This window comes from Microtus pennsylvanicus, chromosome 5 (assembly GCF_037038515.1).
Source record: "Microtus pennsylvanicus isolate mMicPen1 chromosome 5, mMicPen1.hap1, whole genome shotgun sequence".
NCBI lineage: Eukaryota > Metazoa > Chordata > Mammalia > Rodentia > Cricetidae > Microtus > Microtus pennsylvanicus.
This window is the reverse complement of record NC_134583.1, coordinates 45150904-45222992: the sequence shown is the minus strand read 5'-3', so window position 1 is coordinate 45222992 and position 72089 is coordinate 45150904. Positions and strand designations below refer to the sequence as shown.

At 39.3% G+C, this 72089-nt stretch overlaps 7 protein-coding genes across 7 annotated transcripts; 4 read left to right on the top strand and 3 right to left on the bottom strand.

Annotated features, from left to right (window-relative positions):
• Positions 1-892: 892 nt before the first annotated feature.
• On the top strand, positions 893-1837 carry LOC142850832 (olfactory receptor 51I2-like). The gene has a single exon (XM_075974735.1). The coding sequence runs from the start codon at positions 893-895 to the stop codon at positions 1835-1837; it is 945 nt and encodes a 314-aa protein (XP_075830850.1).
• Positions 1838-11851: 10014 nt separating this feature from the next.
• LOC142850831 (olfactory receptor 51I2-like) lies at positions 11852-12796 on the top strand. Its single transcript, XM_075974734.1, has one exon. It carries the CDS (start codon positions 11852-11854, stop codon positions 12794-12796), a length of 945 nt encoding a protein of 314 aa, XP_075830849.1.
• A 5856-nt stretch (positions 12797-18652) lies between these two features.
• On the bottom strand, positions 18653-19591 carry LOC142850830 (olfactory receptor 51I2). The gene has a single exon (XM_075974733.1). The coding sequence runs from the start codon at positions 19589-19591 to the stop codon at positions 18653-18655; it is 939 nt and encodes a 312-aa protein (XP_075830848.1).
• A 10525-nt stretch (positions 19592-30116) lies between these two features.
• LOC142850829 (olfactory receptor 51I1) lies at positions 30117-31061 on the top strand. Its single transcript, XM_075974732.1, has one exon. It carries the CDS (start codon positions 30117-30119, stop codon positions 31059-31061), a length of 945 nt encoding a protein of 314 aa, XP_075830847.1.
• Positions 31062-38774: 7713 nt separating this feature from the next.
• Positions 38775-39713, top strand: LOC142851278 (olfactory receptor 51I2-like). The gene has a single exon (XM_075975158.1). The coding sequence runs from the start codon at positions 38775-38777 to the stop codon at positions 39711-39713; it is 939 nt and encodes a 312-aa protein (XP_075831273.1).
• A 2561-nt stretch (positions 39714-42274) lies between these two features.
• On the bottom strand, positions 42275-43222 carry Or51q1 (olfactory receptor family 51 subfamily Q member 1). The gene has a single exon (XM_075974731.1). It carries the CDS (start codon positions 43220-43222, stop codon positions 42275-42277), a length of 948 nt encoding a protein of 315 aa, XP_075830846.1.
• Positions 43223-51954: 8732 nt separating this feature from the next.
• Positions 51955-52908, bottom strand: LOC142850827 (olfactory receptor 51J1-like). The gene has a single exon (XM_075974729.1). The coding sequence runs from the start codon at positions 52906-52908 to the stop codon at positions 51955-51957; it is 954 nt and encodes a 317-aa protein (XP_075830844.1).
• Between the last annotated feature and the right edge of the window lie 19181 nt (positions 52909-72089).

Genomic DNA, 72089 nt, shown 5'->3' with positions numbered 1-72089 from the left:
TGAGTCTCAGCTTTTGGTGTAATGGTGAGGTTGTTCAAAGACAGAACCTCACACATGAAAGCAATGTTATTACTCAGATAAGTGACTATTAATTCTATAGCTTTCAGAAATTAAGTACAAGTTGATTCCAAACTGTTAATTGTTCAGAATTTATATGAAATTACTTTCAGTAAATAGTAATGTTCAGGGAGAAAAATTATGTCATGAGCCGAATGGGTAGAAAAATGAGAAAGCGATAGGAAGGGAATGAGAAAGTGTAAGCACAGCAATGGATACCTGGACAGTATTAGTATGAATGAATATTTTAAAAGACAGGGTCTTGCCATGAGCTCAATGATGTCCAGGACTTCCAGGTTCCTAATCCCAGTCTCTGAGTGACCAGGTATGAGCCTCCACATCTAGCTTGTGTAGCTATCTTTCTGACCATTTATCCCCCATCTGGATAAATGGATAGATAAATAGAAGCTCAGTTTCATTAAAATGTAGAGAGAGGAAAAGATCGTGGTCTGAAGAGTAAGTGTTTTGCCTCAAAAGAGGGCATAATAATTGAAGTCACTGAGACCAAGAATTTTATCTTGGTACTAGAAAAGACTAGTTTCAGTATATCAATAAGATGAGTTCATAGTCTCAAAAGTAAGGAAAAGTAATAGACACTGGTAAGAAGAAGGGCAAATGTCTATTTCCAGGTAAATTCAGTGGGACATTAAAGAGTTTCCAGAAGGTTTGTTTTTCGATGAGAAATAAACTTGAGTGCTATCAGAGTGAAAATTTCTTTAAATGACGAGTACATACATATGAGAAAGAAAATAATATTGGCCTCAGGCCATGCAAGAAATGCCTATTTGTCTTCTTTATAGGGCAGAAGTCTAAGCATCTCAAAGGGAGTGCCATGATGGCAGGTGAAGCCCACAACAGCTCTGGGTTGCCTCCCTTCATCTTGACAGGACTGCCAGGGCTGGAGACCTCTCAGCATTGGTTGTTTCTGCTCCTGGGCATCCTCTACACCATCTCCATAGTGGGCAATGCCCTGATACTTTTCATCATCAAAGAAGAACAGAGTCTGCACCAGCCCATGTACTACTTCCTGTGTCTGCTGTCAGGCAACGACCTGGGTGTGTCTTTCTCCACACTGCCCACAGTCCTGGCTGTGTTTTGCTTCCACTTAAGAGAAATCAGTTTTAACTCTTGTATGTCTCAAATGTTCTTTATCCACCTCTTCTCTTTCATGGAGTCTGGGATCCTGCTGGCCATGAGCTTTGATCGTTATGTAGCCATCTGTAACCCACTGCGCTACTCCACAGTGCTCACTGATGCCCGGGTGGTGTGGATGGGCATGTGTGTTTTTCTTCGAAGTTGTTGCATGATTTTCCCATTACCTTTCCTCTTGAAGAGGTTGCCCTTCTGCAAGGCTAATGTGCTCTCCCATGCCTACTGCCTTCATCCAGATCTGATTCGCCTGCCCTGTGGTGATATCACCATTAATAACATATTTGGTCTCTTCATAGTCATCTCTACCTTTGGGCTTGATTCTGCTCTCATTCTCCTCTCTTATGTGCTCATACTTCGGTCTGTACTGGCTATTGCCTCCCAGGAAGAAAGGTTAAAGACCCTGAACACGTGTGTGTCACACATGTGTGCTGTGCTAATCTTTTATGTGCCCATGGTAGGTGTGTCTATGGCTGCTCGCTATGGGAGGCATGCCCCACGGTATGTGCATACACTCCTGTCTCTTGTTTATCTGTTTGTGCCTCCAATGCTCAACCCTGTTATCTATTCCATAAAAACCAAGGAGATTCGTAGAAGGCTTTCCAAAATCCTGCTGGGGACTAAGTTTTGAGCTGGAGAAGGTAAGGTCAGTGTTGCTTACCCTGACTGCACCACGTTGTTCTCTGAAGACCTGCTTTGACCAGGATTTATTTATTTATTTTGGTTTTTGGAGGCAGGGACAGGGTTTCTCTGTAGCTTTGGAGCCTGTCCTGAAACTAGCTCTTGTAGGCTTTCCTGGAACTCACAAAGACTCGCCTCTCTGCCTTCCAAATGCTGGGATTAAAGGCTTGTGTCAGATTAAAGTCTGACCTGGAATTCTAACAGCCCTCTCTCTCTCTCTCTCTCTCTCTCTCTCTCTCTCTCTCTCTCTCTCTCTCTCTCTCATATTTTCAATTGGCATTCTTGCTATCAGATGCTGTATTATGATAGCATCATGGTGGTTACAATTCACACCAACAGGCTTTGGTATGGTAAAAAGGTCAGGTCAAAATTTAGCAAAAAAGTAAGTGTTCTGTTTTGTCCTTTTCAAATAAAAAAAATATATTCTTGTATTCATTCTCTTATTCTGTCACAATATATCCCTGCTTTTTAAAAAAATCTTACATAACCTTGGATTTTTTATTAACATAGAAACATTGCCATAATGGGAATTAGATTGTTTTCCCCAGAGTTTAGTCAAGAGACATTGAATTTTCTGTTTCTTTCTTTCCTTATCACAATGCACACCAAATATGCATAAACATTTTATACAGTACGGCATCCATTTGACCTTTAGACTAGATAGATATTATTTCATATAAATCATATTAAAAGATCTCACTTTTAGTAATTTTGAAATTCAGCTAAACTTTTTTTTTTTTTTTTTTTGATTTTCGAGACAGGGTTTCTTCATAGCTTTTTGGTTCCTGTCCTAGAACTAGCTCTTTTAGACCAGGCTGGCCTCAAACTCACAGATATCCACCTGCCTCTGCCTCCCAAGTGTTGGGATTAAAGGCGTGTTCCACCACCGCCTGGCTTTCAACTAAACTTTTTATTAGTTTAAATCATATGTAATTTTATATATGGTATCTATTAATAAAAGAATTGAAATGTTAAAAAGGCTATGTAACAAAATACATGCATTAAATAAGATGATGATTTGATTTTGGAGATGACAAAATAATGTACTACTTTATGGTAGAGATGCTTTAGAGAAGCTAATCATTGGGCATAAAAAAGAGGAAAATTTATTTAGTTTCACCTTTAATAAACTTTAATATTAGTCCAACTTCTAAAAAAGGCAACCCAATTTAAAATGAAACTTTGACATTCTATGTCTTCCCATGCCTGCAATGTAGTGTGTGTGTGAGAGAGAGAGAGAGAAAGAGAGAGACTGTAGTGAATGTATTCGTGTTTTATAAGCACATATATACATGGAGTACAAAGCTATATTGTTTCATCTCTCAGGCCGCTGCCCCTGTTTCATCCCCCATAGTAACATAGACTACATGCATGATAGGATTAAAGTGCACCATGTTTTTAGAAATCTCTCAGTATACTTTTTCATATTAGTTAGTAAGATAGTGAAAGATATGTGTAAAAAATAGTAGATTTAAAGGAATATCTCCCTCATAAACCTAGGCAATGTTTAGATGCAGATTTTTCTAATTCATGATTTCTTGTTAAAATATATTTTTAATTTCCCTGCAGATGATGATGTGCTGATTTCTCTCAGTCTTTGAGTCTCTCACTTATCTCAATTATTTGTGACTTTCATTCTCCAAGTGGAAATTCTGTTTCTAAGGGGACACACATTGGAGTTATTTTTATCAGAAACATCCAAAAGTGCTAAAAGCATCACTATCATAAAGTGTGTAATTTTTATTTTACAATATTTTATTAATTCTTTGAGAATTAATATATGTACACAATGCATTTTAATAATGTTCATTCCTCTAACTTCTCAATCTTCCATAGGTATTCCCTCTAACTCCTCCCAGATCCATTCACCATCCCAATCCCCTCTCAACTTCATGTCTTCTTTAAAAAGAGATTTTTATTTTTATTTGAGGATTCTATACATGGGAACACTGTATTTGCATTATTTCCACCCTTCACCTTCCAGTCCCTCCTGTGTCTCTCCAACTACCCCCTTTTGAGTGATGACCGCATCTACACACACACACACACACACACACACACACACACACACACACATAGAGAGAGAGAGAGTACACATATATACATACACTTCTGACTGAATCTAATTACTGCTACTCTTGTTTGCTTGTGCTTTGGATTCAGTGCTTAGGGTTGGGGTCTCATCCCTGAAAACAGAAGAAAATGAATAGATACACAAATATTGGTTCTCTCTACCTCAGCAGTCATTGACTGCTTGAGGCTCTTCATCGACAGGAGGGTGAAAAAATATTCCTTCATCCAAGTTTGAATGTTTACACCTGTTGTCTTTTCAGGAGGTGTTGTGCTGGCAGATATTTTGTTGAGAATTTCTGAGAACGACTTGCCAGCCCAGTGCAAAGACTGTATTGAACGACTACTGCCCTATCCTCATTCACTTATAATCCTTTCACCCCTTTTCTATGATGTTCCCAAAGCTTTCCTGTAGTAGTTGCGTCACCTATGTCCCATTTGACTCTGGGAACCCTATGGTCACTTATTCTCTGCATTTTGACCAGTTGTGTGGATCTTTCTAGAAATATCCATCTCCCTCAACAAGTGTCGAAAACCAGCCTTGACAAATTACCACTTGCCAGGGTCGGGGCATGGGGACTAGAAATACAAGTAAAGAGTATGAAGACATGAAAATAGTAAGACAGAAAACATAGAATATTACTGGTAGAGAGTTCCAGTGAATACTGAAATTACCCACATTTAATTTCCAATTGCTTAAAATACCCCTGACCACAAAAGGAAGGAGTAAAATTAAAAAAAAAAAACCACTGCATTAACATGATAAAGGAAATGAAGAGGCCAGTTGAAGTTTGTGGGCTACATCTATAGTTGTTAGATAGAAAAAAGCTAGTCATGCTCACACTTTAGACCAAGACATTCCGTAGGCCAACCACTCTTTGGGTGGAATGCAATGTTATCTCCTTGAGGGAACTGGAGCCTTAGTTGAATCCTTAGATTTTTGTTTGAGATGAAGCACATCTGTGTCTGTAAACCTGAAATACAAGGTCTGGATATTAGCCACACCTGTTGACAATAACCTTGAGAAAGCAGAACTCTCTGGTCTAAATCTAGGTGGGATCTTTGTTTGGGGTAGAAACACAATAACCTTGAAAGACTAGAGGTAAGTTTCAACTCTCTGACCTTTGGTCAGGGTGGAAATAGGCTCTCATTTTTGAGCCTCCACAAACAAGAAGCTTTTTTGATGAGAGGTGAGAATTGCGATTATTCATGGGTATAAGAATAAATGTTTTGAAATTAGTTGGAAACTGTATCATGTTGGTTATATAGTAGTTCTAAGTTTTTTTTCTAGGGCCCATGGTCATTTTAGCTATGAGTTTGTAAATTTGTTGATTGTACCAGGCAGGAGTTCCCTCCAGTTGAGCAGGCAAAGACAGTTGTTGGTTGCACTGAAGATGCAAGTGCCACTATTGTGCTGCTAGGTATATTTTTGAGGTCTTGAAACGCTTGAGGTTCTCAATCTTTAGAGGTGGCTAGCACTGTTGATAGCTTTTTTCACTTGACAACTTCCATAGCACCTTCCAAGAATTGTATGAGCTAGCCCTCAGGCAGGAGACTTCCAGATCAGTCCCAGCTTGATTTCTCCAACTCCTGTGCCTGAAGTATGAAGTATCTTCAGCAATAAGATCTTACCTTGATGTGCTGGCAGGCAACCAAGAACAAAAGCAACAGTTTATTTATTTTGGTGTGTGTGCACCTTGTAGTCTACCCTGATCAACAGCTTGGAGGGAAGTTTTTCTTGACTGACACTGGGTTTTTGTTAGATAGTCTATAGCTCTGTATCTATATGGTGTATGTGCCTGTGTGTGTGTGTGTGTGTGTGTGTGTGTGTGTGTGTGTGTGTGTGTGTGTATTATCCCATTGTGCGGGCATAACTGTATTAAAGTTGGCATATAAAATAATATGTTTCCCTATGACTTTCCTAAACATCCTTAGTGTTATTTTTCCTGTTTTCATTCATCTTATTATCCTCTTATTTCTTCCCAGTTAAGAATCCCCCCATTTCCCAGTATTCTCTTTCTTAACTCCTTTTCCCCCACCTCTCTAGAGCTCTTCCCCCTCCCCCAATGGTCCTTTTCTCCTTTCCAGGTTTATGTAGTTACTCCAAGCTACACAAAAACCTAAAGATTCCGATCTAGGATCTGCAAATAAAAGATAATCTAACACATTTGTCTTTCTCGGCCTTGATTGCTTTATTCTGAGCATTCTTTTTAAGTTCATCCATTTATGTGCAAATTTTATTCTTTACAGCTGAATAGAATCCCAGTGTGTATATATCCCACATTTTCATTATCCACTCATCAGCTGACAGCTTTGTAGGCTGGTTATGTTTCTATTCTCTTGAGAGTAAAGCAGCATAGGCACTGAACACAAATGTGCAAGCACCAGGGATCATGAGGTGTCGCCTTTCAGGCACCATCTGAAAGCCTTGTGAGATGTGATCACTGGTTTATATTTCGATCCCCATGAACACAGCTTTGCTTTAGTCATTTTCTCTTGCTGTTGTTGCTGAAATGACACTTGTTTTCTCTTTGATTTTAAATAGGAAATAAAAGGAGACACAACTCATTTTTTCTCAGTTCCATTCATTTCCATCTGCTATTGGAAATGAGAAAAAAACCCACTAATTTATTTCCAATGATGATAATAGAGAGACTTTGTGTCGACTGTTTACTTCCTTGTTGACAACTATGCTTTTGAGTGGTGATTGTTCTATTCCTTTGACAAATGTAGTTTGTAATATTATTTAATGTTGTAAGGAAAACAAGCTGTGATCTCTAGTGCCACAGGTTCAGTTCAGTACATAAAACAACATACTTGTTCATTTGTACAATTTATTGGTACATACTCATTGTACATACAGATGAATTTCATAATGATACTTGTATAAAAGTAGGCCATAAGTGTATTTTGAAAATACTCTCTCCTCCCTTTTCTTTCCGCTCCTCCATTGAGTCAATGCTCATTCTTTCAGATTTGTTTGTAGTTTTCTGTCCTATATACACATATCATTTTATATATCTACACAAAATATATTCACAAACAAAAGAAAACATGATCATTTTATTTCTGAGACTGACTTATTTAGTTTAACAGTCTATTTTCCAGTTGTATTAATTTTCCTGTTAATGACGTATCTTCATCATTTTCTACAGATTAATGAAGATTTCTCCATTCCTTCCTCCCCCATCTCATATATATCAATCATATTATCTTTATCCATTCATAGGCATATTCCATATCTTTGCTATTGTAAATAGGGATTCAATAAATAGATGTGCAATTATCTCCATGGTATGCTCATTTTGTCCTTCTAAAAGGCCCAAACTATAGGAAATAAGTTAAACGTTCTTAAACATTAGAGGAGTACAATTTGGAAGAATGGCATTCCACTTCACCCAGTCAGAATGGCTGATACTAGAAAACAAGTAGCAAATGTGTAAGAGGCTGTGGGGAACCCTTGTATGCTTCTGGTGAGCATGTAAATTAGTGTAGGCACTATGGAAATCAGTACAGAGGTTCCTCAAAAAATGAAATTTAACTATTAGATGACCTTTCTCTGCCACTCTTGGGATTACCTAAAAAACTCTAATTCAGCTGCATTATATAGCTACAGTCTTCTAAAAAAGTCAACTTTTGAGAAATTGTTTTTCAGATCTTCAATGATTTTTTTAAATTAAAAAGAAGCCATATTTGAAACTCTAATGGATATGTATTAAACTCCAGAAAGCAATGCATTAGTGAATGAAATTCTGTGGTGAGTGGACCAGTTCTGACCCTCCCTTTGTGATTACTTTCTTGATGATGTCCTTCAAATCTCATTTTACTTCGTATCAGTGCTTTTAGTTGTTGATAGTATGTGTTTGCTTATACACAGCCACAATTTTTATCTTAGATATAAATTTTATATTTAAAATTAAGTTCTCGGGTGTAAGACAGTTCAATAGTTTTTATAACTCCAATAAGGAAAATTTCATTATATAAAATTGTATTTAAATATAATTAGCATAAAAGGGTTTAAAATATGTGTCTTTCTGTAACACCCGATTCTGTGTTACACCCTTGGTACAGTTCGCGCGCCACTGTACCATAGGCGAGTCGGGCAAAGGCCTGGAGATTGAAAGAACACACAAGGAGACCAGGGTCATTTGAAAGGAGCTCAGCAGACTGCCCAAAGCCCATTTATTCAGACTTGGGGAAGTCCTTATCTACCTAACTGCTGCACAAGGACCTCTGCCCAGGCAGGTGGGAAATTACCATATTAAGAATGGAGTCAATGCCCTACTGCTAATCAACAGGCGGGCCAGAAGAAGTGCAGGAACAAACAGAATGCTTGTCAGCTAACCAGAAACTGTCCTTGCAGGTGCACCCCAGGAACAAGGGCAGACCCGGGCCCTACATCTTTCTGTTACCCTAACTTCTTTACTCAACAATCTAGTATTTATCTTAGGTGAAGCAAATGAATTCATAAGATTTCTTCATTGATGTATACTTGGATGGAGTACACGTTCACTCTTTTATCCTCTAGCTCTGATAAGGGCATGGACAGTGAAGATGATTTGGATGTGCATCAGGATAATTTACATCCAAATCCTGATGTTGTAAATCATCATAATTTGCTTATCAGCAAACTTTTCAGCCTGAGTCTCAATTTCTCCCTTATAAAGTTTGGTTGTGATATATGACAGCCCAGAACTCTTTTAATTTTAACACTTTCAATTAAATTTATGTCTTAGAAGTCAATCTGTGTTCAGAGAAAACTGGTCTTTCTACTATTCAGCTTCATTGCTGGGGAGAAAAATTAGCAAGTTTTCCAACAGTTTCAAAACTCTTGCTGTGTGATTTGGATTATAAATGCTCAAATCTGTGGGAATTTGTCCTTCACTTTACAAATAAGAAATCTAAAAACCAAAAGAATTAAATAAACTTAATGGCATTAATTAAAGAAGGAACTCAGTTTTTAAAATGTATTTTTAAATTTATTTTTTTAATTTTCATTTTATGTGCGTGAATGTTTGTGTGTACCTGGTACCCATGCACACAAGAAGAGGCCACTGGATCTCATGTGGCTGGAGTTACAGATGGTTATGAAGCTGCTCTATGGGTGCCGGCACTAAACGAGGGTCATTTTTAATTGCCGAACCATTCTGAGGAAGCTAGCTTTGAATATAGGTCTGGCCACATGGCCAAAAGTTGTCAAGCAGATTCTTGTCTTTGAAGACTTAACAGTTAGTCAGGTGGCTGTCCAGACAGACAGGGAAGTTTTGCCCTGTTTCCTGACACCACATAACTAGACTTTTACTGGTCATGTTATTCCTTTCTTGATATCTGTTTGAGTCATGGCACAGTTCACAGAAAAATCTCTCTTCTGAGAGCCAGGTGGAATCCATGAGTCTGGGGTTCTTCCCAGATCTGTTAGAGTTAGAGGATAAACTGTTTCTGAGTCTCAGTTCTACCAAATGAAGAGCTGAACATGTGGATCGCTCCAGGATCACCCCAGCTTTTACTCTCAACTTCTTTGATATCTTTGGATGGGAGAAACGACAGAGCACAGGAGAGCTCTGAGTTTTCACACTTCTGTTGCTCTGGCCAGCTCCCCAGGCTGTCCTAGCTAGGCCCAAGGGACCCTTAAGAGACAGCTTCATAGATCCCAGAGCAGGAAGTGAATCTAGACTAACACGTAATGAAGAGCAGAGCTGTGTGTGAGGATGTAGAGTATTTGTTTGGCCTTGCTCCTCTGGGCAAGCATCTTGACCACCTCTTTTCTCATAGCTACTAGATATACCCTGAAGATGAAAGTGAGGACCTTAGCCCTTCTCTCACAGGGATGCTCAGGGACTGCTTTCCTAACTCTGGGATCCTGATCTACCCTGAAGATATAAGTGAGATTGTAGCCCTTCTCTCACAGGGATGCCCAGGGACAGCTTTCCCAACTCTCGGATTATGATCTACACTGAAGATGTAAGTCGCGACCTTAGCCCTTCTTTCACAGGGATTCTCAGGGTCTGGATTCTGAAGTGACTAGCACACAGATTTCAGGAAAGGCTGTCAGTTCAGCATCTAGCTCTAAGAGATTGCGACCCCACTATTTTGTCCTGATTCTCCATTTACAGTACAGGTTCTGGCATGGCGCCTCAGAGAGGCATCTAATTTGATTGCTGGGCATAATCAGTTTTGAGTGGGATCAGTGTTTCAGTGTGAATAACTCCATTATTCTTATTAGGTGATTAGACATGAATGTTACAAAAGAAGAGAGCCTTTGTTTGGGAAACTGGTTGGAATTAGGATAATAGTTTGGAGACAAGACCAGGTATTCTAACTCTCCAAGAATCTGTTTTCATTGCTGCTTCATTATCTGTATCTTTTCAGCATGTGACTTGCACTGGAGAACCGAATATTCACATTAAGTGATCTATTCTGTATTAATTTTCATATTATTTAAATGTAGAAACAATTTAATAAAAATTTAAATTTACAGTTGATATTTGGGAAAGTGAGTTCAGATTAATTTACTTGTATCAAGAATTTTACACTTAAAATGTAGGTGTTAATATATTGCTATTAAAGCAGTTTATCAATTTAATAATATTTTCAAAAGTTTAAAACTAGAACTAGCAATCTCTGAATCCTAGTTCGGGGATTTGTACGTCAATTTACCTGCCTAAGCAATGAGGATAAAATGAATGGAATGGAGATGGGACATGGTGTGGCTGGCAAAGACAAGCCACCAAGCCTGATAGCCTGAGCTTGGCTCTGGGATCCACATGGTAGAAGGGGAGAAACAACTTCTGCAAGTAGTCTACGATTTTCACATATGTCGTGGAGCATGCTTTTCTATTGAATAGATGAACACAAATGTGATATAATTGGAAAATAAAAAAAATGTGGGTGATGATGGAGTTCACGATTTCCTAAAGGAGAAAGACACTAATCAAAGAACCACATGTCTGTCACTGTAATTACCTAGGATAAAAACAGTGAATAAAATATGGTTAAGCAAGAGCCAAATGCTGAAAGTGTGCCAGTCAATGAATAGATAAAGGAAATGTGACAAATATATAATATGTGAGTGTACTCACACACGCATGTACTTGTGCGTATAAGCACAAATTTTATTATTCTATGGGGAAAAATAAAATTATGTCATTTTCAAGAAAATATATGTACTAAATACAATTATATTAAGTGAAATAAGTCACACAGAGCAAGGAAAATATTACATTATCTTTTTTAGTGGATTCCTTAGCCCATCTTGCAGGCTTTCAGATGCAACTGCTATGAAGGTGGCCTGAACAGCATTTGTAAGCCCTTCAAATCAATGCAGCATACAGTTCAGTTTGAGAATATTTGACCCAAGGAAACATATACATACAGGAAACAAAATCAAAAGCAACCAGGAGTGGCAGAGAGTGAGGATATTGAATTTCAGTGAATAACTGAGGGGCTCAAACAACAGAGAGATGAGTTACTGGGATATTTGAATTCAGGAGAAAGTCAGACAGCTTAGAATCTAGCTAAAAAATGTCATAACTTTCATAGAAGAAAATAATTCAACCTTAATGTATTAAGAACTAAATTCATTGAGCACTTGCTGTATGATAATGTCTAAAAACCAGAAGCAAAAAAGGCCAGGTCACACAGATGTAAGCATCCATAAATAACCTGGCATAGGCAGAATAAAGAATAATGTTTTAAAAAGAGTCAAGGGAAGACTCCTCAGAAAAGGAAAAGTTCTTTCTACATCCTTCCTGGTGTTTGGTGTCGGATTCTAGGCATCATTTCCCTCCTATCCTGAGACACTTGCTGGCCCACCTCTTCACTTTTTCCATGCCCTAATCTCACTTCACTCTGGTCTATCTCCCTACAGTTGTTAGGTAGCTACTCAGCAATCCTGATGAGGAGCTTCCAGACTAACACCTCAAGCACCATTAGCTTCATACTCACGGGCTTTCCAGAGATGGAGAGTCTGGAGCACTGGCTAAGTGGCCTCCTGCTGCTGCTGTATGCTATCTCCATTGTAGGCAATGTCCTCATTCTCTTCATCATAAAGGAGGAACAGAGCTTGCACCAGCCAATGTACTACTTCCTGTCCTTCCTATCTGTCAATGACCTGGGGGTGTCCTTTTCTACTTTGCCCACGGTGCTGTCTTCTATGTGTTTCCATGTTCCAGAGATTGCCTTTGATGCCTGCTTGGTCCAGATGTTCTTCATACACTTTTTTTCCTGGACCGAGTCTGGCATTCTGCTGGCCATGAGTTTTGACAGGTATGTGGCCATCTGTAACCCTTTGCACTATTCCTCAGTGCTCACTGACGCTCGTGTGGCCCACATGGGTATGTCTATTGTTATACGCAGCTTCTGCATGGTCTTTCCACTTCCTTTCCTACTGAAGAGGCTGCCCTTCTGTAAGGCCAATGTTCTGACTCATTCCTACTGCTTGCACCCAGACCTGATACGCCTACCCTGTGGAGATACGACCATCAATAGCATGTATGGGCTGTTTATTGTCATCTCTGCCTTTGGTATAGATTCAATGCTCATCCTTCTCTCCTATGTGCTCATTCTGCGCTCTGTGCTGGCCATTGCCTCCCGAGAAGAGAGACTCAAGACACTCAACACATGTGTGTCACACATCTCTGCCGTGCTCATCTTCTATGTGCCCATGATTAGTGTGTCAATGGTCCACAGATTTGTAAAGCATGCCCCAGAGTATGTGCACAAGTTCACATCCCTGGTATATCTCTTTGTGCCTCCAATGCTCAATCCTATTATCTATTCCATCAAGACAAAGGAGATTCGCAGGAGGCTGCACAAGATGCTGTCAGGCACCAAGTTCTGATTGGAGATGCACTTTATGGAACACTACATAGCTTAGACATTTTTGTTTTTGTCGATGTTTGAATGTATCAAGATAGTCTGTGGACCTTTAAATATGTATATTTTTAGCTACATTTGGGAGTATGCATTGCTTACAAGACATAGCCTAGACTCAATCTGCAACTCAAAACACCATGTGACTAACTAATTAGGGCATAGTTTGCTGCAAATTAATTCTCTCCAATCAAACAAGAAAAAGGCTCTTGAATTAGATCTTGTTTGGTTCCAATATACAACTAATACATAAATTTTCAAGTATTATAAAAGTAAATTCACTCATATATATATATATATGATGTATATATACATACATACATATATCTGATGTTATCTGGTAAAAGAAGAACAGTTTTGGATATCTTTAAACTTCAAACTTTTGAGTTATACAGTAGCTATTTGATCATGGTGACATGTGCTATCATCACTCAAGCACAACTAAGGGAAAGATTAACTTTCTCCTAAGAAGCTAATAGGAACACTGAGTGGAAGATGAACTGATATTAGTGACTAGTGGATGGGGAAGTTCCCTTCATAAGCCACAGCAGTGTGGTTCATAAGCCATGGCAGTGTGGTCTACAGTCTAATGCTGTATGTGTTTATGTTCTACAATGAGTAGGGCCTCCCAAAAACCACAACAGAGACAAGACAGATGCCAGGGAAATCACAGGATCACAGCTGTGAAAAGTCCGAAACTTTCTAAGATTCACAAATGTGAGCACAATCCATATGACACAGGCACTGGTAGAATTAAGTACAGTGGGCTGGAGACTTCCACCAAATAGTAAACAGGGGATCTTGTAAGTCAAACTTGTAGGAAAGCAATGGAGAAATCAGATACTTTGGGCAGAAGTCTTTAAAAAGTGATATCTCTTTACATTTTCCTGGTAAGATGGTGAAATAAGTTTTAGAAAGCAAAGCTATGTGGGCAAAGTAACAGGACAGTGACCTACACAAAAGAGAGCATACACTTGCATTGCCCCTAAAGGTGCTTTTTGAATGCACATTAAGTGACAGAAATGTAAAATAAAAACCTACATATGACACAATGAAGGTAACAGAGATATAGATATGCTTATTTGTTGCGGGAGGTCCTCCCACTCCTCCAGCCAATAGCCGCTGAGATACCAGCCCATTGGGGCGTGGTCTCTCTCCCTTTAAAAAAGCAGCCACTTCCCTCTCCTCTCTCTCTTCACTTCCTGCTCCGCGGTTGCGTTGCGTAGAGGGCTGTTGCCTGGGACAGTGATCTGTAAGTTTTTCCCCCTTTAAATAAATATCAGCCTATTAATCATAATCCCAAATTGGTGTGGCATTGTTTGTGACTTACGCCTTCACTTATTTCCAACTATAGGAAAATATATTTCAAGAAGGAATTTGAGTAGAAGGATTTGCTACAGATTGGTAAAACAAGGAGAGAAGCTTACTGGTTTCAAAGTCTCAGAGACATGAGATGTCTAAGTTCGGACATCATTGCTCTAAGTCTTTGCCAATCTCAAAGATGCTTATCAAATGAGCTCTTTCAAAAGAATGCACACTAAACCTGAAGTAAAGCACATTAAGTGAAAGAAAGAGGGCTCTGTGCAAGATAAAGAAGGCTCCGAAAGAGAAGAGTATAGAGGGTCAGGTAGAAGAGAGTGCTATAGTTTTGCAAGATGAAGCCTGGCTTGGAAGCAACACCTGTAGATTAGGCTGGAGCAGAGATGAGGTGGGGCATCCTCCAGAGCACAGAACACATTCAGCTTGGAATCAGAAACATCCTACAGAAGAAACGGAAAACAAAACCAGCCAAAATTCTTCTCTCCCAAGAATCTTTTGGGTCATTGCAGAAGCCAACTTTCTTAGTATTTGGAGAGAAAGAGGGCAATTCTATACCCATATATATGCATATATACATTTGCATATATACACATTTGCATATATACATGCAAATATGCAAAATGCCAAGGATGACAATGAACTCTTGGCTTTTAATTCATACTAGCAGGGTTGGTGTTCTCTCTTTCTCTTTCTTTATGAAATTATGAACCATATTTCTGACTTCAGTATTTTTCAGATTTCTAAAGTTGAAATTTGTGACAAGCATGATGGTTTAGTAGGTAGAGGAACTTGCACAGAGACCTGATGACCTGGGTACAATCCCTGTATCCAACGAAGTTTGGTAGGACAGAGTTGTCCTCTGGCCTTTGTTTGCTCACCATGGCACTGATATGCTTGTACTCCCACACACATTACACACAAAATAAATACATAAATACAGGGAAAATAATTGAAGCTCAAGTTTATCTATGCAACTTAGTTATATAATAGGGCATAAGAATGCTAAGTGAGTACTTGATTATATTTTTATAGGGGAAGAACTGTATCCATATTGAGTGTGGAAAGTATTTGCCATTTATACTAACTAATATGTATTCTGCTTTGCTACTCCTTATCAAATAAAAATCTACTCCATAAATAAGAGATTTTTAATTTTTTCCTGAATTAATATATTTTCTATTACTAGCAAAATAAATATTTTATGTAGTGTGTCAACTTCTAAATAATTTAAGAACCATTAGTAATATTTAACTGAGAAGCTGCATTATTTTGAAAAAGTTTATGTCTGATAATAAATAAAACAACATTGTCCAATTTGTATCTGTTTTATTTCCAACAACACTTTTCTATAATTGGAAACATTTATACTATTTGTAAAAGCTTTTGTAGATATTTGGATTCTAAATACTGAGTTGTATTTCTTGTGAAGCATAATGATATATCTCCATTTTTGTTGAATAATTTTTCCATGAAATATTCCCAATCTACTATCTGTCACTCAGTTTGGATATATCTGTTTAGCAGAAATTTGTTTATTTTTTAAAAAATATTTTACTTAATTTTCTACATCTTCAAAAATTGGCTTTGTGTTAAGTTGTGTTCAGTATAGAAAAGCCATTGGCCATGTGTTAAGCTTTACCTTTGTCAATGTTTAAGGATCAGCTCATCTCAGTTAACAATAATAATAAGAACTGGATGTCAAGACCATAAAGACTGTGGTGTAGATCAGGAGCAGAGTTCTCATCTAGCATGGACCAGGCCCCGGTTCAATCTCCAACACCCAGAAATCTTGTTTCTCTCTACTTGTATTTACCTTTAATATATAGTTTTGTGGTATTCAGTCTTTGTTATTCCTTCACATAATGTCTATGGAGACTTACTTCACCAGTGACATCATTTCACTGAAGTTACTCCTAAATACCACATGTTCTCTCCTTATGCAGAAATTTGAGGAAGTGACTTGGATGTAGCCCCCTCATTACTAGAGGTTGTGAAGGGGAGGGTGGGTAAAAGGCATACAGCAGAAATGAAGTAAAATATCACACCACATTGTATTACTATGTATAATTAACATTTGTTAATAAAAAGGGAAACATAAAGGAAAAGAAGAAATGTGTATGTAGATAAATAAAAACTAAGCACTGGAGTAGTTGACAGACTGCATTCTTCCTGTAACTCTTCATGTAGGATCTTGCCCATCCTCCAGTGACTAAGTCATATCGTCACAGTCTTCACACCAAACCTGGTACATTGTAGGTTTCGGTAAATATTATTGAGTGAATAAGTAATAGATGAGCTGTTATATTCCTTTAAATGAAAGAACAAAGTTCATAAACTGTGTATTTTACCTTCAGAATCCATTCCCCAGTCTTTATAGTGCTTTAATGCTGGGGTTACATGCAGGCTGATCATTAATTTCTGTGCTAGAAAGAATGAGCACTGAAAAATCCTTTAGACAGAATTTTCTGAGCAATATGCTGGAAGCAAATGATGTAAGATTCAGGTTGTCTGCTGCTCAGCTCTGCTTTTTGAACTTGTACTAACTGAGACTCTCTGGACATCTGAGCCTGCCGCCTGCCATGCCCCAGTGTTTGAGTGAGTAACACCTGCATCTAGAGACTAATAGAAGCTGTCTTGAGATTCTACTTTACATTTGAAGAGTGTTGGAGGTTTAAGAGAATTGCTATTTAATAGCAAACCTTTAAGTGCTGCCAACTGGAGTGCAAGTTATACAAGTACAGATAAAAATCAATAAATTAAACATTCATTTAAGTATAATTATTTCTTTTATTTTATCACATATATTTGATGAACTAATCCTCTGTATATAATGGAAAGAAAGGGCAAAACCTTTTACAAGATGCACTGGCAGCAACAGATAGATCCCTTCACAGTTGAAGGTGAAATAGGATGACAGAGGACTCTGAGTTCATGACTCAGAAAACATATCCAGTTGGTGATGCAGCAGTGTCCACTTGATGAGGAAATGCCCTTCAGGGGCACCTAACTTAACTTGGAAGATGAACCCGTTGTGTCCTGCTTTGTTTATTACCTTATAAAGCCATGGTACTGAAGACTGCTTCCAGACTAGCTGGACTGTGTCTGCAGCAGCAAAGTTGTGGCATCTGAGAAGAGCTAGTCAGATCTGCAAACCACTTCTTGACTCTGCTTCAGGTTACATAGGAAATGACACTGAGAGTTAGTCACTGTTGGGGCGTGGCTGCTGTCTTTTTGTGAGAATCATTTCTGAAGAATCTCTCCTTCCTTGAAATCCTGTGGAACTCCCTGCATTGTCACTTTGGTTTCTTATATTCAGTGTTGGCTCTTATTTATCATAGGACTTTTATGAATCTTAACTATGAGGCACAAAGATCAAGAATCCTGTGCAAACATAATTGCTCTTCCTAGCTTCTGTTCTTATCAACCAACTCAATCCTTGCTATGGAGATGAGATATGTATCCATGAGAAGTCGGGGTGGAAGCATGACTCCCATACTTCCACATACTTTCTGTAAATTAGAAATTTGTCTTCTCAATATTCTTAGTTTGAACAATGTCTAATATTTCATTTTCTTAAGTTAAAACTATGTCTAATGGGATTTTAAAAGAAGTAAAGGAATTGTCTTTTAAATATTTTTCCTGGGACTAAACTAGATATTTTGTTATTTCAATATGGAAATAAATTTTGGGTTCAAAGGAAACATTGCAGTAAAACAAGTATAAAACCCAATGGTGGTTGGTTTAGCTCTGTTTAGGGTTGTAGTTGTGTGGGGGGGGAGGGCTACCTGTGGCTTTGACAATAACTATATGAGTAGTCCCAACATCCAAAACAAGCAAAATAAAACTCCAGATCAGTCAGTGAGCTGATTTTAAACAATGTGGATCAGACAGTGAACTGATTTTATACAATGCAGGTCAGACAGCAAGCAGATTTTATATAATGCAGATCAGACAGCGAGCTGATTTTATACAATGCAGATAAGTGAGATGTTAGTCTTTCATTTAGATGCTGCACTTGGGTGGGAAGCAAACATAAATTTAATCTCAAGGATTTATGTAACTCTGGACAATTCATTCTCTGTGCCTTATGAGATTATTATGAACATTAAGTAAGTCAATGCATACAAAGATTTTAAACTAGAACATGGCACATTTAATAACTCAGTAAAATTAATTGTTAGATTAGGAAAATTTGCTATCTTTATAAAAATAATTCTGAGTTTAGGCTAATCTGTATAACATTACACAACTACTCAATTGCCTCCCACGTTTACCTTTCTGTGGATGACACACACGCTAGCTAAATTGCTTTGCACCTTCTTATTTTATGTTTTAAGTTTTGTGTCTTAATTTTCCTGGTCTCATAGCTTTCCATGTTTGCACATCCATATTATACTTATAATGTTGATAATGCTCATGATGAAAATTATGATCATATTGATGACATCATCAGTGAAAACTCATAGGCGCTGCAATCATCAGATCCTAAAGAAAGATGTGAAAGTCACAGTTTGGTACGGCGAAACATTCGGAAGATGGCACGGCGTATCTCCTTTGTCTTGGCACTATAAATGAGAGGGTTGAGTACAGGAGGCACAAAGAGGTAGATATTGGACATAAGGACATGTATGTATCGTGGTGCATGCTTCCCAAAGCGGTGTACTGTAGAGACCCCTATCATTGGCACGTAAAATGCAAGTACAGCCAAGATATGCGCCACACATGTGTTGAGAGCTTTGAGGCGTTCTTCATGAGAAGCAATGGCTATAACAGAACGCAAAATGAGCACATAGGAGAGGAAGATAAAAAGCAGGTCCATGCCAAAGGTAGACACAAGAACGAAGAGCCCATAGATACTGTTGACGGTGATGTCAGCACAAGCAAGCTTCATCATGTCCGGGTGCAGGCAGTAGGAGTGGGAAAGAACATTGGATCTGCAGATAGGTAGCCTCTTGATGAGGAAGGGCAGGGGGAAAAGGGTGATGAAGCTTCGAGCAGTCACAGCTACCCCCATTCCAGCAATGAATTCATTGGTGAGCACAGTGGCATAATGTAAGGGATCACATATGGCCACGTAGCGGTCAAAGCTCATGGCCAGAAGAATCCCTGACTCCATCATGGAGAAAGAGTGGACTAAGAACATCTGGACTAGGCAGGCATCAAAAGCAATGCTGCGGGCATCAAAGCAGAAGGTTCTAAGCACAGTGGGCAGTGTGGCCATGGACATGGCCACATCACTGAAAGACAACATGGACAGAAAGTAGTACATGGGAGAATGGAGGCTGGGCTCCACTCGCACGGCCTGAAGGATCACAGTATTTGCCCCAAGGGCCACGGCATACATCACACAGAGGGGTCCTGCCAGCCAGGGATGGAGGCTCTCCAGACCAGGGATACCAGTCAGGAGGAAAGAAGCAGGGCGAGTGACATTGAACAGCGCCATAACAGGAAGAACCCAGAATGCGTCCCGGGTCAGAGCTTCTTGCTTGGGTGATTCCAAGAGCTGCGTTAACTGAAGGACAAGAAACCAGGAATCAAGACACGCAGTGAGGAAGTCTCTACAACTAACAGCTGATGCACTCATGACTGGTTTGAGACTAATGCAGGCACATTGCCTTTCTTCATATTTTATGATCATCAAGCTACTGATGAGGATAACATTTCCCTGCTTCCTGGATGCGGAAAAACATTGTATATTACTTCAGAAATCTCAGTTAACCATGAGGAACATGTTTCCACCATATTGTTCACATTTTTCATGCAGTTTAAAAGCACCATTTGTGAGAAATATGTAAACAGTAATTCAAAGGAATCAATGTTGCAGAAGAAAATCAAGTATTGGAGTCATCAATAACTCTTGGAAGTGCTTAAATATTTCCTAGAAAACACTGTTTAGTTATCTGTTACTAATTATGGGAAAATTTTCCCAGAGCCATATTTTTTTTTTACAATTTTGGAAGTTTATGTATTTATATTTGTATGTATATGTGTTTGGTTGCATTTGTTTATGTACAACTCGTGTATGCAGGAGTCAATGGAAGCCAGAAGAGGGCATTAGATACCCTAGAAAGAGTTACAGGGAGTTGCGAACTGAGATGTAGGTGCTGGGAACAAAAGCTAGGTCCCTGTAAGAGCAGCTAGTGCTCTTAATGACTAGGCCATCTCTCTAGACTCCAGCGCTAGCATTTATCATGGTGGATACTTGGGAGGTAAGAACAATAAGAGAGTGAGGTAACTGACCATATTTGAATATGATTTTTCATTGTCACAGTTACTGAAATGGGATTTTTAAAAATAATAACAGGATTTTTAAAAATTATAATAGAGCATGCTTTGGATGACAAATACAAACTTTTTATTTAAATAAGTTATATTAAATATATAAAAAATTTAATATAATTTGATATATAGAAAAATAGAGCAATAATAAAAAGAAAGAAAAGTACCCACATATTTCTGAAAAGATAAAACAGATTCTATTTCTGGAAAAATTATAAATTCTAAGTGTCCAGTACATACTCATCTTCAGAGTATAGGAGGGCATTGTTCCAAAAAGACACTTCTACACCTTGATATAGTCTTATAGATTCTCAAAATATTTGCTGTTCAAAAGACACATTCATACCCTTCCACATTAGACTCAGTCCGACTTCCATCTCCAATGAGCACCCATTTTTAACTCTCTTCCTCACAATCTTGCTTTCTTCACACAATGTAGCCCCACATTCCTCCTCTATTTCAACATAGATGTGCACACATCTTATCTTGTTTATTATCTCAGTTTACCGATATATAGGCAGCATTTACATGTGCAAATACATGCATGCATATTGATTTGTTTATTCACACTTCTGTCTACATTCATGAAGATTATTTTCTCCAGATGTTTTAGACCACTACTTACATGTTACTTGATTCTTAAAGCTATCCTTCTTTGAGTGTCTTGTCTTCTACCAATACTTTTGACATGATTCCAGTTTCTTTTTTTATTGATTTTTATTGAGCTCTACATTTTTCTCTGCTCCCCTCCATACCTTTCCTCTCCCTTTTTCAACCCTCCCCCAAAGTCCCCATGCTCCCAATTTACTCAGGAGATCTTTTCTTTTTCTACTTTTCATGTAGATTAGATCTATGTAAGTCTCTCTTAAAGTCCTCATTGTTGTCTAAGTTCTTTGGATTGTGGATTGTAGGCTGGTCTTCTTTGCTTTATGTTTAAAAAAGAGCACTGAGTGAGTACATGTGATAATTGTCTTTCTGTGTCTGGGTTATCTCACTCAAAAAAATGTTTTCTAACTCCATCCATTTTCCTGCAAAATTCAAGATGTCATTATTTTTTTCTGCTGTGTAGTAAGACTAAAGAATGTTAGAAGACTTCTCATTTGGCTGATTTAGCTTTTAGGGCACCTTGCTTTGGGAGAACTCCAGAAATTCACGCCAAAGCTAGACTTAGGTTCCTTTGCTCCAGAAACCCAGGTCACACACACACACACACACACACACACACACACACACACACACACACCCCAAAACAAAACAGAACAAAAATCCTACAGGTTCAGGGGTGATATAAGGAGATATGTCTTAGGCTCGGAGTCAATAGTGATGAGGTGTGCCTACAGCTCTGGGAGAAACAGTATCACTCATGTTTTTTCTCTAGTTTCCAAATAAGTAAGATCAGACTATGCTCTGACAGTTCCCTTAGACGGGAGAGCATTAACAGCTGAGCTATGATTACAGTCTTTCATTATCTGGGTGGTGGTGAGATTGTGACCTTCCTGGAAATTGGTGAATAAACAAACACCGACAGAGAACATTTGTGTGTTGTCTATGCAGTGTGTAAGGTTCTCTGCATAGATCTATCCAAACGATTGCACATTTAATCCCTGAGATATGTGGAAACAAGCTAAGCAATGAATGCTTGCCTTCTCAGTCATGGTTTGTAAGTGATAGAGTTTTCATAGAGATCTGTAGGACTGTCTGTCTACTCACGATCTTGAGGAATCATTAAAACATTATAGGGGGAAAAAAAACAAACAGCAAATACAATTTTGTGTCTCTGAGCGAAGGTTTCCCAGGACCTTGTGATCAAGGAGGGTAAATGACTCAAGCAGACACAGGTAAAGAAGAGAACATCAAATGCATGGCTCTGAGGCCAGTTTCTTTTGCTCCTGGAAACCAGAATATGTATGTTACTATAGCTGTATAGAAGCTAATGTGGTAAGGGGAAGACTCTTTGACAGGGGTCAGACTGCTGTGGCTTCTCTCTGACTCTGATACTGACTTTGGAAAAACTAATCATTGTTATCTAACATATGGCTGTTTTGTTAAAGGACACTCTAAATCCTTCCCAGCTTTTTGATATTACTTATTTAAGTAACGAATATCTATGAAGACTTTCATGGTCTAGAAAGGAGTGAGAAATAGACAGAGTTGGTTTCCAGGAAGATTTGTTTACAGATTATAGATTTCAATCTATAGCACAAATGAGAAGAGACAAGAAATGATTTATGGTTCATCAGTAGGTATGATCATCTGATTTCTCTTATCCTTTCAATATCCCAGGGACTTTTAAAAAATCTTTCTGAAAGGTTATATTGTAAATTTCAGCAAAAAATGTCTTCTCATAGTGTAGAGGTAAATATTAATTTTTTCTTTTAAATCAAGATTATAATATAATTACATAACTTCTTCCTTTGCTTTTCTCCTTCCACCTCCCTATATGTCCCTTCTTGTTATCTTTCAGATTCCTAGCCTTTTAAATAAATTGTTCTTATACGCATGCATATATGTACACACACACACACACACACACACACACACACACACACACACATACTTATTCCTTAATATCACTTGCTTAATCAGTATAATGTTACTCATATATATGTTTTCAGAATGATCACTTGGTATTTGATAACCAGTTATCTTGGGAATACTATCTCCCCACTTAGAAAGGAAAATGTTAAAGTGAAGTTTAATTACCTGTGCTTAGGCTTTTGGGCCAATGACAGTTCTGAGCCCTGCTTTGCTACCTGAACTTGTGGCAATCTTGCTAAACCTTAGAAAGTTTAGCTTTAAAACTCTGAAGTTGACCATGGGAAGTGAGCTGCTTGGTGATGCACAGGGAATTCCAAAATAAGAGAGCGACAGCTGCAGAGAAAACACCTGCTTCTCATATTCCTTTCATCTCTACTCATTCTACTAGGAAGCAGCAGTCAAGACACCATTTACCCAGTCCATTCCACCCTCATCTACTCTTACTCAGGTAAACCCTCTCTTAGCAGGGTTTCAGAGATAAGCCATCTCATCCCCTACAAAGGTTTGGAACTCACCGGAAGACGTGAAGATGAGAGGCACAATCAGAACATGCCCTTCATTTTGCTGAAGGGAATTCATGTTTGTTTTTTTTATATCTCACCCTAATCCCCAGAGAGAGCACACTTTGTTTCTGGGAATTCTTCAGGGAGCTCCAGGTCTCCTGAGGTCTTTAAAGAGCCTGGCACAATTAAATCATGTACTCTTTCAGTTGGAAATGAGCTCAGCTAATTCTCATATCAACATGGCACATTATCTGATGATTGGTGGTCAGACCGGGGAGGCTTAATACCTGAGAAATCTCAGATTTTTTATTATTTTTTTTTTCGAGACTGAGTTTCTCTGTGTATCCCTAGCTGTCCTGAAACTCGCTCTGTAGACCAGGCCGGCCTTGAACTTGCTGGTGTTAAAGGTGTACACCACCACTGCCCAGCTTTATGCAGTAGGTAATGTGTAAGCCCAGGAAATAAAGAGTGAAGAGAAAAATAAGAGTATATTTTTGTTCTTATCTCTTTGAATGTGTTGAGTGGAGCCAGTTCTTTCTAAATCTTCTGTTGAAACTCAGTTCTCTGAATTTTGGGGATCATCTTCAGATAATAAAGTATCCTCAGATATATAGTTAAAATTTATGGTCTAGTGTAACCCCATAACTACCTAGCATCCAGACTTACAGCCTTTGGTTTCCTCCCATTCCTTAGTAGCTAACACTACTAAGGATCTCTGGTTTCTTGTCAAGAGAAGAGAGAAGTTCCATGGTTTATTGGCACTTAGGTATTAAGTTCATCTATTGAATATTCAGGGATAATTTTTTCATTGGGCGATTTTGTATTCAAAGAAGCTTTTCTTTATTATTTTATTATTCTGTATTTTATTTAAGTTGATGTGCTATTGGTATTTATGCTCATGAGTCCATCCATATCCCAGATGTCCCTCTGTAAGAACCATGTACTCATCTGAAAAGAATACAGGCCAGAATCATGGTGTTCTCTCCAGGATGTGCCTCATCCATGAAAAACAAGGTTTCCTCGGCTCCACGAATGCTGATCTCAATGCTCCCATCACTTTCCACTCAACTGGGAAGTGGCAACTTGAACATTTATTTCTAGTTAATACATGCTAAGAGCACATCATGTTTTGTTAATGGCAGGATTCAGATGTATGTGAGTCACATTCCAGGAAGCGACAAAATCAGAGTTTAATTATAGTTCAGTCAAAATATAAGAACCAAGGAAATTAATATACAGAATTATTAACCATGTGGTAGAGAGTATGACAGACAAAACCAAGTTCAAAGGTAACATTAAAGGTAGCAAATTAAGGAAATGATTTCTAAGCCTCAGCCTGGATGGAGAAAAGGAGGGATTTGGGATTATTAAATGTTACAGTCTTGAAATAAGAGCACCAAAAAGCTGAAAGCAAGATTTTTAGGAGAGGCCATCGATTTGTACTCTCTAGAGTTGAGAGGAGAGACTGGTTGTGATTGATATTTAGTCTTCAGAGAAAGGGGTTGGAGGAGGTTTTTTTTCTGGTTTGTTTTGAGGTATTTAAGAACACATAGTAACTTATTTTAAGAAGTGTTGAGAAGCTGCAAAGTGGAAGCAGCTAATGCTTTTGGTGTGAGTTACTTGTGTTTGAGTGAGAAGTATGGCTGAACTAGCACAGCAGAATAAAACAAACGTGGCTCTGCAACCCCCATCCTGGTCCTTTGTGCCCCGTAGCCACATATTTTAGGTGCTGATTGGCAAAGAAGGGACACAGTTTGAAGTGCTTACATACGAAAGTCGCAAACAACACTGAGGATGGAACTGAGAGATAAGTTACAATATAATGACCATAATAATTTGAAATAAATTTTATCCTGGAAATTTTTTCATAACTGAGAAAGTGAGGAGCAGACAGTGATGCTTCATGGAGATTTTGCAATAACCAAATGCGACTCCCGTGTAATGACGAGAGGTTCAATTATTCGATATCAGCAAAGGTGTACCCAAGCAAGGAAGTAATGGAAGAAGCATGATCTCCGTGAGAGACACCCCAAGATAAACCTGGGCAGAGAGATTCTATCCCTGCGAATGCTTCCCACCAGCTGAAGTTATGTAAAAAGTGGCTCACATAAGACCTTGGAATATCCCAAGAATAACAATTGAACACTTGCTCTATGGAGAATGGACATACAAGGGTACAGAGTGGATTCGAAGGCATACAAGCCTGGCTAATTCATCTTACTCTGATTATAATTTTAGTGTTGTAGGATAAAGGATCTCGCAAGAGTTTTTCATATTCATAATAAGCACTATGCAAAGTACTAACTATCTCAAGCAGGACCAAGTAACAAATGAGTCTGCCAGCTTCTGAGAAATAAAGGTCCTGTTGTGCATACGATCTTCTTTTTCAAAGTCAAAAATATTTCTCTGGGACCTACTTATTACGTATTAATGAGCCCTCCTCTTGTCTTCAGAACATGCCCTGTCCACAGAGGACTGACGGCTCTTTGTTCATAGCACTGTCTATTTTCCATGAAAAGGTGGTCATGCATGGTTCCTATCCATTCCTGTGTCCATCTGTATAATCACATATTTATCTTGCTTTTTGGAAGTTTTTCAAACTTGTGACAAAATTATACCTCCCTCTAAATGTGTGAGCATTTATATGATTTATTGCAATTCACTATTTTATGTAGTTCTTTGCTTCTTGCAAACATATAAAATGTAAATATTATTAATAACTCAAGTGTCTGAGGATGTACCTGTGGGATCTCAGGGTGACTATGGCTGTGTATGTTTCCCTATATCATATGTGTGCAGTGGGCTGACAGTCCAGATGGTGTAGGAGGTTCTGTCTTTGTGTTGCTTTCATTGGTTAATAAAGAAACTGCCTTGGCCTCATAGGGCAGAACTTAGGTAGGCAGAGAAGACAGAACTGAATTCTGGGAAGAAGAAAGCAGAGTAAGAGAATCACCAGAGACACACACTGGGAATTTTACCTGGTAAGCCACTGCCAAATGGCAATACACAAATTAATAGAAATGGGTTAAATTAATATGAGTTAGCCAATAAGAAGCTAAAATGAATGGGCAAAGCAGTGATTTAATTAATACAGTTTCTGTGTGGCTATTTCAGGGTTAAGCTAGCAGGGCAGCCCGATGAACAAGCGGGCCCTCTTCTTACACCCAGCAAGGAAAATTGACACACTAGTGGGTGTCGATGATGAAATAAAAAAATGCTAAGAACTAGATCCCCTTGGGAGCAATTCTCATTTAGAACAGCTCCCTTATTCATTGATGTCACCTGCTAATTATACCACTTTCCTATTCTTCTAATTCATAAAGAGTTTTGGGATTTTGAGGGGTTTATAAATTTATGTCCTAAAGAGATGAACCAAGGCCGCTCTGACGGCTGGACCTACAGCACAGCACATCACAGCACATCCGGCTACAAAGAAAGCACAGCTTCCTTGCAGTGAGTGCTCCTCCCTCACCGATCACAGTGATTCCCATCCAGACAGCTCCAATGCAGTCCTTTTCCTAATCTATGTATCCTCCCGCCAAAATGGATCAAATATATCTCCTTTTAAAGTCAGCAATCACAGGAAAACGCCAGGTTTCTACTATCTAAATCAAAGCTCTATTATCAGATCTTGTGTTCTTAGGCTAAGAAGATGATACATCCAATTTATATTTTGTCTCGAGAGTCTTTACACACTTATTTTAAAAACATGTATTTTGAATTATGATTTCCTGTACCCAAATCTTGTGTATGAAGCTACAGAAAGCAAAAACAAACAGGTAAAACAAATCACAGAAACAAACTTCCCCCTCAACAACATGTTTTCTAATCTTTGTTGATTGCTTGTTGACTATATAGTGAGAATATAATCAGTGAGGGTTCTACTGTGTGTCTGCAAATGATGATGATTTGCTATTCCTTACGTGAGTATGTGTGGGAGAATATGTTTATAAGTAAAGGAGAGTATAAATGTGAACAGAGATTTGCAATGTATATGTAGCACCAATAAGCAGTCATGATTTTTCCTGAGTTTTATGGTACAGCAGTGTCAGATGTGGCAAAAGAGGATGAAGTAGGTTCTGCATACTCATGTCACATATATGGATGTGAGACGGTGACTATAAACGTTTGGACATGCATGGAAGTATAAGCATGGGTCTTCTAAAGTGCTCAAGGGCCCTGGATATGTGCGTGCTACATCTTCTGACCTTCATTCCTAGAGGCATTGCATTTGAGGGACATTGACTAACACACAAACAGATAATCAAAGAAAAAACCACACCACTTAGAGTGGGGATTGCTTTTTGTGTGAAGTTTTCAAAGCTTCATACAGACAGGGAGGTCTGGCACCTTCCTTGATTCCTTCAGTTGGCTCACTAGAGAAAAAGAAAGGGAGCTAAATTTAGTCTATATTTTGAAAGAGTTCTTAGTATTCCTTGCAGTTGCAAAATTTTCCATTTCTTCTTGACCCAGAGACAGTGTAAAACAAAAGTAATAAAAATGATCATATTTATATAGAGTGAATCTACAAAAACCTTATTAGAGACATCAATTTTCATCCTTGTTTGAAATTGCAAGAGAAGTTTGGAGAGAATAGATGACAACTAGTCACACTAACAAAAGAGATGCTTTCATTTCTCAGAAGCCAAGATGTGGCCGTCCTCTCATGTCCCCCACACTTCTAGGATATGTTTACTTTCTCCACACTCTGGTCACCACCACATTTCAGTGTGATTCCAAGGGTACTAAGAACAGAATGAAAACTCTAGAAATTGCAAACAATGTAAGGAGTCACTTTACTTATGAACCAAAATAGAGCTTTAATTTTGGGCTTTTGGGCATCATGGAAGCATCTTTGGATAAAGACTATAAAAGTAGTCTTTTATGATATGGGTTCTCAGTGTTCATGATTCCATTATTTCATTTGTTGACATTCTCATGGCTGCTTAAAGACAAAGACAGAGAAAGAAGTTCTCAGGAAGGATACCCAAAGAAACTAATGTAGGTAGAAAATTAAGAAGCAGTTGTTAGGGAAACTGAGGGAGAGTAGACCTGGAGGAAAGGGGATCTGGGAGAAAACTGGTAAGAGTGAAATGGGGGAAACTGTGATTGGGATGCATTGTATGAGAGAAGAATCTATTTTCAATAGAAAAATGGGGCAGTTTCTATAAGATGGAAGCAGCTTTAACAAGGTGAGTTACCAGCAGCATTCATTCTGAAGAAAAGTTCAGTGTACTAAGAACATGTTTTTGTTACATTTAGAAACAAAGAGGTCATCCTACAAGAAATATGCTTGGATAGGGAAAAGGTGTTAACCGCAGTTCAATGAAACAAGCAGTACTAGCAGGTTAAGGTCAACAAGACCAATTCTCTGGCATTGACAGAGACTCGGAAACATTTTGGGGAAGCAGACACTGAAGCAGAAAACCTTCCCTGGTGTCAGGAGAGATTAGGAAAAAAAGAAAGAAAAAAATTTAACTACGTGTGGGGAACAACCATGACTAGAGGAAGCTTGAGAGAAAGGGTATCATGTCTGTATGCTAGGTGCTTCTGTGCACAGCCATTGCCTGAAGAGAAAGAGCCAGAAGAGGAACAAGATTGAAAGTCCTGTGCATCTGGAACAGGAGTCTGGGAGGAGCAGCAGGAAGGGAATCTAGTGGAGCGCCTACCTTCAGAAAAGGGGGATTCTTGCTCCCAAACCTGAGGTAAGAAGAAATAAATGTGCAAATATCTTTAAAATTCTAAGCATCAATAATGATATATAATATATGAAATATAAAATACTATATCAATACACATATATATTTAAAATTCCAATAAAATGTTTTATTTCTTTGGTTTGATGGACCCAAACAGTTGGTTTGATTATAGAACTTTTTAAAGCATTTAGAGTTTTCTATATAGATTTCAAAGAGAAGAAAGGCAAAGATCAGGGTAATTGTTTCAGTTGAGAGGATATCAGGAAGGACATAAAAGAGAAAAAGTTAATAGACAAATTGACCAGAAGAAAATGGAGCAATTATAGCGTTTCCTAAGCAATGACAGACATCAAATGGCAAGAGAGATAGGCAGTAGAAATCTAATGTTGAAATGTAATAAAATGAAATTTAAGATTTCAGAGGTAGATTTTTTTGTGTGTGTGGGATGGGTTCCCATAGCATTGGGAAGTTGAAGCAAAGGTTATTGGAGGTAAGGTTTTGTGGTTACATGTAGTTTATTTATCCTACTAGATGGTGAGTTTCTAAAGGCATATTTCTGGTCTATCTTAATTTCTACTTTTCTCTCCAATGCCTAGTGTATGATTTCTGGAGTATATGTGGAAGTGGTAGAATACTGTAACAATGGGAATGGCCAGAGGGTTTTGTTCATGTCTCTGCCCCGTTGCTATGTTATAGGCACTCATTTGATCACCAGCCTTTTGCATTTTGTCCTAGGAAGTATGCTCTGCTGGCAGTACACAAATAAGTGGAAATATCTCCCTTTCTTAAAGAAATAACAGTCTAATGGGGAAGGCAGAATGTAGGTACACATATTAAATGCCTGACATTTTGTGTTGGAGACAGGATATCTGAGAGAAAGGAAGTGAAGAATTCCCCTCACATTCTGTTTTGGGCCTAATCCTCATCTGCATTCTCGCACCTGCCTGCCATGCTAGGCTTGAATGGCACTTCCTTCCAACCAGCCACACTCCAGCTGACAGGCATCCCTGGGATGCAAACAGGCCAAGCTTGGATTGCCCTGATTTTCTGCTTCCTCTACTTCGTCTCCATTTCAGGTAACCTCAGTATCCTTGCTCTGGTCATTCGAGAACCTCCTTTGCACCAGCCCATGTACTATTTCCTCTCTATGCTCTCCCTCAATGATCTGGGAGTGTCCCTATCTACACTGCCCACAGTGCTTGCTACCTTCTGCTTCAACTACCGCCAAGTTGGTTTTGATGCCTGTCTAGTCCAGATGTTCTTCATCCACACATTTTCTTTCATGGAATCAGGCATACTTCTTGCCATGAGCTTTGACCGGTTTGTGGCTATCTGTGACCCACTACGCTACTCTACTGTGCTTACTAATAGCCGCATCTTGGCTTTGGGCATGGGTATCCTTACCAAAAGTTTCACTACCCTCTTCCCTTTTCCTTTTCTTGTAAAACGATTGCCTTTTTGCAAGGGCAATGTGTTGCACCACTCATATTGTCTCCATCCAGATCTGATGAAAGTGGCATGTGGAGACATCCGTGTTAACAATATTTATGGACTCTTTGTGGTCATTTTTACATATGGTGTGGATTCAGTTTTCATCCTTCTTTCCTATGCATTGATCTTGAGAGCTGTATTGGCCATTGCATCCCAGGAGCAGAGACTCAAGGCACTCAACACCTGCATATCACACATCTGTGCAGTGCTAGCCTTTTATGTGCCCATAATTGCTGTCTCCATGATCCACCGCTTCTGGAAAAGTGCTCCAGCTGTTGTTCATGTTATGATGTCCAATGTCTATCTTTTTGTACCCCCCATGCTCAACCCTATCATCTATAGTGTGAAGACCAAGGAAATACGAAAAGGAATCCTCAAGGTCTTTCATAAATCCCAGACCTGAGGAATGCTGCAGACACTGAGAGAGTTCATTTAGAGGAAGGACTAAGCCTTCTCTGCCAAGTTTAAAACTTTTTCTAAAACAGCATAGAAGACTCAAGTTCTTGATAGATGTGCATTTGGAGTCAATAAAACAATATCTAACTTAATACAATGATGTACTTAGTTATTGGACACTGACTGTGAGAATTGTGTGCTAGTTATAACAGTGCTAAGACTGTTATCATGGCAAGTATTGTTAAATGAACAGATACACAGGTAAAAGATGTACAAACAACAACTGGTACCCTGAAAAAATGTTGGTTTTTTTTTTTTTTTAGGAATAACAAAATCTTGCAGGGCAAATTGTCTTGAACAAAGAGAATTCTAAAATCACAAAGAATGAGCTGATAAATTTAAATACAGGAAAATGCTATGGAGGTTTGGTGTTGATTTATTTGTAGAAATAGAGACAGGCTATGCTGTGTGGCTAGGAAGTAGTTTATGAAAGATGACAGAGGTTAGATAGAGTGTTTGCTTCAGGATGGCAGCAAGAAGGGAGGGTTAAATTCTTGCCAAAATTACATTGCCTGAGATAAAATATTTATCCAGAAAATTTAGAGCTTCAACTCTCCAGCTGTGGTCCAATAAGCTGCACAGCCACACTTCATAGCTTGTTAGAGAACAGAACCTTGATCTCCACATTCACTTTACCTAATGAGAACTGCATTAAGCAAAAACTTGATGACTATAGCTTAGAAGGCTTACAAGTCTCTGAAGACCTTCCAGGTACCAAGAGCTGTGCATTTGCTGTGGAATAAGAGCGATAGGACACATAGTACTAAGTGTCTGGAAACAATTCCCAGACCAGCATCATGAGCCACACCTGGAATTTTGTGGGCCACGACAGCTCCAAGAACTTCTCTCTGAGTTCGCGAAAGAGATTCTGGAGAGCAGACAGAGCAGTCTGTGTATTAATAAACTGCACAACTTATTCTGATACCTTTAACTCAGAATAATAGCCTTGGATATTTGGGGAAAGGCACAATTAATTTTATTCAATGAAGTTTTCTCTTGAGAAGCAGGGAAGCAAGATCTAAAAAGATTATTCAATAAATAATTCATAAAGTTCATAAAATTGAGGGAAACTTATTCATCTCAGGAGTGTGGTGTCCACGGAGAAGCGAGCACAGACCTACTGCCATTCGGTCACCATGAGATGACGGAGGTTAAATAAGCCTAGCCTCAGATGAGAGTTTGTCGAGCACCCTCCAGCCATCTCACGCTGACTGTCCCCTGATGTGCCTCCTTTCCCTCATAATCCTGATCACCATTTTCTAAGTCCACCTTCACCGATCATTGAAAAATTCAGTTGGGACTGTCAAATAAGTAGATAGAACTAAAAAGATAAAGCAAGTTTGATTTTATGATGAGATGAGGGATCAGAGTGTATCAGTGAGAATTCAGTGTGTACAAGCACCCTGACTAGGACATCTCCTGAGAAATCACACACTCTACTGTAAGACAGTCCATTTTTGCTCATGTATGTATGCATGCCTATATGTCTGTCTGGATGTATGGATTTCTCCACTTAAACTTTCACCTGGGAGGAACCTCTTGATTTCTTCACAAATGCCTAAAATTTAACACTATATCCATTTAAAATATTTTTAGCTCATATTTGTTGTACTGACATGTTTTGTAACAGTGTTTTCATTAAAGCGTATCAAGTGCTTTGAACATATTCTCCCATTACCCTCTCCTGTTCTCCATCTCCCCTCTGCTAGATCCCTCCACTTCCTAACTAGTCCTTCTACTACCTTAATGTTGTGTGTGTGTGTGTGTGTGTACGTGATCTACATGTGAGAAAAAACAACAAAACTTTCTTTCTGAATCTTTACTACTTTGCAGTGCGCATGTGAACTGGTTTTGAGATTTTCATATGGGTAAATTAAACACTTGTGCTCACTCTCACAAACCTCCCCTCGTCTCCCTCCTCCCTTCTGTCAGGTTTTTATTCCTCTGAATAGTCCCCCTTTCCTGTCATATTACACACATGTGCCCATGCACACACATATGTGCACACATGCACATAAGTGCATGCACACACAAACATGCAAACACAAATATAGCCCTCCCTGTTGCCTTTAACTTTCATATTATCTATACATTTCATCTCAATTCACATTTAAATCTAGATTCTGTATATGAGAAAACATAATGTTTTTCTTTCTAAATCTGGATTATTTCACTTCACAACTTGAATTCCAGGACAGCCCATTTTTCTGCAAATGACCTAATTTCACTCTCTTTCTAGCTGATTAAAATTCTTTATATATTCATCTGTTGATGGGCATGTAGGCAGTTTCTACATCTTGACTATTATGACTAGTGCTGCAGTAAACATGGATGTGCAAATGTCTCCCTACCAGTGACTGTTGAAATTTATAATAAACATTTTAAGTCAAGATTTGCAGTGATGTTAACTTATGTGCTGAACTAATATTATAGTGTTATCACTACCTGAATGAATAATTATATGTTATTTTTTTCTTTATCCACCCACTTGATAGACATAGCAACAGACTTTATAAAAGGACAAAAGGTAAAGATCACCAGGGCCATGGTAGAGCCACAGCACCCCATGACTTTTGAAATCAGTTCTTTGATGCTACAAGATTTTTTTACCTAAGTTCTTCTGAATTCCATATCTAGTATTCAAACTCATTATTCCAGCTCAATTAATAACCAACAGTGGGAGCAGATATTATTTCCACTTGTTCTTCCAGTACTGCAGAACTCCGAAGGAGAAAGAATCTCCTTGCCAAGCTCCATTTTCCTTTCCACTTGCATACACAGCTTGACAAGTGAAAGCTGTTTCCCTTCTATTCTTTCCTCTACAGGGCCTCATTCCACTAGAAACCAAAATGAATAAGAGGTACACAAAATATTTAATGAGAATAAGAGACACTGAAGAAAAAACTACTGCAGATGGAAAATTGAGAAAAGCCTCAGAGCTTGTGGTGAGGATATTACACACACTACATCCAACTCTAATCAAACAGGCCCTTTGCTTCTTTCCAGTTGAATACCTGTCTCATAGACACTTAGTTGTTCTATGAAAACAAGTTCCAAGTTGGAATAAAGTTAATTTCTCACAGTCGGGAAGCAATCAGGCTACATGGGTAGGGTTCAACCAATATCTATGTAAGTTTGAATCTCCTTCATACCCTGATATGTTTATAATAGAAGAGACCTGAAGTTGCGGAAGTTGGTGGAGGGTTCTGTGGGAGATGGAAGTGTTGAGAGGGGAATTGGATAGGGAGCAGTAGGGGCAAATGGATGAAGGTAACCAAGGACATAATCTCTATTGCTTAAACCATGAGGTTGTCCATGATCTCTCCCTTCATAAGCTTTAAGTTTTGCCTGGAAAATGAAGCTCTTTAAAATTCAGTATTCAAAGATCGTGCCTCTGGATTCCAGGCACAGTTTGAACGCTGGCCTGGTTATAGTGGAGTGATTAGAGTTGCAGATAGTGAGCCCAGAAGTTCTTTTCTCTATCTCCATCTTATGCAAGGAGCTGAAATTCTTTTATCTCTGGGGAGAGATGGCAATACCTCTCCAAGGGAAATGGTTTTCAAAAGTTCTTGATTTTAATTCTCACAGGAGATCTCACCCTCTCCACTTCCCAACACATCTCATCATCACACTGGAACAAAATAGAACCCCAAAGTCCTACGCCTTTAGAAAGCTCTTGCCTAGATATATAAAGTCCATTTCCCTTTTCAGCTAGTGGCTGCCTGAGGCTATTCTGAAACCACTGGGAACTTTGGCCACCTGTAAATCTAAGAATTTCTTCATTAAGCCCTCTCAGGTGATGTTGAGTCTGTGTTTTCTTGATGTGTGTACAGAAGCATGTTTTTATCCATCACTCTATTTGCTTTTCAGTCTTTATTATCATGATCCTGTATTTTCGAATTGGTGTTAATTCCTGTGTGTTTCTGAATAGATGCTATAAGTTGTTTAGTCCATGACAGAGAGGTTTAAGATAATCAACAAATCAAAAAACTTCACTGTTACAGTTTTTCCGTAGGAAGAGTAATACTGGTTCAAATGCCCTATAGTTGTCCAGGTGCTTTCAGTTGGGATTGCCAGAGATACACTTAGTAATACAGATGGTATAATAATAATGAATAATAATAATAATAATAATGATAATAATAATAATGGCCCCATAACAGGGGCTAGAAACTAGTCTATGTCATGTCTCACAATGATGCACAGTCTTTAGAAATTATGTCACAAATGGAAGAGACCTTGATTGCCTGCAACCTCAGGCCTAAGGTCAGGCAGAGAGCTGCAAGGACCTGCAATCTCAGCTCAGCAGGTCCTGCTAGCCCCTCTCCACACTCCCATGCGGGCTTATCTTTGCATATCTCTACTGCACACAAACAGTGTACTTTTGACTCTGGGAAAACATTCCTCTTATGAGCTTCAAATTACTTCCTGTGACCTCTACACTCACCTCCTTTTAGCCCTGGCCTCACTCATCTCCATTGTCCCCTCTTGTTAAGATTCACTATCCTGATTTTCTCCAAAGCTCCCCATGTGGCATGTTTTCATAAGTCACAGTTGGTTTGATAACTGATTAAAGCATGCAACACAGGACTCTCAGTTTCGGCTGAGCAACACATCTACATCCCTATTCTATTTATCTAGTTATGATTTTAGTTTTCCAAAAGCACATTTCAGAGTCAGTCACAGGAAGTACTGTGGAGGGTATTTGATCAGGCAGAAATACAACCCTAAAAGAGTCTATAGTCTAACAGGGAGGAGAGGACACAGTGCATACCAATCATTTTACTAGAAATAATTATAAGTGGGTGGGTTATTGAGTGTATTTGTTTGGTTTTTGTTTGTTTATTTATTTTTGAGACAGGGTCTTTCTATATAGCTGTCCCTGGAACTTTCTATATAGACTAGGAGAGCCTTGAGCTCAGAGGTCTGCCTACCTCTGATTTCCAAGTGCTTGGATTAAAGGTGTGTACTTCCCTGCTATGAAGTAGATTTTTTCATTGAATTTTTCAAGTTTTCCAAACACTCTCATTGAAGATATATTCATAAATTTCACGTCAGCCAGATACCATAGCATGATGTAATACAAACGATAAGAAGATTCAGGAAGACTATTTCTGGGCATTACCCACTACCTGAGTATTACCTCTGTAGCCATCACAGCGTTGCCTCTCGGCTTCAAACAAGACTGCGGTAAGTTTGGTAAACCTAAGTCTGATAGAAATAATGTGAAAAATACAACTCAGCACAGAAAGTGGACAAGAGTTTTTGGAATATTTCAGTTTGTGGAAATCAACATAATTATAGTATTTTTAGAAAGGAATAAAAAGTCAATTGTAGAAAGCCATATTTTCAAACCAGTAGACTGTCCTAAGAATGATACAGGAATCAGTAAAGTATAAGGAGACAACATTGAGGGAGATTCATTTCATGGACAAAGCTACGCCCAAGAATTTAGGCTTAAAATAAATACAAGAGAATATTTGTTCTCAAGAAGAATTTTAGGTATGCTGCTGAAAAGAAATATTATAGACTATAAACAGTAATTGACAACATATATTAAATATACGGTTGCATTCTGCCCAAGCTGGAATGTCACTGTTAACAAAATATCAAGTCTATAAAATATTATAAAGTTAGGCTTGAGATAAATTTATATTTATGTTTACCCAGTATTATGAAATGTTGCCACTGTGTAAACTGTTGATTCATGTTTCCAGAAGGAAGCTTGCTGAGAAATCATGTGTGGAACTAAAAGTGAGAACTTTGAGAAGTAGACAATGGAATGTAGTATGAGCGATGTGCAGCTGGAGAAGGGATCATAAATTACCGTCTCCAAAGCTTTCAGTTATTGCTCACATATTCAATTGCTTATGTGTTGAATATTTTATACAAGTCTGCTATATACTTAAACTTGGGTAAGCACTAGGAATTACTGGATAAAATAATTGTTCTCCCTTTTTCTGATGGGGTTTCTTATTAAATAACAAATATACAAAAAAAAATACATGCTTCTAAATTAAGATTAATGTTTTCACAAACATTCAAACCAAGAGGAAGAAAGTCGCCTCTAAGACAGCCAAGTGTGTTGTAGTCAGTGTTATGGGAGAGCAGAAAGCATTCAATTATTGAGAGGAATTAAGTAAAGCTTGGATGGCAATTTGGTGGCAAGATGTCATGGAGGAGATTATGGATAAATAATATAAGCAAAACTATCCTATACTGAAGGTTAGGCAGATACAAAGTAACATATAATAAAGACAAAAATGTAACAGAAGACAATCTATTTCATTTTCTTTCTTTTTTAAAAAAGGCTTTTTTTTTACACTTATTCAATGACTCTTTCACGTTCATTTCCCTGGTTTTTTTCATCTGCCCTCCACCCCTGTAACCCTCTCTTCCCCCCAAAAAATTTAAGAATAAATGAGAAAAAAAAGAAAAAAATATCATCATGGAAGTTTCAGTGTGATGCCGTGAGTCATGCAGTAACCCCTTTGTCCACAAATCTTTACTTGCAAGTGTTCATTGCAAAGAATCATTGGTCTGGTGTGAGGCCTCTGGTTTCTACTACACCATCGATGCTGGGTCCTCGCTGAGGTCCTTCATGAATATCCCATTGTTGCCCTGTGTTGTGGAGATCCTGCAGCTTTGGATCTGCGGGTCAGGTCCCTTCACATGCTCCAGCAGATGGTGGATGTTGGGGCAGGCAAAGTCATGATCCTGATTTTGGACCTGGGCAGCTGCAGGTTTGTCGGCCTGCTTGTTCTCCCCATCCTCTCCATTCAACAATGAGTCACATAGACCCTGTGATTCACATATCTAGTCTGTTGTGAATGATCAAACACATGACTGGAGCATCAGTCACTTCGGTGTCATTCCATCCACTGCTTACATTTCTTTTAAAAATTTGTCTTGTTATGGTAACTACCATTCATTATGTTACATTATATTAAGCCACATCACATAATTCTAAACTTTAGTATTTTTATACTACAAATAGTCCCTTTATGGCCAACAGAACCATTTTTGCATTTTGTTTCTGTCCACAGATTCTGGGTCAAATCTCATTTTTGTAGCACTTCATCATTGGTAGGTTTGCTGAGCTCTGTTTTCCACGCATTGGTAACTTGTAAGTTCTCATTTTTATCTAGAACTTGTGTTTCTGGCTTTCTAAAGCCACAGCCTTGATTTATCCAATACACTGCTCCCTGCCTGGGACAGAGTGAGAACACATGGTTATGATTTCTTACTTCAGGGTTCTTGTTATCTCATATTTATATCAACTCCATGATGACACTAACCTAGCTCAAACAGAGATTCACTTTCACCACCTTAGAGAATCAGAAACAAGAGCAATGAATGTCAAAATTATCTACCTTCTACTCATTTAAATATGAGACTAGTATGCCTTCATTTTATAAGAGAACAAACAAAACAAACCAATCTCTCATAAGATCTAGAAATCTAAAATACATCTTTGAGATGCAACAGCTGACCCTTGTGGACTTGGGAGCAGGAAGAAAGGTATGAATGTCTGCTATGTTGCTTCACCCACCACTTTCTCACTCCCTTCAGGTGGAGGCTAACCGGCATGACTAACTGCTGTGGGCTAACTTCAGTTTGCTTCAAATGCAGGTGAAGACTTGTCTTTATTGTTGGTGTCATGGGAGCCAAGAACAACGGAAGTCTTGACCTGCTATCAGTCTTTCTGACTGGCATTCCAGGGCTGGAGGCCCAACAGGGCTGGCTGTCCATTCCCTTTTTCATCATGTACGTGGTTGCCATTGTAGGTAACAGCCTAATCATGGCAGCGGTTCAGGCAGACTCAGCTCTCCATGAGCCAATGTACCTGTTCCTCTCCATGCTGGCCATCTCTGAGGTGGGAGTGTCTGTGTCCACACTGCCCACCGTTATGGGCATCCTTTGGTTTGGTGCCTACAGAATTGACTTTGATGGCTGTTTGGCCCAAATGTTCTTCATTCACACTTTCTCTGGCATGGAGTCAGGAGTCCTATTGGCCATGAGTTACGACCGCTTTGTAGCCATCTACAACCCTCTGCGCTATACAGCCATCCTAACTCTCCCTCGGATTATATCCATGGGTCTGGGTATTACACTAAAGAGCATTGCACTCATGGCCCCACTTCCAATTCTTTTAAAACAGCTACCATATTGTCACATAAATATCCTGTCCCATTCCTATTGCCTCCACTCAGACCTGATCCAGCTGCCTTGTGCAGATACTAGGCTGAACAGCATCCTGGGCTTGGCCATTGTCCTGGCCACTTTCGGGCTGGACTCACTGCTCATTGTGGTTTCTTATGGGCTCATTCTTTACACAGTGATGGGTATTGCTTCTGGGGAGGGTCGGAGGAAGGCACTCAACACATGTGTGTCACATATCTGTGCAGTGCTCATATATTATGTGCCTATGATTGGTGTGTCTGTGATGCATCGTGTTGCCAAGCATGCATCACCAGTGGTCCACACACTCATGTCAAGCATCTACCTTTTTGTGCCGCCAGTGCTCAATCCCATCATATACAGTGTTAAGACCCTTCCAGTTCAACGGGGAATTGCCTCCTTGTTCTCCTGCAAGTAGGAATGATCTGAATCACAGACTCAGGGGCAGGGATTATTATTGTCTCCATAAACTATGATTGTAAGCCTCCCACAGGTAAAGTTTTCAGGTAGGTGTTTTGACAAGGAAGAGGAGGAGGAATTCAAAGCATAACTACACATTTGATTTTGAATCACAAGTGACATACTCAAATGCATCCTGTCTTACATTTTATTGTTGTACACGTATCTCTGAATACACACACTCATACTTTTCTAACCACATAAATAGTTGATGGCAGGGATAATAAATTTATCCTTTATTCCATCCTAACTCTTATCAAATAGAAAGTTAATAATAGTTTTGATATTTAATGATATCTGAATTAAAGTAAGTCAAAATTTTCATCTTTATGGGATTCCTAGGGATGAAGTGTCCCCCTTAGTTAAGAAAGATGATTTTGGAAATGTGCCTTTGAATGAGTATACTTTCCTGTTTGCCCCAGATACTCATTGTTTGAGTATTTTCTTCATTATGGTAGAACCCCTTTTCACTTTGAAAGCTCCGAAAATTGTCCATCCTTAAACAATAAGTTGTATTATCACTCACCTATGAAATCACCTTGCTATATAAGGAACTAATTCTTTCTCGAACTAAATACCATGCAATGTATTTAGTGACTCTGGGATGCACATTGACTGAATGATTTCAACCGAGGCATAAAGTAAAATATGAATAGACTCAGCTGCCTACCTGCTTCAGCATCCTGTCTTCCCCCTCCATCCTTCCATTCCCTCACCCTTCATTAGCTTCAACACACTGGGTGGTACATTCTGTTCTCTTCCCTGACTCCTCCTTTCACTCAGCTCTATCAACACAGGTCTCACTGTTTTGTTCTCCTTCTGCCTGTGGTTTAGTAGAAAGTTTCATCCAATAGGAATGACCACAGTCTCACCTCTGCAACTCAATTCCCTTTGTAGACTTGGTTCACAGGCTTAGTACCAGACCTTCAGTCCCTCTCACCTTAAGGCCCCCAGTTACAAAGACAATACTTTCCATTTTGTAGGCTATTACTCCCTATTTATTTAGTTCACTGATTACCTATACTCAGTAATTTTTTGAAGTACTTGTTTGGTTTGGAACAGCAATTATAAAATTTTGTTTATATATTCTCTAAGACAATAAAAAATATGTCCAGATAAAGTATATTCATGTTGATAGCTAATATTTTATAATAAATATATGTAGTTGGTGAGAATTCATTTTCAGAGATATTTTGGTTTATAATACTTCATCATATACTTACATATTTTATGAATCTAAATATATGTTCTAATAATTAACAGTTATCTGAGAATATATTCTTTAACAGATATTTACATAAACACATTTGTTGACACTAACTCATTTTTCATTTGTGTCACCAACAAGGTCTTGACTGTGAAATATATATTTGTGTTTGAAAATTATTTAGTGTTTATTCTATTCTAATAATATATGACAAAACGTACATGCATATTTAAATATGTGTTTCTGAAATTCTATACTATTAAAGAGTCCAGGAATTTTAAAGAGACCAGCAAGTCAGGTATACAGGAGGGTTGGGAGGGAGAAAATGGAAGAGAGGCATAACATAATTATAATCTGAAAATATAAAAGTAGTTTAAAAAACTAAAAAAATGCATTTTGCATATTATTTATGTAAATAATAAAAATATTAAAAATTTTGCATTACTTGAATAATCTAGGTAGGAACTGATATCTTAATGATAAGAATAGTTTTTTGATTGCAAATAAATATTTGTTAATAAATGATAACTATGTTGGTTTGCAACCATATTATTACTATATTTAGTTTTTGTTTTTCCTATAGATGTTAATGAAAAGCTTGATAACAGACATAAGAAGATGATATTAGAGCTGCTTGACAACAGACTTAAGAAGCTGATATCAGAGTTGTTCTCTTACTGTCTAGAGCCATTGCTTAGTGAATGCTTCTGGAACAAATCACAAAACTTAAGTGACCTCTGCATGAAATTAAGCTGTTTATCACATCCCTATTTCCCCAAACTCTCAGTTTCTTAAACTTATTCCACTTCAACTTTTGATATATGGCATTCATTTGGTTCATTTGTTTTTCATGTAGCACCAACATCTCTCATTTATTCTTTCTTTAATTGGTCTCCTTGTCCATAGAGTTTCTTCCATTATTATGGGTTGAAATCACTTAAGAACTCATGTTTAATTAAATTCTAGTATTTGGTAATGAAAGTGGTATACAAAGGCTTGCTTCAGTGAGTATGTTCATACATTATAAGAATTTCGAGTTTGTAAAACAAAATCATATAAACACTGCAGAAGAAAGAATTTTGAAATCGGATTTCTTCATCTCAAAGGCATGTGGTTAGAGAAAAGCAAACTGAAGCTCAAAAAAATACTCATTTTAATTTCAGTAAAATAATGGTGTCTCTTGTATTAACTGAAGGTATTTTATAAAGCATCTGTTCTTCGCATCTTTGCTGCATATAATTTATGGTATAAAATTTATGCTTAATTCTATGTTACATGCGTAAGATTACTCCTTTTAATTTAAACTTTAGTCTTCAGTGCACCTTTCTCTGGAAGAGGAGACGAGTGATTCCCTGGCGGATCTGTTTGGTCTTTGCACTGTAAATGATGGGGTTCATTACAGGAGGTGCCAACAAGTAGATATTGGCCATGAGAACATGGATCAGTGGAGAGGCATGCTTGGCAAAGCGGTGAGTCATAGACACACCAACCATGGGCACATAGAGAACCAGAACAGCCAACATGTGGGACAGACAGTTGTTGAGAGCCCGCAGTCGCTCAGTCCAAGTGGCTGTGTTCAGGATGCTTTTCAGGATGAGTGCATAGGAAAATACGATGAGCAGGGGGTCTAATACAATAATGAGAAGGACCAGAGCAAATCCATACCAGCTGTTGACTCTGATGTCTGCACAGACCAAGTGAATCATATCCTGGTGGAGGCAGTAGGAGTGAGAAAGAAGGTGGGAATGGCAGAAGGGCAAGCGCTTGAGCAGGAAAAGGGAAGGAAGCACAGCTAAAACACAGCGGCAAATGATAGTCAACCCAATTCTACCAATGACCTCATTGGTGAGGATGGAGGCATAATGGAGTGGGCGGCAGATGGCCACATAACGGTCAAAGGACATGGCCAATAGAACGGATGATTCCATAAAGGAGAACCCATGGAGGAAGAAGAACTGGGCAAAACAGGCCTCAAAGCTGATTTCCCGTATGTTAAACCAGAGAAGTTGCATGACAGTGGGCAGTGTGGTGAGAGTGAGACCCAGGTCAGTGAGAGCCAGCATGGAGAGGAAGAGGTACATGGGCTGGCGAAGAGATGGTTCTGTGCAAATCACAGTGAGGATGGTGGTGTTGCCCATAATGGAGATGGTGTAGAGGCAAAAGAAGGGGATGGAGATCCAGAGATGGAGAGCCTCAAATCCAGGGATGCCCGTGAGGATGAAGTAGAAAGGCTTGTGAGTGATGTTAGTCACTTCTGACATGCCTGGTAGATTCAAGATGCAGAATCTGCATTCCACATTAAGAACAGTGTCAATATGATATTGTAAGGGAGTCACTGTTCATTCCACCAGTAAAATCAAGAAGTATACGCTTCAGAGAGTCATTCAACAGCCAGAAGTTGAACACTGAGGATTCGCCCATAAATTTCTATTTAAGATAAACTCATTTCTTTCAACTTACCTTACTTCTGCCATGTACTAAAATTTAGCTATTTATTTCCTCTGGTAACATGTACTCTGATCACTGTTATCTGTGCGTATATACACATGTATATATATTAACTGAAACTAATCTTACTAGAATTTTGAATAAACAAACAAGCAAATGAAACAAAGTTTTGTTTCTGTTCTCTCAGACAGACATCACAGAAAGAGTACTTTGTATTATTTATGCAGATGAACTAGTATTTAGATTGGGAAGTATTGAGGTGATTTCCAGGTATCTTGCTTCAGATACTGTGTGGACTATAATAACAATTATTTTCTTAGGGAGCACAGGATCAGGACAGAACTCCTGGGGCAACACCACAGGTTTGTTTAGTGCATGAAGAGTTTAATATTCATAGGGATAGTCCATGAGAAGTGTCAAGTAGATGCATAGTATGTAGGAACAATAAGACAGGGAGAAGTCATAGAAACTTATTATTATTTTACAAGTAGCTGAGAATCTGGAAGTTAATATGATAATGTAGACCAGCGCTTCGGTAAGGAAGAAGGGAGGGAGAGCAGGAAGAAAGGAAATTAAATGTTAACATTAATTTATTAGGAAATGTAAAATTTAGTAATTAGACAAAAATGAAAAAAGAAGCAATGGGAATTGTATGCATAAAACTTTTCAGAGACTTTTTTGTAAAAGAAACATTTACAAGAGCATTTCAGTGTTAGAGTAATGGGAAATGAAGGAAGCTAAGATGGAGACGTCTGAAGGCGGAATTAATAAGAAACTTTGAAGAGCTTCGGTAATGTCTACTCAGAGGGCTCTATTCTGTCCCCTAGAGGATAAATGCAGGTCTTCTTTAAGTCTAAGGATGAATGACAATTTTTGGAAATGTTCTGAGAATGAAAACTGTGGCTATATTAATCAGGGAAACCCCACTATTTAATTATTTCTTGTAATTATGGATTGTTACAATCTAAGAGGTCTATAAATGCCATAAATTTACAACTCAGGGAATGCTCGCTCAAGAATTTGAACAGCAGCAGCAACAACATCAACAACAATATAAAATTGGGAGAAATAGGAAACAGAAAATAAAAACAGAAGTTGATGTCTTTCAGTTAGGAAAATAAAAAGGATTTAAATATTTACAAGTTTTTCTGTAAGTCAATATAATTTAAAACTTAAGAAATTTACTCCATAAAAGTAAAAATAGGTAGATATTTAGGAATGGGAATTTTTTATAAGAAAGAAAATCTAGAGAAGTTACAGACACGAGTGGGAATGACCAACAGAACAGTAAAAAGGAAGAATAGTCACGAACCATAGCAAAAGTCACATGACCATGGCTAAGGCTGTGAAGCTGCTGTGGTATTGATCATCAAACTTCTTCATTAGAAGATTTATCGTTAATACTTAACAACTTAGAATATATTTTAAATAAAACCACACTGACTGGAAAGGTGGCTGGTCCTTGTAAAACTGGTCCTTGTTAAGGGAAGAAATCTGATGTAAATTATGCTGGCGCCTCTACTCCCAGCACTGTGCAATGATAAGATTATTCACACAACCAGGGAAGGAGCATAGCACAGTGCTCCTTGCGGCTGTCCAGCCTGGTTCCAGCAGAGCCGCTGGCCACTCTGTGCTGGCTGAGACACTCTTGAATGGAGTTTGGGATTCTATATCTCTTTTCTTTTTCTAGATGGTAGGCACACATTTTATTTTTAAGTGTGTGTGATCCTTCTCTCTCTCAATATTTCCACTTGTGCTGGTTTGGTCAGTGCAATAGCCAAAGAAGAACATATTTTATTTTGAATGATTTATGCCATGAACTTACAAGATGAAAAAATACAAAGAGTAATGAGCTATATGGAGAGGACCATTGAATGCCAAGAGATCAGACCCATTGTGCAATTTCCACGAAAGCAAGAGTAACACTATGAGATGATGGGCATCCCCACTTCTCATAGTCCATCTCTCCGCTATGAGATGATGGGCATTCCCACTTCCCATAGTCCATCTCTCTGCTATGAGATGATGGCATTCCCACTATGAGATGATGGGCATTCCCACTATGAGATGATGGGCATCCCCACGTCTCATAGTCCATCTCTCCGCCTGACAGCACAGCGTACCTTGCATTCTACAATGGTTTCTTTCTAAAACCTTCCATGTGGCTTTCCAAGTACAGTTTTTGACGGTGTTGTAGTTGAGCATAACTCAGTCTCTGTGGTAAGTGGAGCATCACTGGGGATGGCAGAGAGGAGGAGAGAACTATGGCGATTACAGCCAATGACTGCCAGCACACTGCCCTAGAATGCTATCATTTTAACACAGTTAGCTAGTCTGAGACTGCCCTTCACCACTCTCAATAAGGACGAGCATTTACTGAAGAAAAATGAACTTTTTTCTTTGAAAAGCCAGGAAGTCTTTTTTGTTGCTGCTGTTTAATTCAGCTATAATGAAGTTTATTGAATGCTCTTTCAAAGGATATAACTCAATCCAGCGATGAAGGCTCACATACACACTGCTCTGAATTTGAGTTGTTTCTTCTCTTTAAATTTGGTATAAAATAATGGGTTTTCTTATGACACATCCACATATTTGTGCACACCATACATTGCTCATGTTCACATCCTCATACCAACCCTTTCTTGGTCCCTTTCTACTTCATAAATACTTCATATATGTTTGACATTGGAGAGCACATGGCTGACTTTCTCCCCACCACTATTACTTTTTCTTGCCTGCCTGTTTTACCCCTTCCTTCACTTCATATTTCCCCTCAACTTTCATGTCATGCTTACACACACACACACACACACACACACACACACACACACACACACACATTGGTTCTGAACAGGATAGAAAATGTGGTATAAAAAGCTAGGAAATCTTGATGAAAATAGTCTACCTGGTTCTCTGTAGTTTGAGTAGAAATTTAAAAGGGCTGAGAAAGGGTTAATAATGGCAAAGCATCATAAGCTATGAATCCTGATTATAGGTCTGATGGAAACTAAACTGAAGCAGAAAGGAGTAAAAAGCCAGTGCTCTGGAGAGAGAATGGAGCTCTCACAAGGCCTTAAGGCAAGGAGAGACACCATTAGTGTTTCTTTTAGCAGAGGGGCTGTGGGCAGGGGGATCCCTGAAAAAAAATGTGGAATTAGTGGACAACACGCTTTATGAAGGTGAAAATTGTTTGTGTGTTTAGAAATACGTAAGTGTGTGTGATACAGATATGAGTGAGTACGTGTATTTGAGCATGAGTATCTATGCAGGTGCAACACCTCAGGGTAGACCTAAATCCAGGGAATATGTGTTAAGAAAAATACAGAAAAAGATGGAAGCAAAGAAGGGAGTGAGAGGAGGAGGAGGAGGAAAAGAGTGGAACTGGGCTTAGTACTGGTAAAATGTGGCGTTGCCCTTCCTCTGCAGCACACACTAGCTTACAGTCTATTGAGTAATTCTGCAGATGGGTCAATCCCTTAGCCACCCGTGCCATGGAAGCCCACGATGCCTGCATTCTTGTGGGATGGTTTATTTAGCTCTTCATGCTCTTTGCAGTCCTGCTTCTAGAACTCATCCTTGTGTGCTGAGGTCTGGGTTGAGTAACTGGGAAACACTCTCAAAACTAATTCATCACCATCAGATTGCGCTTAACTTACAAACCATCACTTAAGGGGCACTGTAATGCCCAATCTCCTGATGGTGCTTGCTAGTTTCTGTCCATTCATTTATTTTCTTGTTTCCCCAGAACCCATCTCTTTCAGAGACACTTGATAAGAATGGCAAATATAGGAGCAACAGGGATATCATCCAGTGAAAGCCAAATTCTAGGGCAAGATTCTGATGATACAGAGAACACATAGTTCTTTGATAAAGGGCAGCTCTGCCACTCCTAACATCAGTGGGTGTGATAAATCTCTGCATAATCTGCTTCCCATTTCCTACCCACCACACTTCCCTCCAGCCCCACTTTCCCCAGCTGGTTTCTGAGACAGGGCTGCTTACTTCCCCCTTGTCTCTATGGAGTAACTTCTGTCTTAATCACCAGATTTCTCCTCTTTTTCCTCTCCATTTCGGGGGTAGTCCAGCCTCACTGAATACTCACTGTGTTGTGTCTGTTCAGTGCTCTTTGGTTTCTGTTCTCTGGCCCGTGGCTGCAAGCGGTTTTTATGTGACTGTAATGTAGAAGACCGGTGGGACCATTTCTTAAGGACTTTACAAGAATATGCAGATTGCTCTGAGACATCAGGCCTCAAGGGAGAGAACCAGGAAGCCTTTTTTGCCCAGGAGAGGAATCTGTATTGTGAAGGTGGAAACCTGAGCACCGAGACCCAAGAGCTCATGATTTGGCTCTGGATGGAAAGCACACCCTGGAAAATTAGTGCCGAGGAGTTATTATATAAGAACAGGCTACCACAGGATCAATGGCAGAAGTTAAATTTTAAGTCTTTATGCCTACCAGGCAAGGATTATATTTATTTCTTAAGGAGAAATTCTACTGTCTTTTTAATTTTTATTTATTTTACATAACAACCATAAATTCCCCCTCCCTCATCTCCTACTGTTCCCTTCCCCCCAAAATTCTACCATCTCAAACTTCAGATTTATATTCAATTTATTGAAAAAGCTCTTATTCATCATCTAAGTCTAAATTTGAAGTGCTAAATTATTTATGTGAATATCTATTCTGCCTGCTTGTAACAGCAAGTTTAGGGCAGAGATAAAATGGTTTGAGATAAAGATGTGAAGACAAAAAATAATATTGTTTGCCTTCTGTGAATGCAGACATCTAGTTTGAAAAAGGAAAACTAAGTAGTAGCAACAAACAGTATTGCCATCAGTGCCATTTTGTGAGCATTCTATGCTCATCAGCAATTGAGGAGGCTGGCACTTGGGAATGTGCTGATCCTCTGAGGAGGAGAATGGTCTAGCTCATAATCTAATGGAGGCTCATCTCAGTGATTGTTAGTCTTCTCATTCTGGGCTTGAGGACTGCCCACAGTTGGAGAAGTCATGCTTTAATCAAACTCCGAGCCGAAGATTGTGAGAAGTATCCAGATCTCCTGGGAGATTCACAGGAGAATCTTTAGACAAACAGGCTGTCCCCTTACAATGGGCTTCAGGGAAGAGCTGTGACATGGGCACACATTACTTTATCCCCAGGAAGGCAGCGTTTCTCCTCAAGCATGAAGGGATCGCTTATATAAAGTAAAGATAATGATCACATAGTCTATACGCATTCAGAACAAGAGATAGTGTAATAAAGTGAGAGTCAGCTTTGTCTTTGTCATATTAGCAAAACCCAGGACTATTGACAGCCTCTGGTTGGCAGATAAATGGGTGTGGCACCTTCAAAAACTGTAAGTTTCCAGAAATATTTATGCAGCCGTTCCATCTCCAGAAATCACAAACGCATTTAGACACATAAAAATTGACACATACATATGAGAACTTATGACTACAGTGCTATTTCTGAGACTACATAGAAACAGATATCCTGGAAACCTATAAATAAATTACGATAAGCACTATAGACCAGATTTCAATGAATGAAAAATATATGGAGATAAAAATAAATGCCAAGGTTTTTCACATACAGGCTATGAGTGATCTAAAAGACATACATATACTATATTAAACATTGAATCAAGGACAGCACATGGTTCTCAGTGGAAAACGGCATTAGAGGCAAAGGAGTGTCCTTTTACAGTGTCTGCAGAAAACAGCTGTTGAATATGATGTACTCCATATCTTCCCAAGAAATGCTGGCTCTCTCCCCAGAGTGAAGAGGAGGCTATAAGGAGTGTCACCTAGAGACATCTGACTTAGGAGTTTTGTGCAACTTTATTTGTTAATTATTTTTAGATGCTTCTATGTAGTACAGACTGCTCTCACATTTGCTCCATAGTTGAGGATAACCTTGAGCTTCTGCATCTCTTGCTTCTGTTTCCTAAGTGCTAGAATTATAAGTTTGTACCACCACACTTCATTTTATAAGGTAAAGGATATTATAAACCCAGGACTTCACGAACACCAGCTAGTACTCTACCAACTGAGCTATGTTCTCAGGCATTGTGACTACATTCATTTCTCCCCATACAGTGGCAATCAGTTGTGGTTAGATCATTATAAAACATTCTTTTGTTTTTGATAGATCCAATATGTGCAAAAATTATTTATCTCTCTATATGATTTATATAGCATAGATATATAAAAAAGGAAATATAATTATTTGAATTATTTGAAGTACTTTTGATGCTTGAACAGACAGAACAGAATTACTGAAATGTAGACACAAAGTAAATATGTTTGATATGCATCTATGTTAGGAGACTCAGAGTTTCAGTAGCCTTAGATATTGAGGTATCCAAAGAAAGGGAGCAGAAAAGTGACCATGAAAACTCCAGAAACGGAAGTGAGCTGCTAAGATTTTCATTTTTTACTACATTGCTTGACAACTTGATCCTACCATCTCCTTCGTGTCCCACTAAATGTGGAACTCATTTTTTTCTGGATTCCCTAAAGATATCCCTTCTTATTTTCTTTGTCCAGAAAATAACCTCTCTCTTCTTCCTCTGGCTATCTATGGGAAGGTCTTCCTGTGGGTTTGCTTGCTTGAATTCTCCCTACAACTCTAAATCACTGTTACTACAGAGTTCCACTGCCACACAGTGGGTGTGAGTCTAACCTGTTTTCTTAGGCAGCTATAAATTCTCAATTCAGAGTGTATACAAACATGGCAAATGGCGACTCAGAGGTCAGGTCACATAACTTCTACAGGCCTTAAAATGTAACATGAAAACAAGATTTTAAATGTTTCAAATCCATATTTGTCTTGGACTTTCTGTTGCTGTGAAGAGACACCATGGCCATGGCAACCCCCATAAAGGAAAGCATTTAATTCTTCTGACAGCTTCCAGTTTCAGAGGTGTAGTCTATTATCATAATGGTGGGGAGCATGGTAGCATGCAGATAGGTGTGGTTCTGGAGAAGTAGCTGAGAAGCCTACATGTTATAGGCAACAGGGATTGGTCTGAGTATCACACTAAGGGAAGCTTGAGAAAAAGAGACCTTGAAGCTCATTCCCACAGTGATGCACTTCTTCCAACAAGGCCACACCTACTCCAACAAGGCCATGTCTCCTAATAGCACACCACTCCCTTTGGGGGTCACTTTCTTTCAAACTACTACAATATTCATAGGCTTCTTTTATTTTGTATTTACTCTATAATAGGTATCATAGATTCTGACTGAAATGGATTTTAAACTTCATTCCAGGTAATACACAATGTGGTAGAGACAGAAAATATGTGGAGAAAACACTTTCTCAGTGAGATGAGCACTTATGAGTGAAGGACCTGATCTCTTATGTCATCACTCAGTCTTGATGGTCTAGACTTGTGCTCAGTGAATTCTATTTGGCTCAATTACAGTAAGAGGAAAGTGTTGCTCCTGACAAGTGCTAAGCGTTAATAGTTCTTATTATGAAGTCTTGGTCCAGCAAGATTGCAATAGTAGCTCTTGGTTCTATATGCTTGAACAAGACACTAAGAAGAAGCATTAGACTTTGAAGAATAAACACTATGTTAATGCTACCTGAGGCTTTGTGAGGAATCACTAAAAGAATAGTGTATCAAGTACATATTTGTTCCTCAACAATCTTGTCTTATAGAGTCTTAAATTGTTGAAAGTATTTGAAGAGTCATATTCAATCAGATAAAAGCATTTAAGGAACAAGCTTGTTTTCTGAATCTGTGTAGAACTTCAAAGTCTTGTATGATGCACAAGTTTGTAATTCTAGGTAACTATGTGTGGCCTTGGTGAAGCTGGCTAAATGACATATCAGTGCCTGTGTAGAGGAATCTCTATGAACTCCGTGGAACTCAAGTGTCAGTTTGCCTACTGTGGAATTCAGAGATTCAGGAGGATGCAATACAGATTATTTTTTCTCTTCCCGAGTAAAGAAGTATACGGGGTTCAATAGGTCTCAGGTAACTTTTAAATCGCAGTTTCAATTTCCTGATGAAAAATGAGATGTTTAAAAAAAACAACTTTTCTCGCATTACTGACCCAACTTTACAAACAAGCATGCCATACAACTGGGCATAATATCATTGATTTTGTGAACTGATCTATCACAAATAATACATATCTACTTGTCATTACATTCTAGTTTATTACCAGACTCTAATTTCTGTCTACTGGACACTGTTTTGTTAAAGAAAGATTTTTTGTTTTAATTTTGTGTGTGTGCACATGTGTGCACATGCACATGCATGGCATGCATGCATTGAAGTACAGGTGCATATGGAGGCCGGAAGAGTATGATCACCTTTGATTTTGAGGTGAAGGCAGTTGTGAACTGCTTAATGTGGGTGCTGGAATCAGAACATGGGTTCTGTGTGAGAACAGTATGCACTCTTTACCACTGAACAGCTCCACAGATCCTAGACACTGTATTCTAAGCTTGCATCAGTTACAGAACATAAAGTAGGATGACGTGTGACTGTAGAAAGCAAATAAACACCCCTCTTTTTAGCATTGTCCACTAAACTCTGAGCCTCTTCTCCGAGAGCATTCGGATGATGCCACGGCGAATCTCCTTGGTCTTAATGCTGTAGACAATGGGATTGACGACAGGGGGCAAGAAAAGATAAGCATTGGCCATCATGGTTTGTAGCAGAGGAGACGCATGATGTGCAAAGCGATGTACCATAGACAAGCCAATCATAGGCACATAATAAGCAAGCACAGCACAGACGTGGGAGCCACATGTGTTCAGGGCTTTCTTCCTCCCTTCTCCTGTGGCAATGCCCAGTACAGTGTGGAGTATAAGCCCATAGGACACCACAATGAGCAATGAATCTAGCCCAAAAGTGGAGGTAACAATGAAAAGTCCATAGATATTGTTGATAGAAATGTCTCCACAAGGTAAATGGATAAGGTTGGGGTGGAGGCAATAGGAGTGAGAGAGGGCATTATGGCCACAGAAAGGAAGTCTCTGTAACAGTATAGGCAATGGGGCCATTAGTATAACACTTTTGAGTCCAATGATAGCTCCTGTGCCAAAGATGCACGGTGGTGTCAAGATAGTTGTATAACGTAGTGGACTGTAGATAGCCACAAAGCGGTCCACAGACATGGCTAACAGCACAGCTGACTCCATGATGGAGAAAGAATGGATGAAAAACATTTGGAGAAGGCATGCTTCAAAGGTAATCTCACAAGTATCAAAAAGGAAGACTCCTAGCACCGTTGGTAAAGTGGAGGCCGAGACACCAACCTCAGCAAGTGCCAGCATGGCAAGAAAGAGATACATGGGCTGATGCAGGGAAGCATCTGTTCTGATGACATGAAGAATGGTACCATTCCCAAGGAAGATGATGGTGTACATCAGGCAGAAAGGGATGGATATCCAGATGTGTTTTGTCTCCAGCCCTGGGATACCAACCAAAATGAATGTTGTAGGTAAGAACCCCAAAGAGCTATTGGAATTCTTCATGTTGACATCTAATCCTGGGTGGGTGGCAGTGTCACCTCAAAGGTCAGAAACAAGCTAGTGAGGCTGCATTATGTTGAAAAAAAAATTCATTGGGCATCAAGGAAAGAGAAGAAAACAAACTTTGATTCATGTGACCAAAGAACTCCTTTTTGACAATCTACATATGATTCCCATTAAGATATTTTCATTGTGAAGGATTTTCTGTTTCTGTCTTGAAGAAATTATGGAAGAAAGAAAAGCATTCATCCAAACTGCAGTGGACCTTAGATCAGCTAAAAGGTAAATGACTATCTTGTCCTAGTGTGGACTCTCCTAGCTGTAGAAAGCTACTAGGGAAATAAACCTATACACAAATCCAGAATAAGGTACCAACTAATGTTTTTAATAGACAGACAGAAGTTATTGATAAATATATAAGTACAACACAACAGCTTTAAAATTCCTAATAAGCCCATAGTGAGTAACGGAGGACCAAGGCAAGGCTGAGATCTTGACCATGAATGCAGTCTGGAACAGATTGCTAGAAGGACTGTGTGCAAAGAACCACATGAGTCAGACCAGGTTGGCTGTTTTCTAAAATAATTCATGGTCCCTGAAATACTGTGATGAGCACCCCCAGAATCTTTTGACTGATAATCTTAAAAAAACTCCTAATCTTACTCATTAGGATTTCTTTGTCTTAGACATATTTCTGACCTCACAACAGCTGCAATACTAAAAACCTAACCATTCAATAAATGCTTTCTTTTCAGAAGATTAAAAAACCATCTTCCTAGAATGAGCAGAGTATTGTCTTGGCCAGCACAGGAATACAAAAGCATCCTGGACGAGGAATATAGGAAGGACTTCTCATGCTACCATGAGAAGTCTTATATCATGAATCAATGCACCCCAGTGCACATCCTCCCACCCACACACCCTGCTTGCCTATCCACGCAGGCCCAAGCCCAATGTTCAAATACTCTGGTACAAATTCTTTTACAGTCACTGCAATGGATAGAACTCACTATTCCACATTGGAAATTATTATGTTCTCTCTGCCTTGCTGACCTATTCACAATTAGCATTTCTCTCTACCAATCCCATATAAGATGGAGGAAGCAGAGAGTCCTGGACTTACTCAGGAAATCTCTGAAACCTTTAGCCATAAGACATAGAGATCACATGTACTTCTCATCCTGCTCAGACATGGTCATTAAGGATCCTGAAGTCTTCCTTGCAGTTACATCCTAGGATGGAAAAGTTCAGGACACTATGAAAGGATCCTAGAAAGGGAACTTGATTTACTTTTAAAAGCCAGAGGAAATCTTACTTAGGAAGTATCATTTCATCTCAGACAGGAGGCTCAGCAGAAAGATTTTAGGTTAAATGGAGAAGTTAGGTGGATCCTGCAGGGGTGTCCAACTTGCTGCCTGAGGGATGCATGAAGCTGACAGTAGCTCTGAATGTGAACCAACACGAAATCATAAACCCACTTAAAATACTCTGAAATTTTCCTCTTAAGTTAATTTTGCAGTTCTTAATTGTGGACTTTGTAGTTGATGACATGTGTGTAATGTCAAAAGTTGAACATACCTGACAGGAAAAAATATATAACTGCTGCAGTCAGTGTGTAACAGAGTGTTTTCCCAAACACTGAATTAAGTCATTGAGAAAATAAAAATTGTGGATACACTCAGATATTAAAACCATGGTCTATATAAGCTTTTATGGAAATATCAAAGACAGTAATGAAAAAGCACCCCTCTCATTTCCCTCCTGCGCAAACTCTGATGCAGTTTAACTCCGTAGATAGTAGATTTGAGAAAGGTCTGTATGGTGGGTTGTGGGGCAAGTTAAGTTGGAGAGGGTCCAGAGCAAATTACTGACCTCAGAGACAAGGATCACACATAACAGAGTGTGTTAAAATACAAACCTCCATGTTCGGTTTCTTTACAGGATTTCAATCTCCCCGACTAAATAGCACCTTCTCCTAACTTGCTTAAGCGACTCCTTGATCCTTCTGAACCCATATCTCTCTTGGCACACCTCAAGAGACTTGACTGTAAAGAGACCAATCCTGGGAACAAGAGACCCTCTTTCCTTATTCATAAGCCCTTTGTTCTCTGTTGGTTTTGTTTTCTATTGCTCTTGCGTGTTTGCTTTTCTCTCATCGCTGCTTTCCATATCCACAGTCACGTGGGGGCAGATGTTCTTGTAAGAGATTTTAACACAGTTTTCTCTTGTGTTTAGGATGTGTTACAAAAGTTGGGAGGTGATTAAAGGTCATTTAGCTGTGAAGATTGAAGACATATAGCACAGAAGAGAATATGGAAACTTTCATTAGAAAGAAGAGGATGTTATGCACTGAGGTCTACAGTCCTGGAACTGCACTGAGTGGGAACTAACTCCTAAGCCACATGCATCTTCACCTGCTGTCTGTAACTTGTTTCCTTACTGGTAAAGACAGCAGTGTGCTATCTGTCTCCTACAGGCTCTGAGCTTTTAACAAGTACTGGTTAGAATTTGTTGCCCACACTCTCCTCTTAAAGGCATTCTCTGAAGGATCAAGTTAATTTATTCAGTTTCTAATTAAACTGCCTCACCGATACCCTCACAGCACCTGTTAAGGAAACAAGAAAACAACAAGTTCCTATTAATATATCAGCCTCTGAAAAGATATGTGGCTTGCATGGGAAACCACAAGTGATCCATCAGAAAACTATTTCTAGAAATTATGATTTCTGATACTGTTTTGTTAACTTGCCATTTTTTTCCGCCTTAGGAAATGCTTCCCCTCATTCTACCTCACATTTTCAGGAAACTAGAAAGGCATGCCTATTAGTAAGAAGAAATTTGCAAAGCTTTGACCTGGGATGGAGGTGGGACTCTCTTTGAAGCTGCTTTAAGATGTAGGGCTGGGAGACCACCTTAAGCACTCACCATTCAACATCTGTTTGGACCAAGGACACTCACTTTGGCAAGTCCTTCACGCATGCCATCCTTATCTTCATAAATTTGTGGCTAGAATGATGTCTTTCATCCTTTTAAAGTTAATCAAAATCTCCAGGAGTGGAGAAATAGAGACAGAGTTAGGTTCCCTTAGGAACAATTAACAAAGTAATCATACAGCTTTCTTAATATTAGATGTCTCTAAGGAAACTAAACATGTATATGAAAGTGAATGTGGATATATTCATCTTCTATGATAATTAAATAAATAATATATAAAATTACTTAGAACATTTTACATCCTTACAATGCAAAATTAAAACAAACACTTGGAAATATTGTTATCTGAAAGTAGTCATATAGAAATTAAAGTTGAAAAATATTACAAAAAGTTAAGCAAAACAAGGGACAGTGGGGTGATGAGAGGAGCTTGGCCAAATAGACAATTGTGCAGTTAAATAGGGAGAACAAATTCTGGTCTTCTATTATTGCATAATAGAGTACTATGGTTACCAGTAATACATTACATTGTCTCTTCTAAAATGGCAATAAAGATTATCTTGAATACTATCACCACACAGAAATGCTAACGATCTAAAGGATGGATATGCTACATTATCTTGACCGAGGAGGACATGTGAATACACAGGCCTCCCATTTCGAATTCCCAAGCTGACCGAAGAGGACATGTGAATACACATGCCATTTGCTCTGCTTTGTCCTCTCAGTGTGTATCTGCAATCAATTTTTATGTGTCCTTTAAAATAAGAATTTAATTTAATTTCTTGAAAATTTTACTCATTTCTGTAACACATCTTGATCATATCTATCCCCAACCCTTCCTCTAGCTCCCTTCAGGTCTCCTCCAATACATTTTTCTCTCAATTTCATATCCTTTAAAAAAAATACCCCATAGAATTCATTTGTGAGGCCCACATTTGCATGTAAGTAGGGACATTCACTGGGTTACATGCAACCTGCTAGTGGCCCCAACTTCAAAGAAAAGGGACTCTCCTACTTCCAGCCGTCATTGACAGCCAATAGCTCTTCAACTATGGATGAGGCCTCTGAGGCTCTCCCCCATTCTGCTGGGATTAATTTTGTGTGGGTAGGCATAGGTGCTATGAGTTCATGAGTGTGGAAGCCGTGTCATGTCCAGAAGACAGCATTTCACAGTGTTCTCCCCCTGTCTAGGACTTTATCTTCTTTTCTGTCCCCATTCTTGGTGTTCCCTGAGCCTTGTGGTGGGTTTGATATACACATCATATCTACTTCTGAGAATTCACAGCAGCTTACCCTTAGAACTCTAATCAATTGAATCTTTATATAAACCACTACGCCATGCAAAATAAAGTTTTTCCAAACAAGGTTGAGAGCAGCACTAGTCCGTGAGTATAAAGATGGATATTTGGAAGACAGACTGTCCGCATGACACTGTTAGTAAAACAGCAGTAGGTTCTTTTCCCAGGGCCCAAGGCCTCTCAAATCACAGGGCTCTGACCAGCTTTATATGAATTCGTTCCTGTGGAGAGGCCTCAAATATGACCAGAAAGTGGTTGGTACCCCCATATGCATAAGTCTTTGCAGGACAAATGACAGTTATTTTCTGGTATTTGGAAACCTACAGATATCTGAAATGCTTTGTTCTTCTGATTTCCACAAGGTTTATGTAGGTTTCATGTCTTTATGCGGATGGAGACGTTACACAGGTTATGAGGAAATGCACACATAGTAACAAAAGAAATAGTTGAATAACTTATTCTTGAAAAAAATAGAATATATGTGAAGTGTTATTTCTGTTTGTTCTCTTTACTACCATAGAATTTCCCTCAAATAATCATAACCATAAATTTATGTGTTACAAAATAAATACACAAATTGACTAAGGTATCATCTTAAGTATTTATGCCTATATGTTACACATATGATATATAATATAATATTTTCAAATTTTGCTTAACTCTTGAGCACCTATCTTCTTATCATTTTGACTAATGCAGAATGTTCCATGATATAGTTAAATCCTAGTGAATTTTTTAATTTATCCATTTATGGCTGGTGAAGTTCCTTTTTGTGTTGAAATTTTTTTCATACACTATATTCTGATCATGTTTTTTTTTCCCCAAAGTTCCTTATAGCTCCTCCCCACCTTTTTACTCACTCAACTCCATGGCCTTTCTTTCTTTCATTCTTCAGAAAATAAGCAAGAAACAAGCCAGAATCTTTAAAAAAGGAAAAGAACACTAGATTACTTTCATTTTAGAAAGACTATAACGTTTATTTATTTTATTTTGTGTGTGTAATTGAGTGCTTCAGATTCTTACAAAGTCTAGAAGAGCTTACTAAATTCTTTGGATGTGAAGATACAGGTGGTTGTGAGCCATTTGATATGGGTGCTGGGAACCAAACTTTTGTCCTTTGGTAGAGCAGTATTCTCTCTCTCTCTCTCTCTCTCTCTCTCTCTCTCTCTCTCTCTCTCTCTCTCTCTCTTCATTACTTTATTTATTTTTTTTAAAAGGAAAACAAGCTAACTTTTTCCTATTTATTTATTTATTTATTTATGATTTCTACCTCCTCCCTGCCACCGCCTCCCATTTCCTTCCCCCTCTCCCAATCAAGTCCCCCTCCCTCATCAGCCCGAAGAGCAATCAGGGTTCCCTGGCCTGTGGGAAGTCCAAGGACCACCCACCTCCTTCTAGGTCTAGTTAGGTGAGCATCCAAACTGCCTATGCTCCCACAAAGCCAGTACATGTAGTAGGATCAAAACCCAGTGCCATTGTCCTTGACTTCTCAGTCAACCCTCTCAATTTCATATCCTTTAAAAAAATACCCCATAGAATTCATTTGTGAGGCCGACATTTGCATGTAAGTGGGGACATTTACTGGGTTACATGCCCGCCACGTTCAGAGAGTCCAGTTTGATCACATGCTTCATCAGTCCCAGTCCAGCTGGCCTTGGTGAGCTCCTATTAGATCAGCCCCACCGTCTCAGTGGGTGGGCGCACCCTCCCCGTCCTGACTTCCTTGCTCATGTTCTCCCTCTTTCTGCTCCTCATTTGGACCTTGGGAGCTCAGTCCAGTGCTCCAATGTGGATCTCTGTCTCTAGCTTCATCCATCGCCAGATGAAGGTTCTATGGTGATATGCAAGATATTCAACAGTATGGCTATAGGATAGAGCCATTTCAGGCTCCCTCTCCTCAGCTGCCCAAGGATCTAGCTGGGGACATCTCCAAGGACACCTGGGAACACCTCTAAAGTCAAGTCTTTTTTTTGTTTTTTTTTTTCTATTTTATGTACCAATATCAGTTTCCAATCCCTCCCCTCCTCCGATTCCTTCCACACAGGGGCATCCACTCCTTGGACAGGATAAGGCACATTGCTTTGGGGGAAGGTCCAAGGCTCTCCCTACTATATTTAGGCAGGGCAAGATATCCATTCAAAAAGAATGGGTTCCCAAAAAGCTAGTACAAGCAGTAGGAATAAATCCTGGTGCCACTGGCAGTCGCCCCTCAGTCTGCTCCAGGACATTCAGAGGGTCCAGTTTGGTCCAATGCTGGTTCCTTCCCTATCCAGCTGGAGTTGGTGAGCTCCCATTAGCTCAGGTAAACTGTTTCAATGTGTGTACCCATCATGGTCTTGACCTTTTTGCTCATATTCTCACTCTTCCCACTCTTCAACTGTACATTGGAGCTCAGTCCAGCGCTCCACTGTAGGACTTTGTTTCTGTTTCTATCAGCTGCTGGATGAAGGTTCTGTAGTGACATTTAAGATATTCATCAATCTGACTACAGAGCAAATCCATTTTGGGTACCCTCTTGATGTGGGCGTGTCATATATCAATCTGTTGATTTCATTGGTTAAGCAATAAAGAAACTGCTAGGCCCTCATAGGTTAAAACATAGGTGGGTGGAGTAAACAGAACAGAATGCTGGGAGGAAGAGGAAGTGAGCTCAGAGAGACGCCATGCTCCCCTCTCCTGGGCAGATGCAATCGATGAAGCTCCGACCCAGGATGGACATAGGCTAGAATCTTCCCGGTAAGCGCACCTTGGGATGCTACACACAGATGATTAGAAATGCTGAGGTTCCCAGTTAGCTCCTTGGGCAGCTGAGGATAGGGAACCTGAAATGACCCTATCCTAGGCAATACTGACGAATATCTTGCATATCATCCTAGAACTTTCATCTGGCGATGGATGGAGATAGAGACAGAGACCCACACTGGAGCAATGGACTGAGCTCCCAAGGTCCCAATGAGGAGCAGGAGGGAGAACACGAGCAAAGAAGTCAGGACCACGAGGGGTGCACCCACCCACTGAGACAGTGGAGCTGATCTACTGGGAGCTCACCAAGGCCAGCTGGACTGTTACCAAAAAAGCATGGGATAAAACTGGACTCTCTGAACATGGCGAACAATGAGGGCTGATGAGACGCCAAGGACAATGGCACGGGGTTTTGATCCTATTCAATCTGCTGGCTTGGTGGGAGCCTAGCCAGTTTGGATGTTCACCTTCCTAGATATGGACGGAGGGGGGAGGACCTAGGACTTACCACAGGGCAGGGAACCCTGACTGCTCTTTGGACTGGAGAGGGAGGGGGAGAGGAGTGGGGGGAAGGGGAGAGGGGTGGGAGGAGGGGGAGAAGAGTGGGAGGAGGGGGAGAAGAGTGGGAGGAGGGGGAGGGAAATGGGAGGCTGGGAGGAGGTGGAAATTTGTTTTTTTTTCTTTATTCTTCTTTTATCAATAAAAAAAATTAAAAAAAAAGAGTAAAAAAAAAGAAATGGGCTAAATTAATATGTGAGAATTAGCCTAGAAGAGGCTAGATAGAAATGGGCCAAGCAGTATTTAAATGAATACAGTTTGTGTGTTGTTATTTCGGGCATAAGCTAGCAGGTGGCTGGGGTGCTGGGGACGCAGCCCTGCCGCTCTTATTACAACACCCTCTCCTCTATTGCTTAGGGTCTTAGCTATGGTCATCCTTGTGGATTTCTGGGAATTCCTCTAGTGCCAGGTTTCTTGATAGTCCCATAATGGCTCCTTCAATCAAAATATCTGTTTTCTTGCTCTCATCTCTCTCCTTCCTCCATCTCAACTATCCCACTACCTCAAGTTCTCCTCCCCTTCTTCTCCCTTCTCCCCTCCTCTTTTCTTTCTGCCCCCTTCTCCTCTCATGCTCCCAATTTTGTCAGGTGATCTTGTCTATTTCCCCTTTCCAGGTATATATATCTTATTACTTAGATTTTCTAGGGTCATGGACTATAGGCTTGTTATTATTTGCTTTACAGCTAGTATCCACTTATGAATGAGTTCATATCTTGTTCATCTTTCTGGGTCTGTGTTGCCCACTCAGGATAATTTTTTCTAGATCCACCCACTTGCATGCAAATTTCAAGATGTCATTGTTTTTACTGGTAAGTAGTACTCCATTGTGTAATTATATCACATTTTCTTTATCATTTCTTTATTTGAGGGACATCTGGTTTCCAGATTCTCTTTATTACAAATAATGCTGCTATGAACATAGGTGAACAAATGTCCTTGTAATATGATTGAGCATCCTTTGGGTATATGCCCAAGAGGTTATTGCTGGATCCTAGGTAGGTTGATTCCCAATTTTCTGAGAAATCTCCATCCTGATTTCCAGAGTGGTTATACAAGTTTGAATACCAACCAGCGATGAAGGAGTGTTCTCCTTACTCCACATACTCTCCAGCATGAGCTATCATTGGTGTTCTTTTTATATTAGCCATTATGACTGGCATAAGAATGGTATCTTAGAATAGTTTTGATTTGCATTTCCCTGATGGCTAAGGATGATGAACAATTTCTTAACTGTCTTTCAGCCATTTGAGTATCTTCTTTTGGGAATTCTCTGTTTAGTTCTATACCCCATTTTTAATTGAGTTATTTAAATTTTTGATGTCTAATTTCTTGAGTTCTTTTTATATTTTAGAGATCAGTCCTTTGTCTGATGTGGGGTTGGTGAAAATCTTTTCCTATTCAGTAGGCTGTCTTTTTGTCTTATTGACTATTTCCTTTGCTTTATAGAAGCTTCCCACTTTCAGGAGGTCTTATTTATTTACTGTTGCTCTCAGTGTCTGTGCTACTGAGGTTATATTTAGGAAGTTGTCTCCTGTGCCCAAGCATTGAAGGCTACTTCCTACTTTCTCTTCTGTCAGGTTTAGTGTGGTTGGATTTATATTGAGGTCTTTAATCCATTTGGAATTGAGTTTTGTGCATGGGGATAGATATGGATCTATTTTCATTCCTCTACATGTTGACATCCAGTTATGCAAGCACCATTTGTTGAAGATGCTTTCTTTTTCCCACTGTATAATTTTAGCTTCTTTGTCAAAAATCAGGTGTTCATAGGTGTGTCGATTAATATCCAGGTCTTGGATTCAATTTCATTGGTATACCTGTCAGTTTTTATGCCGATAATAAGCTGTTTTCATCACTGTAGCTCTATAATAAAGCTTGATGTCAGGGATGGTGATACCTCTGGAAATTCTCTTATTGTACAAGATTGTTTTGGCTATCCTGGGTTTTTTGTTTTTCCATATGAAGTTGATTATTTTTCTTTCCATATGAAGGTCTGTGAAGAATTGTGTGGGGATTGCATTGAATCTATAGATTACTTTTGGTAGGATTGCCATTTTTATTATGTTAATCCTATCTATTCAAGAGCTTGGGATATCTTTCCATTTTCTGGTATCTTCTTCAATTTCTTTCCTCAAAGACGTAAAGTTCTTGTTGAACAGGTCTTTTACTTCTTTGGTTAGTGTTACCGCAGATATTTTATTTTATTTGTGGCTATTGTGAAAGATTCTGTTTCTCTGATTTTTCCCCCAGCTTTTAATTATTTGTATATAGGAGGGCTACTGATTCTTTTAGTTAATCTTGCACTCTATTATGTTACTGAAGGTATTTATCAGCTGTACAAGTTCTCTTGTAGAGTTTTTGGGGTCAATTATGTACACTATCATATCATCTGCAAATATTGAAAGTTTGACTTTTTCCTTTCCAAATTGAATTTTCTTGATCTTCTGTTGTTGTCTTATTGCTCTAAACAGAACTTCAAGAACTATGTTGAATAGATATGGAGAGAGTGGACAGCCTTGTCCTGTTCCTAATTTTAGTGGAACCACTTTGAGTTTCTCTCCATTTAATTTGATGTTGACGTTCAGCTTGCTGTATATTGCCTTTATTATATTTAGATACACTCCCTGTATCCCTGATCTCTCCAAGAAGGGTTGTCTGATTCTGTTGAGTGCTTTTTTTTTTACCATCTAGTGAGATGATCATTTTTTTCCAGTTTATTTACATGGTGGATTGCATTAATAGATTTTTGTATGTTGAACCATCCCTGCATCTCTGGGATAAAACTGACTTGATCATGATGGATGATTTTTTTGATGTGTTTCTGGAGTTGATTTGCCAATTTTACTGAGTATTTTTGTATCTATGTTCATAAGTAAGATTGGTCTGTAATTGTCTTTCTTTGTTGAGTGTTTGTGTGGTTTTGGTATCAGGGTAACTGAAGCCTCATAAAAGGATTTTGGCTATGTTTCTTCTGTTTCTATTATGCGGAATACTTTGAGGAATATAGGTATTAGTTCTTCTTGAAAGTTCTGGCAGAATTCTGCACTGAAATCATCAGGCTCTAGTATTCTTTGGATGCAAGATTTTTGATATCAGCTTCTTTTTCCTTGCAGGTTATTTAAATTGTTCACCTGGTCTTGATTTAATTTTGGTATATGATATCTGTCCAGAAAATTGTTCATTACTTTTACATTTTCCAATTTTGTGGAGTACATGTTTTTGTAGTATGGCATAATGATTCCCTGTATTTTCTCAATGTCTGTTGTTATGTCCCCCTTTTCATTTCTGGTTTTGTTAATTTGGATGTTCTCTCTCTGCCTTTTGGTTAGTTTGGATAAGGGTTTGTCTATCTTGTTGATTTTTTCAAAGAATCAGCTCTTTGTTTCACTGATCCTTTGTATTATTTTCTTTGTTTCTATTTTATTAATTTCAGCCCACAATTTGATTATTTTCTGTCTTCTACTTCTCCTGGGTGAGTCTGCTTCTTTTTGTTCTAGAGCTTTCAAGTGTGCTGTTAAGACACTAGTGTGAACTCTCTGCACTTTCTTTATGTAGGCACTTAGTGCTATGATCATTCCTCTTAGCACTGCTTTGGTGGAACATTCTATAGAAGTCTGTTAAGTCCATTTGAATCATGACATATCCCGACCCGCGGGATACGAACAGGGGTCCTTGATAAACCTAGTGGAGAGGAATGGAAGGAGACAAGAGACATGAGAAATGATAACAAGACAGGATTTCTGATCAAGCCATTCCATTTATTCTTTCTCAGCAGCTGTTATATAGCAAACAGGCAAAGTGGGGGGGGGGAAGGGTGTCAGGGAACTCAGGTCTGCTGGAATTCAGGTCTGGCGACATCCCTAGCTGATAAGTAAATACTGAGGGCCTATAATTGTTGGCTAACCAAGGAAAATACTAATCGGTTCCGGAGCCTGGTGCCTGCAGCTCTCTGCTAGGAGATAAGATACCAGGTTGATTTCCTAGACCCTGCAGAGGGGATAGAGGTAAATATTTTTCTTATCTTGTGAGCTTAAGATGGCTATAACCAAAATGCAGATCTCAAAATACAGGCTTTTGCTTCCGGCAATGACATCTGTTAGTTTTCTTATGTTTCTGTTAAGTTTTTGTCTTGTTGACCTGTCCAATTGGGGAGAGTGGGGTGTTGAAGTCGCCAACTATTAGTGTGTGGGGTTTGATGTGTGATTTAAGCTTTAGTAATGTTTACACACACACACACACACACACACACACACACACACACACACACACACACACGGCTGCTCTTGTATTGGGGCATAGATGTTCAGGATTAACACTTTATCTTGAAGGATGTTTACTGTTATGAGTATAAAGTATCTGTATCCAACTCTTCTGACTGATTTTAGTTTGAAGTCTATTTTGTTAGATTTTAGGATAGCTACACCCATTTGTTCCTTAGATCTGTTTGACTGAAAAATCTTTTCCCAACCTTTTACTCTGAGGTAATGTCTGTCTTTGAGGTTAAGGTGTGTTTCTTGTGTACAGCAGAAAAATAGATCCTGCTTTCATATCCGTTCTCTTAGACTATCTTTTTAAGGTGAATTGTATCCATTTAAGAGATATTAATGACCAGTGATTGTTAATTTCTGTTATTTTTCAGTGGTAGTGTTTGTGTGTTTACCTTCTCTGGGGTTTGCTGGTGTAAAGTTATCTGTTGCCTGTGCTTTTGTGGGTGCAGTTAGCTTTTTTGTATCAGAGTTTTTCTTCTAGTACTTTCTGTAGGCATGGATTTACGGATACGTTTTGTTTAAATCTGGTTTTGTCATGGAATATCTTGTTTTCTCCATTGATGGTGACTGTAAGCTTTGCTGGGTATAGTAGTCTGGGCTTACATCCGTGGTCTCTTAGTATCTGTAGCACATCTGTCCAGGACCTTCTGGCTTTCATGGTTTCCATTGAGAAGTCGGGTGTAATTCTGATAGGTCTGCCTACGGTTTTCCTTTGCAGCTCCTAATAGTCTTTCTTTATTCTGTATGTTTTGCATCTTGATTATTATATGGTGAGGGGACTGTTTGTTGTTGTTGTTCTAGCCTATTTGGTGTTCTGTAAGTTTCTTATGCCTTCATGTGATACCCTTCTTTAGGTTGGGAAAGTTTTATTCTATGATTTTGTTGAATATATTTTCTGTGCCTTTGAGTTGGACTTCTTTCCTTATTCTATCCCTATTATTCTGAGCTTTAGTCTTTTTATGGTGTCCCAGATTTTCTGGATGTTTTGTGTTAAGAATTTGTTGGATTTAATGTTTTCTTTGACAGATGAATCTGCTTTCTCTATAGTATCTTTAACACCTCCGATTCTCTCTTCCATATCTTGTATTCTGTTGGTTATGCTTGCCTCTGGAGTTCCTGTTCATTTACCCTTATTTTCCACATCCAGAATTCCTTTGTTTTGTGTTTTTCTTATTGCTTCTATTTTAGTCTTCAAGTCTTGAACTCTTTAACTGTTTTACCTGTTTTCTTGGGTTTCTTTGAGAGATTTATTGATTTCTTCCAATTTTTTTGTTAGTGTGTTTCTCCACTTCTTTAAGGCAAATTTTCATTTTCTTTTTAAAGGTCTCCACCATCCTCATAAAGTTAAATTTAAAATCATTTTCTTCTGCTTTTTCTAGGTTAGGATGATCATATCTTCCTGTTGTATGCCCACTGGGTTCTGGCTTTACCATGCTGCTCTTTAGGTTGTTGCATGAGTTCTTGTTTTGGTATCTACCCATCTTTTCTTCCAGCTGGTGCTGCCAGTCTTCTTTGCCTTTTGATCCACGGCTTACAGTAGCTGTCTGTGTCTTTGGAAACTTCTTGGTCTGTTCTGTACTGCCACTGTTTGTGTCTCAGGAAGCCACTGAGATTTCCCTTGGTGCTCTCTCTTGTTCTGCTCTCTTGGTCCTCTCTGTGTAGTTGTAGCCTGTGCTTCAGGGTTTCTCTCTTGATCCTCTCTGTGTAGCTGTAGTGTATTTCTCAGAGTTCCTCTGAGGTTGTGGGGGCAGGGAAAAGAGAGTTTGGGTACAGAGTGGGACTTGGAGCTTGCAGGGTCAGATGGATGCAGTGGGGGTGTTGGAGCAGCCTCCCTGCAGGGAGGAGCTTGCCTGCTGGATGGCTAGAGAAGCTGAAGCAGGTGGCAGAGGGACCTGGGATTTTGCCCTGGTATGGAGGGCCTAGAGCTTGGGTGGTCACCTCTTGGTCCTCTCTGTGTATTTGCAGCCTGTGTTTCAGAGTCCCTCTCAGGTCGCAGGGGATAGAAGGGTTTGTAGTTTACAGGGTCCGATCGATGGAATGGGGATGTTAGATCAGCCTACCTACAGAAAGTTTGCGTGCTGGCCGGTTACAGTATTATTAACATGCAGCATCCCTAGGTTTAACATGGATGGCAACGCTACACATCACATTGCATCTTTCTTCCTGGTTGGTATTCCTGGGTTGGAAAGCTTTCACTGCTGTATCGGCATCCCTATCTGTCTCCTGTTTGTCCTGGCCTTGCTGGCGAACAGCATGCTCATCACCACTGTCAAGTTAGAGCCAAGTCTCCACCAGCCTATGGATTTCTTCCTTTGCATGCTTGCAATGAACGACATGTGTCTTACCTGCTCTGCCGCTCTGCAGATGCTTGCCATCTTCTGGTTTGGTGCACACTGGATCAACTTTGATGCCCGTCTAACATAAATGTTTTTCATTCACACACTTTGCATCATGGAGTCTGCTATCCTAGTGCCATGGCTTTTGATCGCTTTGTGGCCATTTGCTAGATTAGATCTAAATGCAGACAGTAGGAGTGGGAGAGCACATTTGACCACAGAAAGGAAGATGCTTTAGGAGAAAAGGCAGGGGGACCATGAGCAACAGACTTCAGTCCAAGTGTAACACTGGTACCAGCAACATGGGGCAGTATGTCGGTATAGAGAAGTGGGTTGCAGAGGGCGACAAAGTGATCCACAGACATGGCTAGAAGAACTCCTGACTCCAAAATGGAAAATGAATGTATGGTGAACATCTGCAGGCAGGCTTCAAAACTAATTTTATTGGCACCAAAAAGAAAGATGCTGAGCAGAGTGGCCTGGGTCGAAGCAGAGACACCAGGCTTGGAAGAGGCCAGCATAGCCAGAAACAAGTATATTGGCTGGTATGGAGAACAGTCTTTCCTGGTCAGAGCCAGAATGAGGGTATTGCCCACAATGGCTAGACTTCATGTGAAACAAAATGGGTACAAATCCTCCAGACTAGGGAGACCAGTTAGCAGAAATTCACCTTGTGGTGAATTAGTTGCTGTTAACATTTCCCTGTGCCTGATACTTAGGGTCTTTGGTTTGTTCACAGCCAAGGATACAGCCTGAATTAAAAAGCAGCTTATTGTAGGTGAAGCAGACCTGATTTTTTTTTAACCTGATACAGTCACCAATTCATTTCTCTCTATGTTAATGACAACTCAGTGTAATCGTGAGTGCAATAGAAAATGTGTCATGACTTGCAAGCAACTATATATCTAGAAGACAATATGATAGGGGACTGTATTATTCATAAGTCAAATTAATTCTCCTAGGAATATTACTGTGTTTAACTTTTTTAAAAATTAACTAATTTTTAACACAGTCTTTTATCATTTTGCATACATATCACAGTTCCCACTCCCTCTCCTCCTCCCATTCCCTCCACCTTATTCCCCACCCACTCCTCAGAGAGGGTAAGGCTTCCCATGGGGAGTCAACAAAGTCTAACACATCACTTTGAGGCAGGACCAGTGCCCTCCCCACTATACCTAGGGTGAGCAAAGTATCCCTCAATAGGGAATGGGTTCCAAAAAGTCAGCTCAAGCACTCTGTTAAATCCTGGTCCCACTGCCAGTGGCCACACAGACTTCCCCAGCCACACATCTGTCACCCACATTCAGAGGACCTAGTTTGGTCCTATGCAGGTTCCCCTGCTGTCAGACCAGAGTCAATGAGCTCCCACTAGCTCAGTTCAACTGTTTCTGTGGGAATTCCCATCATGGTCTTAACCCTTTGCTCATGTTATTGTTCCTCTCTCTCTTGGACTGGTCTCCAGAAGCTTGGCCCAGTGCTTCTCTGTGGAACTCTGCATTTGCTTTCATCTATTGCAGAATAAAGGTTCTCTGAAGAGAATTAAGATAGTCATCAAATTGATTACAGGGAAAGGCCAGTTCAGGCTCCTTCTCCTCTATTGCTTAGGGTCTTAGCTGGAGTCATCCTTGTGGATTCCTGGGAATTTCCCCAGTTCCAGGTTTCACAGAAACCCCATAATGATTCCCACAATCAAGATATCTCTTTCCTTGCTCTCCGTCCTTGTTCTTCTCCTATCTCACCCATCCTGTTCCTTCATGTTCTCCTCCTCTCTCCCCTTCTCCCCTCCCCTTCTGCCCTCCCTCCTCCTCATGCTCACAATTTTCTCAGGAGATCTTGTCTATTTCCCCTTTCAAGATATCCTGTGTTTTACTTTTAAGATTATATTGCTTCCTTTTCTCTAGAGAGAGATGTCATCCATTAGAAAGCCTAAAATATTTAGTTAACCTAACTGGCTTGGCATTCTGGAAATTACTACTAAGGTATATTTATATTTAATTTCTAGTGGTAGATGGGGATAGGGATTAAAAGAAAAATGACTTTAATTGTACATAGTACTGGGCAAGAGGCAAAGACCCCAGATCTCATCTCTACCACTCAAACAACAGTCAAAGCAACTTTGGGAATGCAGAATTTCCTGACTTTCCCTTCAAAAGGTATTTCTAAGATGGATTCACTTCTTCATCAGTATCTCCTGAGCATCCTTTTGGGCGTTACACACAGGGCAGGAAGAAGGTAGAGAACAAGTCTGTACTTCAGAGGTTAGTGAGAAGGAGTATTTTACTAACTAGGATTTTTTTTTTTTTTTTTTTTAGTGCAGTCAAGGTTGAGTTCTTACAGAAAATTCCTCCCCTGCTGGGTATCTACACATTGGGCTGTGAGGTTCACTGTGTGAGTGGGATGATGGGTAAGGATATACATTTTTTTAGAATACATTTCTGAAACGGCAGAAATGAGGGCAGAACTATTAGTCCAAGTTTGTGACACCCCCTGAAACCCTCCAAGGGAAGCCAATATGGATCTGACCATCTCATTCAAGAGAAAAATGTTCCTCAAGACGAAGGGATGGAACCTCCACTGAACGATAACGACATTTTGAATTTTGCAGACAAATGGATGGAGCTAGAAAACATCATTTTGAGTGAGGAAACCCAGACACAAAAAGACAATTATCACATGTTCTCAGTCATTAAGTGGTTTTTAAACATAAAGCAAAGAAAACCAGCCCACAAATCACAATCTCAGAGAATCTAGACAACAGTGCGTACCCTAAGAGAGACATACATGGATCTAATCTACATGGGAAATGGAAAAAGACAAGATCTCCTGAGTAAATTGGGAGCATGGGGCCCTTGGAAGAGGGTTGAAGGGGAGGGGAGAGGCAGGGAGGGGAGCAGAGAAAAATGTAGAACTCAATAAAAATTAAAAAATAAAATAAAAAATTTAAAAAAGAATGTACAGGATTGGGAAGCCTGAGGACAAACCTTAATTTGCTTTAAGTGGTATGTTCCTGTCATAAGGCTTTGCATGCGCCTGCAGCAAATCTCCCAACAAAAGTTTTAGTTCCCATGTTTGCAGCATGGGAAAGACTTCTAGCAGGAAACTGTGCCAAGGGTCACCCTAGAGATAAATTAAGCTTGCAGGCTTAGAGACAGCTTTCAGATGAGGTCAGTCCTCCAGGCCCACAGACATTCTCTAGATAAGGTCAGGTAGAAAGCAGGAAGTCTCTCTGTGGGGGAGGGAGTCCTCGTGCGGTGGAGCTTTGGAGAAAGCTGCCAGGCCCAGATAGACTGCTGCAGTAGATCCCTTGCAGTTGCTGAGCCTAGCCCCTCTGTGATAAGCATAACCTGGCACTCCATATGTCTCAGCGCAATATGTAACCTCTAGATTTCTGGTTTGTCAGATTCAAGAACTGAGAGATAGCTAGTGACACCCCAAGTGTCCCTCTGTCATTTAGAGAGTATCTGCCACACATCAGCATGTGTCATGAAGGGATAAAATGTCTTTCATGATATGGGTACAGGACAAATATAATGTGTACTAGGTATGAGGAGCAACTCAGAACAAAAATCACAGGTTTAGGCTCACCTGTATATACCCCATCCTCTTGTTCCAACAGTTGGAACTTCCAGGGTAATCCCAGCCCTCTTGTGTGAGTCCACTCACCCATCAGTGTGGTTGGCCTTAGTATTATGTCTAGAACACTAGATGAAGGCCCTCTGACCCTTTTCTTTTCATGACCCAAGAATCATGCCTCTCTTTCCACTCGCATCTTGTTTGTTAAGCTTCCTAGTGATGCAGGGAAACCAGCCTGTGAAGATTGCCTTACCTCTGTGCCTACAGGTCAAGAGGAGAGGATCTCAGGGGTACTGCCTGGGGTTTAAAGTATGAGAAAATATAAACAAAATGTGTATGCATGTTCATGGTTTTACATACACAAGCAGATATGCAAACATAAATCAAAATCTGTATATATGTGCACAAATGTTTGTATATACATAATGGAAATTCATGCAAAATTTTAGCTGAAAGTTTACATAAATTTATGAACATGTATACCACATTTCTACCATATCTATAAGTGTACCAGTTAAATATATGTGTGTTCATGTTTGCATGCATTACATTTCTTTATATATGTAGATATTCATATAATGTGTGAATATTGTAAATAATAACATTTAAATATATTTGCAGTACTTAAATACTTACTCATTACTTTTCCATTTTATTTTAATATCTTAAACCTACTCAACAGAATAATTCATATGTCCTGGGGACACAAGCATAAGTTGCTTTGTGCTAAAGCCAGGTTAAGTATGATCGGCAGAGCCATTTGGACTTGCAGCTTACACACAGACCTGGGACTTCTTTACCTAGATTAGGACTTAAGAACATGTTGAGGTCATACAAAACCTACTGGGCTCAGGCCTGACGTATTTATGATTCATTTTCTCTCTATTGCTTTAACCTTGTTTTCCACAATTTTTTTTTGCTATTTTCCCCTTTTGTACAAGCTCCCAGGGGAGTGGGATCCTTGTTGACTATATATCATTAATGATTTAGAGCCTTCTCCAACCAAACACCAGTTGCAACCTATTTAAAACATTGATTAACATTAGAAATCTTTGTGAAATTGATGATTACATGAGACTGAGATAAGAATTTGGAGACTAGCGGTACCGCCGAGTGTAGGAAAGTCTAATGAGCACTCTCAAATAGTCGGCAGCTCTGCACCATTAGTGTGTAGGCAGCAGATTAAAAGGTGGATTCAGTCGGAGAGCAGAAAATTGACTAGACAAACAGGTGCTACTTTTGCTTCATATTTGGATTATCAATTAAAGAGATGAAGAGACTCCAAGGGCTGAAGTCTAAGTCAGATAACAGGCAAATCTACAGAATGGGCAGAAAAGTCAAACCAAACAAACTAAAGGCACCCTTGAGCAGTATCTGAAGGAGGAAGGAGTCAGAAAAGAGAATCGTTTGTAACTGTCATATTCAGCCGTTCGCCGAGTGCTGAAACCAATTAGACTCAGCCACCCCAC

Coding starts and splice junctions, on each gene's coding strand:
- LOC142850832 (XM_075974735.1), top strand. CDS start 893: ATGGCAGGTGAAGCCCACAACAGCTCTGGGTTGCCTCCCTTCATCTTG.
- LOC142850831 (XM_075974734.1), top strand. CDS start 11,852: ATGAGGAGCTTCCAGACTAACACCTCAAGCACCATTAGCTTCATACTC.
- LOC142850830 (XM_075974733.1), bottom strand. CDS start 19,591: ATGGCGCTGTTCAATGTCACTCGCCCTGCTTCTTTCCTCCTGACTGGT.
- LOC142850829 (XM_075974732.1), top strand. CDS start 30,117: ATGCTAGGCTTGAATGGCACTTCCTTCCAACCAGCCACACTCCAGCTG.
- LOC142851278 (XM_075975158.1), top strand. CDS start 38,775: ATGGGAGCCAAGAACAACGGAAGTCTTGACCTGCTATCAGTCTTTCTG.
- Or51q1 (XM_075974731.1), bottom strand. CDS start 43,222: ATGTCAGAAGTGACTAACATCACTCACAAGCCTTTCTACTTCATCCTC.
- LOC142850827 (XM_075974729.1), bottom strand. CDS start 52,908: ATGAAGAATTCCAATAGCTCTTTGGGGTTCTTACCTACAACATTCATT.